This window comes from Zea mays, chromosome 6 (assembly GCF_902167145.1).
Source record: "Zea mays cultivar B73 chromosome 6, Zm-B73-REFERENCE-NAM-5.0, whole genome shotgun sequence".
Classification (NCBI taxonomy): Eukaryota; Viridiplantae; Streptophyta; class Magnoliopsida; order Poales; family Poaceae; genus Zea; species Zea mays.
Genome location: NC_050101.1, coordinates 169,732,122 through 169,802,334, shown reverse-complemented (window position 1 = coordinate 169,802,334; position 70,213 = coordinate 169,732,122). Strand labels below are relative to the sequence as shown.

The 70,213-nt window shown below is 45.1% G+C and overlaps 5 protein-coding genes and 2 long non-coding RNA genes across 19 annotated transcripts; 5 read left to right on the top strand and 2 right to left on the bottom strand.

Annotated features, from left to right (window-relative positions):
- Nucleotides 1–31,373: 31,373 nt before the first annotated feature.
- Nucleotides 31,374–33,533, bottom strand: LOC100279409 (GPI-anchored protein). Its single transcript, NM_001152421.2, has 3 exons — nt 33,251–33,533; nt 32,861–33,134; nt 31,374–32,034 (listed from the first exon to the last, which is right to left on the bottom strand). Exons 1-3 carry the CDS (start codon nt 33,300–33,302, stop codon nt 31,668–31,670), a joined length of 693 nt encoding a protein of 230 aa, NP_001145893.1. The 5' UTR covers nt 33,303–33,533; the 3' UTR covers nt 31,374–31,667.
- A 3,024-nt stretch (nt 33,534–36,557) lies between these two features.
- On the bottom strand, nt 36,558–57,470 carry LOC100191662 (uncharacterized). 7 transcript variants are annotated; one of them, XM_008649073.4, is made up of 7 exons: nt 57,104–57,469; nt 56,841–56,990; nt 56,495–56,753; nt 56,190–56,408; nt 55,506–55,648; nt 37,513–37,569; nt 36,558–37,414 (listed from the first exon to the last, which is right to left on the bottom strand). In XM_008649073.4, the coding sequence occupies exons 1-7, from the start codon at nt 57,350–57,352 to the stop codon at nt 37,361–37,363; spliced, it is 1,131 nt and encodes a 376-aa protein (XP_008647295.1). In that variant the 5' UTR covers nt 57,353–57,469; the 3' UTR covers nt 36,558–37,360. The 7 variants fall into 7 exon arrangements, 6 of the variants coding, with proteins under 6 accessions (XP_008647295.1, XP_008647294.1, XP_008647297.1 ...); XR_002262592.3 differs by lacking the exons at nt 36,558–37,414; nt 37,513–37,569 and adding exons at nt 49,488–49,578; nt 49,740–51,316; XM_008649072.4 differs by having other exon boundaries at nt 36,558–37,569.
- Nucleotides 37,894–40,194, top strand: LOC100273660 (uncharacterized). Of its 6 annotated transcripts, none has more exons than XM_008649334.3 (7): nt 37,894–38,168; nt 38,263–38,345; nt 38,462–38,534; nt 39,245–39,296; nt 39,382–39,451; nt 39,644–39,741; nt 39,839–40,194. In XM_008649334.3, the coding sequence occupies exons 2-6, from the start codon at nt 38,274–38,276 to the stop codon at nt 39,725–39,727; spliced, it is 351 nt and encodes a 116-aa protein (XP_008647556.1). In that variant the 5' UTR covers nt 37,894–38,168; nt 38,263–38,273; the 3' UTR covers nt 39,728–39,741; nt 39,839–40,194. The 6 variants fall into 6 exon arrangements, 5 of the variants coding, with proteins under 5 accessions (XP_008647556.1, XP_035815338.1, XP_035815339.1 ...); XM_035959445.1 differs by having other exon boundaries at nt 37,901–38,168; nt 39,644–39,754; XM_035959446.1 differs by having other exon boundaries at nt 37,905–38,168; nt 38,474–38,534.
- Nucleotides 46,638–47,917, top strand: LOC100278406 (uncharacterized). The gene has a single exon (NM_001354563.1). It carries the CDS (start codon nt 46,793–46,795, stop codon nt 47,150–47,152), a length of 360 nt encoding a protein of 119 aa, NP_001341492.1. The 5' UTR covers nt 46,638–46,792; the 3' UTR covers nt 47,153–47,917.
- LOC109940232 (uncharacterized) lies at nt 51,689–52,789 on the top strand. Its single transcript, XR_002262915.3, has 3 exons — nt 51,689–51,976; nt 52,365–52,582; nt 52,775–52,789. It is a non-coding gene; the product is annotated as an uncharacterized lncRNA (long non-coding RNA).
- Nucleotides 57,471–59,018: 1,548 nt separating the features above from the next.
- Nucleotides 59,019–62,882, top strand: LOC103630594 (uncharacterized). 2 transcript variants are annotated; one of them, XM_008651639.3, is made up of 3 exons: nt 59,019–59,513; nt 61,254–61,998; nt 62,089–62,882. In XM_008651639.3, the coding sequence occupies exons 1-3, from the start codon at nt 59,131–59,133 to the stop codon at nt 62,662–62,664; spliced, it is 1,704 nt and encodes a 567-aa protein (XP_008649861.1). In that variant the 5' UTR covers nt 59,019–59,130; the 3' UTR covers nt 62,665–62,882. The 2 variants fall into 2 exon arrangements, 1 of the variants encoding a protein (XP_008649861.1); XR_002748597.1 differs by lacking the exons at nt 61,254–61,998; nt 62,089–62,882 and adding an exon at nt 60,541–61,224.
- A 5,879-nt stretch (nt 62,883–68,761) lies between these two features.
- Nucleotides 68,762–69,552, top strand: LOC111589521 (uncharacterized). Its single transcript, XR_002748557.2, has 3 exons — nt 68,762–68,956; nt 69,039–69,333; nt 69,420–69,552. It is a non-coding gene; the product is annotated as an uncharacterized lncRNA (long non-coding RNA).
- Nucleotides 69,553–70,213: the final 661 nt, after the last annotated feature.

The following is a 70,213-nucleotide window of genomic DNA, read 5'->3' as shown; positions in this document are numbered from 1 at the left end:
TGTCGAGATTATCTCTAACTAAAAACCCAAGTGCATTTCGGAACTTAGGTAGTGCCTCTTCTGGAGCTAGGGGCTGACCTTTCGGGCTCACGTCTGAGATTTTGTATGTTTTGTCGGGAAACTTGTTCAGCCCCATGTCACCTCTTTTCGATCGCTCTGCTTCCTTTTCCTTGACGTCTCGGTTGTTGTCTTGGTCTGTTCCAGAGCGTCTTGGGTCGGCTCCGGTACGTCTTCGTTTCGTGCCACGGCTTCTTCGAGTATCGCACGAAATTCAGACACGACCTCCTATTCATGTAATAAAATGCACAAGAGATCATGCATGTGAAATCAGTAGGGTACACATACGAAGCTAAAGATGCGTACTTTTACCTAAGCTTCTCGTGGATCATAAGTAGGGTCACGTTGCAACTCACGGAGAGCGGCCCTATCTATGCTAGTGGTAGGAAAAGGGTCGCTAGGCGTTTCATATCCTTCACTGCTGGATTGTTCTTGAGCAACACTCTTGTCCATGTGCTCGGGCACTAATCCTTGGTCCTTGATCGGAGAACTCATTGAGCTATATATATACAAATACATAAGCAATAATTAAATACATATTAACACATATTAACGTAAGCAATAATTAAATTCATATTAACAAATACCCTAAACCCTTAACCCTAACCCTAACCCAAAACCCGAACCCTTAACCCTAACCCTAAACCCTAACCATATAGTATCGTATAGTCGTATAGTATCGTGTAGGACGGGGAGAGAGTCGCATAGGACGTATAAAGAGGGAGAGAGGGAGAATCGTATGGATATTATCGAGTTACGTATAGAGAGGGAGAGAGGGAGAGTCGTATAGGACGAGGAGAGGGAGAGAGGGAGAGTCGCATAGGACGTATAGAGAGGGAGAGAGGGAGAGTCGTACGGAAATTATCGAGTTCAGATCGAATTCGGATCGGATCGGATATGTATATTATCGAGTTGTGACGGATAAAATTACAATGTATATATTCAACCCGATGATTTTTATCGAGTTTAGCTCTTGATTTTTATGTATATATTCAACTAGATGAACACACATATATATATATATTAAACACATACATTTGAACACATATGAACACACACATATATATTGAACACATACATTTGAACACATATGAACACACATATATATATTGAACACATACATTTGAACACATATGAACACACATATATATATTGAACACATACATTTGAACACATATGAACACACATTTGAACACATATGAACACATATTGAACACACATTTGAACCCTCTCCCTCTCTCTATCTCTATCTCTCTCTCACCCTCCTCTCCCTCCCTCTATCTCTCTCCTCTCCCTCTATCTCTCTCCTCTCCCTCTATCTCTCTCCCTCTCTCTATCTCTCTCCTCTCCCTCCTCTCTCTCTCTCTCTCACCCTCCTCTCCCTCCCTCTATCTCTCTCCCTCTCCCTCCTCTCTCTTCCCTCTCCCTCTCCTTCCTCTCTCTTCCTCCCTCTCGGCGGCGGCGGCGCGTGCCCTCCTCTCTCTTCCCTCTCCCTCTCCCTCCTCTCTCTTCCCTCTCCCTCTCCTTCCTCTCTCTTCCTCCCTCTCGGCGGCGGCGGCGCGTGCCCTCCTCTCTCTTCCCTCTCCCTCTCCCTCCTCTCTCTTCCCTCTCCCTCTCCTTCCTCTCTCTTCCTCCCTCTCGGCGGCAGCGCGTGCCCTAGGGTTTACTAAACGCGGCGGCGGCGGCTGCCGGCGCGGTAGACGGCGGCGGTACGGCAGAAGTGAAAGGGAAATGTGCCCTTGAGCCATTTCTAAGTATTTTGGTGATTGAGTGCAAACACAAGTGCTCAAATGTGAATCTATGCCCACGGGTGAACAAAGTGCAAATCACAATTAAAGGTATGTTTCTAAGCCTTAGTACATTGGTTTTGTGTACTAATATACTTGTCTAAGTATTAGAAACAGAGAGAAGAAGAAAAGAGAAGAGATGGAGAAAGACTTGGCTGTGTACAGCCAAGACTCAGCTCGGTCTGGCACACCGGACTGTCTGGTGGTGCACCGGACAGTGTCCGGTGCGCCAGGCTGACTCGGCGTGAAAAGGCCGCTCTCGGGAATTCGCCGACGGCGTACGGCTAAAATTCACCGGACTGTCCGGTGTGCACCGGACTGTCCGGTGAGCCAACGGTCGGCCGAGCCAACGGTCGACCGCGGGATCTGCGCGCGACACGTGGCCGGGCCAACGGTCGGAAGGGGGCACCGGACTGTCCGGTGCGCCAACGGCTCCCAGATCTGCAACGGTCAGCAACGGTCGGCTGTGCCGTTTATGGAAAGAAATCGGGCATCGGACAGTGTCCGGTGTGCACCGGACTGTCCGGTGCACCCGACGACAGAAGGCAGGGATGGCCTTCCAGATTTGTTCTCAACGGCTCCTAGCTGCCTTGGGGCTATAAAAGGGACCCCTAGGCGCATGGAGGAGGACACCAAGCATTCCTACAACATTCCTAAGCACCAAGACATCGATTCCGCGCATTTGATTCATTGTGATAGCATCTAGAGCTCTTGTTGAGTTGTGAACTCATTGAGTTGTGTTGCGAGCTCTTGTTGCGATTTGTGTGCGTGTTGTTGCTCTGATTTTGAGTCTTGTGTGCGTTGTTAGTCCCTTCCTTACTCCGTATTTCTTTGTGAATCTCAAGTGTAAGGGCGAGAGGCTCCAAAGTGTGGAGATTCCTCGAAAACGGGATATTAAGAAGAAAAGCATAACACTGTGGTATTCAAGTTGATCATTGGATCACTTGAGAGGAGTTGAGTGCAACTCTCGTCCGTTGGGACGCCACAACGTGGAGTAGGCAAGTTTTGTACTTGGCCGAACCACGGGATAAATCACTGTGTCTTCTCTGTGTTGAACTTCTCGTGATTATCATATTGTGCAAGATCTTCGCTCTAGCCACTTGGCATTAACTGTGCTAACGCTTAACAAGTTTTTGTGGCTGTAAGTTTAAGTTTTTACAGGATCACCTATTCACCCCCCCCCCCCTCTAGGTGCTCTCAATTGGTATCAGAGCCGTTCTCTTCAAGAAAGGGACTAACCGCCCGAAGAGATGGATCCTAAGGGGAAGGGAATCGTGATCAACGACAAGGAGGAGTCCTTCGTCAACGAGCCCAAAGATGACAAGCCTACCGACTCCGGCTCGGGCCGTAGACGGAAGGAAGGAAAGAAGAAGAAGACAAGGCGCATCAAGCAGATCGTCTACTACGACGACAGCGACGAATCTTCCTCTTCCCAAAAGGACAACGACGACAACGACTATGACAAACAAAAGACGGTTAACTCAAACTTTTCTTTTGATTATTCGCGCATTCCGCATAGCTCAAATGCTCATTTGCTCCCCATTCCACTTGGCAAGCCTCCTCACTTTGATGGAGAGGACTACGGATTTTGGAGTCACAAAATGCGTACTCACCTATTTTCTCTCCATCCAAGCATTTGGGAGATTGTGGAAAGTGGAATGAAATTTGATAGCTCGGATAGCCCTTCATTTATTAATGAACAGATCCATAAAAATGCACAAGCTACTACTGTGTTGCTAGCCTCTTTGTGCAGGGACGAGTATCACAAGGTGAGCGGCTTGGACAATGCCAAGCAGATTTGGGACACCCTCAAGATCTCTCATGAGGGGAATGATGTCACCTTACTCACCAAGATTGAGTTGGTGGAGGGCGAGCTCGGACGATTCGCGATGATAAGGGGCGAGGAGCCGACACAAACATACAACCGGCTCAAGATCCTTATCAACAAAATAAGGAGCTACGGAAGCACGCGATGGACGGATCACGACGTCGTCCGCCTAATGCTAAGGTCATTTACTATTCTTGATCCTCACTTGGTGAACAATATTCGTGAAAATCCTAGGTACATCAAGATGTCGCCCGAAGAAATTCTTGGAAAATTTGTAAGCGGGCGAATGATGATCAAGGAGGCGAGGTACGTGGACGACGAGCTGAATGGCCCAATCCATGAGCCTCAACCCATTGCTCTCAAGGCAACAAGGAGCAAGGAGGCGCTACCCAGCAAGGTGGCGCAAATTGAGGCGGCCGGTCTTAATGATGAAGAGATGGCCCTCATCATCAAAAGATTCAAGACGGCACTAAAGGGTCGCAAGGGACAGCCAAGCAAGACTAAGACCAAGGGAAAGCGATCATGCTTCAAATGCGGTAAGCTTGGTCATTTTATTGCTAACTGTCCCGACAATGATAGTGACCAGGAACACGGGAGCAAGAGGGAAAAGAAGAAGCATTACAAGAAGGCCAAGGGCGAGGCACATATCGGAAAGGAGTGGGATTCGGATTGCTCCTCCTCCGACTCCGACAATGAAGGACTCGCCGCCACTGCCTTCAACAAGTCATCCCTCTTCCCCAACGAGCATCACACTTGTCTCATGGCAAGAGAAAAGAAGGTGAGTACTCGAGACTCCACTTATGCTTCCTCTAGTGATAATGAGTCTAGTGATAATGATGACATAGATTACTCTAGCTTGTTCAAGGGATTGGATAGAAATAAAATTAGTAAAATCAATGAGTTGATTGATGCCTTGAATGAGAAGGATAGACTCTTAGAGAAACAAGAGGATTTGTTGTATGAAGAACATGATAAATTTGTAGAGGCACAAAAATCCTATGCTTTAGAAGTTAAAAGAAATGAAATGCTGTCTTTTGAACTATCTACTTGTCATGAAACCATTTCTAATTTAAAAAGTGTTAACAATGATTTGAGTGCAAACTTAGAAATAGCAAATAAATCTAACTCTTGTGTAGAACATGTTATGATTTGCACTAGGTGTAAAGACTTTGATACTGATGCTTGTAGTGAACACCTAGTTTCAATCTCCAAATTAAAAGATGAATTGGCTAGTCTTAATGCCCAACTTAAGACTAGCAAAAGTGATTTTGAGAAACTAAAATTTGCTAGGGATGCCTACACGGTTGGTAGACACCCCTCAATTAAGGATGGACTTGGCTTCAAGAGAGAAGCCAAGAACTTAACAAGCCATAAGGCTCCCATTCCCGCTAAGGAGAAAGGGAAGGCCCCTATGGCTACTAGTGCTAAAAAGAACCATGCCTTTTTGTATCATGATAGGAGACAAACTAGAAATGCTTATAGGAGTTATAATGCTTATGATGATTTTGACTCTCATGCCATGTTTGCTTCTAGTTCTTCCTATATGCATGGTAGAAATATGTCTAGGAGAAATGCTACTCATCATGTGCCTAGAAAGAACTTTATTCATGCTCCTAGGAAAGTAGTAAATGAACCTTCTACAATTTATTGTGCTTTAAATGCTTCCTTTGCTATTTGTAGAAAGGATAAGAAAATAGTTGCTAGGAAGTTAGGGGCAAAATGCAAGGGAGACAAAACTTGCATTTGAGTCCCTAAGGATATTTGCACTAACCTTGTAGGACCCAACATGAGTTGGGTACCTAAAACCCAAGCCTAAATTTGCCTTGCAGGTTTATGCATCCGGGGGTTCAAGCTGGATTATTGATAGCGGATGCACAAACCATATGACGGGGGAGAAGAAGATGTTCACCTCCTACGTCAAGAATAAGGATTCCCAAGATTCAATTATATTCGGTGATGGGAATCAAGGCAAGGTAAAAGGGTTAGGCAAAATTGCAATTTCCAATGAGCACTCTATCTCTAATGTGTTTTTAGTAGAGTCTCTTGGATATAATTTGCTATCTGTTAGTCAATTATGCAACATGGGGTATAACTGTCTATTTACAAATGTAGATGTGTCTGTCTTTAGAAGAAGTGATGGTTCACTAGCTTTTAAAGGTGTATTAGACAGCAAACTTTATTTAGTTGATTTTGCAAAAGAAGAGGCCGGTCTAGATGCATGCTTAATAGCTAAGACTAGCATGGGCTGGCTGTGGCATCGCCGCTTAGCACATGTGGGGATGAAGAACCTTCACAAGCTTCTAAAGGGAGAACACGTGATAGGTTTGACTAACGTTCAATTCGAAAAAGATAGACCTTGTGTAGCTTGTCAAGCAGGTAAACAAGTGGGAGGAGCACATCACAGCAAGAATGTGATGACCACATCAAGGCCCCTGGAGCTGCTGCATATGGACCTCTTCGGACCCGTCGCCTATCTAAGTATAGGAGGAAGTAAGTATGGTCTAGTTATTGTTGATGACTTTTCCCGCTTCACTTGGGTGTTCTTTTTGCAGGATAAGTCTGAAACCCAAGGGACCCTCAAGCGCTTCCTCAGGAGAGCTCAAAATGAGTTTGAGCTCAAAGTGAAAAAGATAAGGAGCGACAACGGGTCCGAGTTCAAGAACCTTCAAGTGGAGGAGTTCCTTGAAGAGGAAGGGATCAAGCACGAGTTCTCCGCTCCCTACACACCACAGCAAAATGGTGTGGTAGAGAGGAAGAACAGGACGCTCATCGATATGGCGAGGATGATGCTAGGAGAGTTCAAGACCCCCGAGTGCTTTTGGACAGAAGCCGTGAACACGGCTTGCCACGCCATCAACAGGGTCTACCTTCATCGCCTCCTCAAGAAGACGTCGTATGAGCTACTAATCGGTAACAAACCCAATGTATCTTACTTTTGTGTTTTTGGGAGCAAGTGCTACATTCTAGTAAAGAAGGGTAGAAATTCTAAGTTTGCTCCCAAAGCTGTAGAAGGGTTTTTGTTAGGTTATGACTCAAATACAAAGGCGTATAGAGTCTTCAACAAATCATCGGGTTTGGTTGAAGTCTCTAGCGACATTGTATTTGATGAGACTAATGGCTCTCCAAGAGAGCAAGTTTTTGATTGTGATGATGTAGATGAAGAAGATGTTCCGACGGCCGCTATACGAACCATGGCGATTGGAGAAGTGCGGCCACAGGAACAAGATGAACGAGATCAACCTTCTTCCTCAACAATGGTGCAACCCCCAACTCAAGACGATGAACAGGAGGCATGTGATCAAGGGGGAGCACAAGATGATCATGTGATGGAGGAAGAAGCGCAACCGGCACCTCCAACCCAAGTTCGAGCGGTGATTCAAAGGGATCATCCCGTCGACCAAATTCTGGGTGATATTAGCAAGGGAGTGACTACTCGGTCTCAATTAGTTAATTTTTGTGAACATTACTCTTTTGTCTCTTCTATTGAGCCTTTCAGGGTAGAAGAGGCCTTGCTAGATCCGGATTGGGTGTTGGCCATGCAGGAGGAACTTAACAACTTCAAGCGTAATGAAGTTTGGACGCTAGTGCCTCGTCCCAAGCAAAATGTTGTGGGAACCAAGTGGGTGTTTCGCAACAAACAAGACGAGCACGGAGTGGTGACAAGGAACAAGGCTCGACTTGTGGCAAAAGGTTATGCCCAAGTCGCAGGTTTGGACTTTGAGGAGACTTTTGCTCCTGTGGCTAGGCTAGAGTCCATTCATATCTTGCTAGCATATGCCGCTCACCATTCTTTCAGGTTGTTCCAAATGGATGTGAAGAGCGCTTTCCTCAACGGGCCAATAAAGGAGGAGGTATACGTGGAGCAACCCCCTGGCTTCGAGGATGAACGGTACCCCGACCACGTGTGTAAGCTCTCTAAGGCGCTCTATGGACTTAAGCAAGCCCCAAGAGCATGGTATGAATGCCTTAGAGATTTCTTAATTGCTAATGCTTTCAAGGTTGGGAAAGCCGATCCAACTCTTTTCACTAAGACATGTGATGGTGATTTGTTTGTGTGCCAAATTTATGTCGATGACATAATATTTGGTTCTACTAATAAAAAGTCTTGTGAAGAGTTTAGCAGGGTGATGACGCAGAAATTCGAGATGTCAATGATGGGCGAGTTGAACTACTTCCTTGGGTTCCAAGTGAAGCAACTCAAGGACGGCACCTTCATCTCTCAAACGAAGTACACGCAAGATCTGCTAAAGCGGTTTGGGATGAAGGACGCCAAGCCCGCAAAGACTCCGATGGGAACCGACGGACACACCGACCTCAACAAAGGAGGTAAGTCCGTTGATCAAAAAGCATACCGGTCAATGATAGGGTCATTACTTTACTTATGTGCTAGTAGACCGGATATTATGCTCAGCGTATGCATGTGTGCTAGATTTCAATCCGATCCTAGGGAGTGTCACTTAGTGGCGGTGAAGCGAATTCTTAGATATTTAGTTGCTACGCCTTGCTTCGGGCTCTGGTATCCAAAGGGGTCTACCTTTGACTTGATTGGATATTCAAACTCCGATTATGCTGGATGTAAGGTCGATAGGAAGAGTACATCGGGGACGTGCCAATTCTTAGGAAGGTCCCTGGTGTCATGGCATTCTAAGAAACAAACCTCCGTTGCTCTATCCACCGCTGAGGCCGAGTATGTTGCCGCAGGACAGTGTTGCGCGCAACTACTTTGGATGAGGCAAACCCTCAGGGACTTTGGCTACAATCTGAGCAAAGTCCCACTCCTATGTGATAATGAGAGTGCTATCCGCATGGCGGAGAATCCTGTTGAGCACAGCCGCACAAAGCACATAGACATCCAGCATCACTTTCTGAGAGACCACCAGCAAAAGGGGGATATCGAAGTGTTTCATGTTAGCACCGAGAACCAGCTAGCCGATATCTTTACCAAGCCTCTAGATGAGAAGACCTTTTGCAGGCTGCGTAGTGAGCTAAATGTCTTAGATTCGCGGAACCTGGATTGAACTGTAGCATACATGTGTTTATGCCTTTGATCATGTTCATTCTGCATTTTGTTGCTTATTGTGGTGCTCAAGTTGTACAAACACTCCCTGGACCTCACAAGTCCGTTGCAAAGTGATGCACATGTTTAGGGGGAGATGTGTTACAACTTGACCCTTTGAGACTAACCATATGCTTGAGTTTGCTTGATTTAGTCTCGAAGGAGAATTGAAAGGGAAAAGGTGGACTTGGACCATGAAAGACTTCCACTGCACTCCGATGAGAGGGTAACTTATTCCAAGTTCATCTCATGAACTCTTATTGCCATTTGCTCTTAATTGATGACTTTGGTGAGGCAATGGGGTTAAAGGGCCAAAATTGATCCCGTTTTGGTGCTTGATGCCAAAGGGGGAGAAAATAAAGGCCAAAGCAATAAATGGATCAGCTACCACTTGAGAGATTTGAAAATAGGAGAGTAAAGCTTTTGGTTTGTCAAAACTCTTTCATATCTTTTGTGTCAAAAGTTGGCTTCTTGTGGGGAGAAGTAGTGATTATGGGAAAGAGGGGGAGTTTTTGAAATCTTTGATCAATCTCTTATGGAATGACTCTCTTTATGCTTCAACATGTGTGTTTGACTTAGAGATAGAGATTTGAGTTTGATTTGCAAAAACAAACCAAGTGGTGGCAAAGGATGATCCATATATGCCAAAAACGAATCAAAATAAATTTGAGGTTTATTTGAAGTGATTTTGCACTTGTTCTAGTTGCTTTATGTTGTGTTGGCATAAATCACCAAAAAGGGGGAGATTGAAAGGGAAATGTGCCCTTGGGCCATTTCTAAGTATTTTGGTGATTGAGTGCAAACACAAGTGCTCAAATGTGAATCTATGCCCATGGTGAACAAAGTGCAAATCACAATTAAAGGTATGTTTCTAAGCCTTAGTACATTGGTTTTGTGTACTAATATACTTGTCTAAGTATTAGAAACAGAGAGAAGAAGAAAAGAGAAGAGATGGAGAAAGACTTGGCTGTGTACAGCCAAGACTCAGCTCGGTCTGGCACACCGGACTGTCCGGTGGTGCACCGGACAGTGTCCGGTGCGCCAGGCTGACTCGGCGTGAAAAGGCCGCTCTCGGGAATTCGCCGACGGCGTACGGCTAAAATTCACCGGACTGTCCGGTGTGCACCGGACTGTCTGGTGAGCCAACGGTCGGCCGAGCCAACGGTCGGCCGCGGGATCTGCGCGCGACACGTGGCCGGGCCAACGGTCGGAAGGGGGCACCGGACTGTCCGGTGCGCCAACGGCTCCCAGATCTGCAACGGTCAGCAACGGTCGGCTGTGCCGTTTATGGAAAGAAATCGGGCACCGGACAGTGTCTGGTGTGCACCGGACTGTCCGGTGCACCCGACGACAGAAGGCAGGGATGACCTTCCAGATTTGTTCTCAACGGCTCCTAGCTGCCTTGGGGCTATAAAAGGGACCCCTAGGCGCATGGAGGAGGACACCAAGCATTCCTACAACATTCCTAAGCACCAAGACATCGATTCCGCGCATTTGATTCATTGTGATAGCATCTAGAGCTCTTGTTGAGTTGTGAACTCATTGAGTTGTGTTGCGAGCTCTTGTTGCGATTTGTGTGCGTGTTGTTGCTCTGATTTTGAGTCTTGTGTGCGTTGTTAGTCCCTTCCTTACTCCGTATTTCTTTGTGAATCTCAAGTGTAAGGGCGAGAGGCTCCAAAGTGTGGAGATTCCTCGAAAACGGGATATTAAGAAGAAAAGCATAACACTGTGGTATTCAAGTTGATCATTGGATCACTTGAGAGGAGTTGAGTGCAACTCTCGTCCGTTGGGACGCCACAACGTGGAGTAGGCAAGTTTTGTACTTGGCCGAACCACGGGATAAATCACTGTGTCTTCTCTGTGTTGAACTTCTCGTGATTATCATATTGTGCAAGATCTTCGCTCTAGCCACTTGGCATTAACTGTGCTAACGCTTAACAAGTTTTTGTGGCTGTAAGTTTAAGTTTTTACAGGATCACCTATTCACCCCCCCCCTCTAGGTGCTCTCAAGAAGAGGGGAAAGAGAAAAACCTGACGGCGGTGCGGGGGCGTGGGGCGGGAATGGCGGCGTGGGGACGGGCGCGGGGACGATCGCCGGCGAAACCCTCGGGGTCGAAATCCAGCAGCCTGACGGCGTCTTGAAGTGAACTGGCGCCAGGGGACTTGTAAATTTTTCGGCTCCCGCACGCCACCCTTTATATAGGCGCCATTTCTACTGGCGGTTGACAACGAGAACCGCCAGTAGAAATGGCTTCCACAGACTGTAGAAGCCATTTCTACTGGCGGTTGACAACGAGAACCGCCAGTAGAAACAATTTCTACTGGCGGTTGTCATAGAGAAATGACTTCTACAGTCTGTGGAAGCCATTTCTACTGGCGGTTCTCTATGACAACCGCCAGCAGAAATTGTTTTTTATTATTATTTAACATAGTTTTTTATATATTGTTTTACTTCACTTTTTATATATTATATTAAGTATACTTTTATATATTGTTTAGTATACTTTTACCTCTCTCCATCCCCTCTCTCTCTCCTCTCTCTCCATCCTCTCTCTCCCTCTACCTCTCCTCTCTTTCCTCTCCACTCTCTCTCCCCTCTCCCTCTCCATTCTCTCTCTCCTCTCCACTCTCTCTCCCCTCTCCCTCTCCATTCTCTCCACTCTCTCTCCCCTCTCCCTCTCCATCCTCTCTCTCCATCCCCTCTCTCTCTCCTCTCTCCATCCTCTCCTCTCTTTCCATCCTCTCTCTCCTCTCCACTCTCTCTCCCCTCTCCCTCTCCATCCTCTCTCTCCTCTCCCTCTCCATCCTCTCTCTCCATCCCCTCTCTCTCCCCTCTCCCTCTCCATCCTCTCTCTCCTCTCCACTCTCTCTCCCCTCTCCCTCTCCATCCTCTCTCTCCATCCCCTCTCTCTCTCCTCTCTCTCCATCCTCTCTCTCTCCTCTCTCTCCATCCTCTCTCTCCTCTCCCTCTCCTCTCTCTCCTCTCTCTCTCCCTCTCCTCTCTCTCCATTTACCTCACTCCTCTCTATAAAGTCAATAGAAAGTCATGTAAAATTGTATATGGTAGCCACGAAAATTGAATGAAGACAATTACATGCTTCGGTTTGTCGCTAACAATAATCAATTACATGACAAGTCCTAACAATAATCAATTACATGACAAGTATATAATCTAGGAAGCTATTGTTCTGCCTTGTCCATCGTGGCGTACCCAGGGCAACGAATTGCGTGGGATGCTTCGCTCAACGTTCCTTATCTTGGTTGGATGGTCTATGAAAAGAGACATGTCGTTGAACTGGTTAAAATCCTCTAAATCAGATACACCATCAACTCCTATAGCTTGTTGTTTTCCAGGAAAAACTACATGCTTCGGTTTGTCGGTGCTTTTCTTCTCATTGTTAGAAATGATCTGTTCAGCATAGAAGACCTGTGCAGCACGATTAGCAAGGATCCATGGGTCATCTTTGTAACCTACCTTACTTAGATCAAGAACTCTAACCCCATAGTTGTCTACCGTGACATGTTTGTCTTCAACCCATTGACATCGGAAAACCGAGATCTGAAATGTACCATAGTCTAGTTCCCATATGTCCTCAATAAAGCCAAAATATGTAATAATCTCACCAGTTTCATCATCTATGGCCTCGCATCGAACACCACTGTTTTGTGACATGCTCTTTTTGTCCTTGGACTTGGTACAAAATGTGAATCCACTAATGTCATAGGTTTGCCATGTTGTGACCTGGCGTGATGGTCCAGATGCCAAGCCCTTGATGGTTTGTTCTTCTATTGTTTCTCCACGTGGAATGTCCTTCACCATTAGCCATGTGTTGAACCGCTGCTTATGTTGCTTCATTACCCAATCATCCGTATGCCCAGGATTTTGCTCGCGAAGCTCATTGATGTGTTGTTGGATAAATGGCTCCATTATCGTTAGCTGATGTAGGATGCTCTGATGTGCCTCAAGTACTATATCGTAATCCGGTGGGATGAAAGATTTCCTTCCCATCATCCCGCTTCCATACAGTCTACCCTCGTGTCGTGACGGAGGCAGACCTATTGCAACTTGGTCTTTTAGGATACTATTGCAGAATGGACCTCCGGACTCAATGGCCTCTTCGGTACAGTACCCCTCTATCATGGATGCCTCGGGACGAGCACGGGTTGATACATAGCCATTCAGTATTGACATGAAACGCTCATACGTCCACATTTCATGCAAGTACATAGGACCCAATGCCTCTATTTGTGGCACCAAGTGCACCACAAGGTGCACCATAATATCAAAGAACGATGGAGGGAAACACATCTCAAACTGTGATATTGTCTCCACTGCGAATTCCTGAAGAGATGCCAACTCATCACGGCCAATTACCTTTTGTGAAATCCTGTTGAAAAAGTAGCACAACCGTGTGATTGCCATCTTTAAAAACAAAGGATTTATAGGCCTGATGGCAATAGGTAGGAATGTAGTCAGCATGACATGGCAATCATGTGAGTTGTAGTTGGTGATTGTCAGGTCTTTCATTGACACAATACTCCGTATGCTAGAGCAGAATCCGGATGGGACTTTCAAATTCTTGAGCCAAACACACATCGCATGTTTCTCATCTACATTGAGATTGTAGCTTGCTGCTGGGAGATGGTACTTCCCATTTTCTTGAAGAACGGGATGTAGTTCCTTTTTTATGCCTAAATCTACCAAGTCCATGCGTGAATTGAGCCCTTCTTTTGTTTTGCCCTTTATGTCTAGCAAGGTGCCCATTATGCTTTCAAACACGTTCTTCTGAACGTGCATACCATCGATCGCATGTCGCACATCTAACTCTTTCCAGTAAGGCAAGTACTCGAAGAAAATAGACTTCTTCTTGAATATAGCCCCCGAAGCTGGTTTGGCATCCTTCCTTGTTTTTTCCGTCTTTTGTCTTCTTCCCGAAAACAAACTTGATATTCCTGACTATTTCAAAAACTCTATGACCTCTATTGTTACCCGATGGAGCAGTAGAATGTAGTTCACCATTATTGTCGAAGTACTTGTCCATCTTTCGCATGCGGTACCTGTGTCCTTCCAATAAAAAGCGTCTGTGCCTCATGTAAACTATCTTCCTAGATGCAGCAAGGGATACGTAAGCAGTTCCATCAATGCATATTGTGCAACCAACCTTTCCCTTAAACTGGCCTGATAATGTGAAGAGAGCAGGGTAATCGTTGATCGTAACAAAAAGAATTGCTCTCAGCGTGAATGAACCTTTACGATACTCATCCAACATTTGAACACCCGTTTCCCACAATATTTTCATATCCTCCATTAAGGGCTCCAAAAATACATCCATGTCAACTCCAGGTTGTGTAGGTCCAGAAATAAGGATGGTTAGCAAAATGTACTTCCGTTTCTGCATCAACCATGGAGGAAGGTTGTATATGGTGAGGATCACCGGCCATGTGCTATGCTTGCTGCTCCTCTCAGCAAATGGGTTCATTCCATCAGTACTCAGTGCGAACCTAACATTTCTCGGTTCATCGGCAAAGTCTCGGTGGTTGTCATTGAAATCTTGCCACTGCTTCCCATCGGCTGGATGTCGAAGCTTCCCATCGTTTTTGTGCTCATCAGAAGCATGCCAGCTCATAAGTCTGGCATCCTCAGGATTAGCGAACAAACACCTCAATCGATCGACGACGGGGAGGTACCACATCACCAAAGCAGGAATCTTTTTGAGCGCATAATAGTCTACTTCTTTTTCTTTGCTCGTGGATTTTGAAGTCTTTTTTTGGGCTTTCTTTCGCTTCTTCCCTTTAGACACGGATGCAACACACTCTTCCTCTCGATAGTCTTTATTCGTCTTGTACCTACTTGCACCGCACTTTGGGCAGCTCTCCAAGTCTTTATAATCATCACCTCGATAAAGGATACAGTGATTTCTACACGCGTGGATCTTCTCCACACCCATAGTGAGCGGACTGATTAGTTTCTTTGCATAGTACGTGTTAGCAGGCACATTGTTCTCCTTTGGAAGCATGTCTGCGATAATACTCAAGAACGCATCGAAGCCAGCATCAGACACACCATATTTAGCTTTTAACATCAACAGCTTTAGCACAGACCGAAGCGTCGTGAACTCTTTGGTACAACCCTTAGACTCGTCGTACAAATGCTCTTCTGCTGCCTTCTTCAGGGACTCCATACCTTTCATTAAGAACATCGATTGATCTGTATGACGACGCAACATTGCCTCTAGCAACTCTGCATCTTCCTCATCCATAACACTTGGCAGAACATGAGGTCTATCATGTTCATTTCCTCCAGTGTAACCATGATCAGTAACATTTTGCACTACATGTTCGCTCTGTGGAAGAGGTTGGTGTGTCTCGTGAACGAACTGAAAACTGTCGTCGATGTTCTCAGGGTTTCCAGTCGTATAAGGCGAAGAGCTACCCTCTCCATGCTTTGTCCAAATTGTGTAATCCTTCATAAATCCTCGGCATACCAGATGAGATATGATTTGTTCTGTGTCATTAAATACATCAGCATTTTTGCAGTCCATGCATGGACAATATATGTGTTTTGTCTTTGTTCTCCAAGCATGGTTCGTAGCGACATCAATAAACCTATGGACCTCGGATATGTATGATGGATCTAGCCTTGATAAGTTATACATCCAGGATGTCCTCTCCATCACCACCTGTAAAAAAGTAACATAAACACACAAGAACCAACCTTTCTTAGCAACCTTCTTCCAAAAAATAAAGATAAACCCCCCTTGTATTTTGTGAAATCTGGCCCTCTAATGGAAGTTGGGCTGCGAGCTATAGTTCTTGTCGGGAAGGATGAAGGGGTGAAACCCTATATCCAAAATGTGGCTAAATTTAAGGAAAATGAACAAAAATTGGCAAGAGAAACATAAAACCAAACTTTCCTAGCCATACTCTTCTCTCTAACACATGGTGAAGGCCTAGTTCCAAAATTGAGCAAAGATGAACAATAATTGGCAATTAAAACATAATTAAACCAACCTTTCATAGCAACTAATAAAAACAATCTTAATTACCAAACCTATCTTCTTCTCTCTCCACACAACACATGAACCATTCATTAAACAACTTAATATGTCATGGATAAACTGATTTGAGAACTAAACATGTAAAAGGAGAGAGGATAGACAAAATCTAACCATATTAAACAACTTTATTTGAAGGAATAGAGCAAAAATGTGGCTAAAATGTGGCTAAAATTGAGAGAGGATACACTCTCTCTCAAATGGTGAAACCCTAGATCCAAAATGTGGCTAAAATTGAGCAAAAATGAATAAAAATTGACATTAGCAACATAAACCAACCTTTCTTAGCAATCTTCTTCCAAAAAATGAAGATCAAAACCTCTCCCCATGTATTTTGTGAATTCTGGACCTCCAAAATCGCCTCCAATGGAAGTTGGCTGCGAGCATACAGTTCACTGTCGGGGGAAGAAGAGGGGTATTTATAACAGACACTTCACTGGCGGTTGGCTTTAAAAACCGCCAGTGGAAACCTATTTCCACTGGCGGTTATCTTAACACAACCGCCAGTGGAAATAGGATGTTTCCACTGGCGGTTAAGTTAAGATAACCGCCAGTGGAAATCAATTTTCACTGGCGGTTGGTGTTACACAACCGCCAGTGGAAACATCCTATTTCCACTGGCGGTTGTGTTAAGATAACCGCCAGTGGAAATCAATTTTCACTGGCGGTTTTTAAAGCCGGGCCCACCTGTTTCTTTCACTGACGTTTGATAACGGAAACCGCCAGTGAAAAGTTGAACGTGCCGCAGGCTTTGAGCTCTTCTCTACTAGTGGTATGTGTGGTTTCTTCCATCTCACACGCATTTATGGTGTGCCTTTGTGGTACTACACTCTGTCGATGCATGACGCATGCATGCAGTGCAGCTGCAGCTGCAGCTGCTCTTGGTAATAAAAGTGGCGGCTTTTTCATGGTTTCGTAAGCTGGCCGGCCGATCTACGGCCGCGCACTATTTTTGATACTAGTATAAAACTATGCCGCCTGACGGAGTGACGATACTGGATCCATTACTGCGTGGGCCGGGATCAGATCGGATCCGCCGGGCAGGCTGCCTGCCTGCATGCAGACTCGATCGCGCGTCTTGTCATCAGCATGTCATCCGGTGGCATGCATCAACTCCTGTAGACAGCGCGCGCAGCCTCGCGTCTCGTCCCGGATGCGGACGAGACGACGACGACGACGCGTGAATGAACGCGACATCGATCGATCGATCAATCGGCCCGGACGGACCATGGATGATGGAATGACGGAAAGAACACGAGGAGTGGTGCACGCAGACGCAGCTACTAGCCGTACGTGCAACTTACTTGACGGGTCGCTCGTGTATCTTTCTGCCTATATAATAGTCGCCGCATCTCCTCCTACCTACCTGTTGGCGAGTGATGTCAAGGATCCTTGTACCAATCCCCCGGCCTATGAACAAATACAGTACTAGTACTACAGTCTACAGACGAGAGACGACTAGACGAGCCAAGTGTGAAGAGTTCGTTGTGGGAGGCCAGGACTCACCTCCGCTAGCATACGTGTACTGTGCTAGTGTATCAGTAGCCCCCTAGTACAACTATGCTGCTGGTGCCTGCAGCACACTGGCAGGGCTGGCTGGAAATCATGGCCAGCAGGCCAGTGACTGCACTAAAAGACACGCAGGCTGGCTGGCTGTCTCTCTCGTCCAGAGACAAGGAGAGAGACGCGGGGAGGTGGGGAGAGAGAGAGAGAGAGGCAGGCAGGCAGGCAGCCATAGCTGCAAAAGCAGGGCAGGCGGTGGTCCTGTACACTGTGCGCTGTGCGCTGGGCCACTGGCCTAAATACTGGGGTGGCGGGAGCGGCGGCCGCGCGGATGATGGAGCTGCCGCTGCCGAAACCTCAAACTCAAGCACTAGCGGCGGGTAGCAGCAGCCACGAAGCGAGGCGCGCGCGCGGTAGGTACGCCAACGAATCGCGTCAACCAACAACCCAAAGCTGCACTGCATGCCTCTTTAATACGCGCAGTCGCAGCAGCGCATGCCGTGTCTGTCCTCCCTCCCTAGCTCCTCCGAAGCCCACACGCGCGACCACGCCAAATGCACCCCCTCTTCATGCTGCCGCCTGCCGGCCTGCCGGACCCCGGCCTCTCCACGATCCCACAGGCCACAACGCACGCCTGCAGGACAGGACGACGTTCCGTTTTCACCGAGCTACTTACTGCTAGTGCTAGTAGATGAGATCACCGGACTGCCCGGCGCCATCACGTTCACGCACACAGGAATGACAGGATCGTACCGAGCGCGCGCGCCCTGACGCGAATTAATTAACGCGCGCCGCTGCCGACTGAACTGGACTGGACTGCATATGCGGCTCGGCCGGCCATCATCTACAGCAGCGAGGGTTGCGCGCAGGCGCAGGCGCACACACAGCCACACAGGTGCCGCCCAAACTGGCGGCAACGACGACGTACGCTTGGCGGCTGTCTGTGTACAGTACCTGTACGCCGCCGGGGCGGGGCTGCGGCCGCAAGTTACTGCGGGCGCCGCTACAGTAAAACGGGCGCTGGGATTCGTCTCGCTCGCCCGCCCAGGAGTGTGCGTAGAATGTACTGCCGCGCGCTGCTGCTGGCTGCACGGTTGATGAGTCTTGATGGTGGTGCCAATGCCGGTAGGCCGGTGTGCCCTGCATGCTGCAGGCTAGCTCCGGGCACGGAAATCCAAGAGGAGAGGCACTGCGCGCTCTGCTCGTCTGCACCAGAAATTCACCAGATGGCCACGCCGGGCTCGTCAGGTTTTTACTACCTCGGTTGCAGTGTGCATGGTCAGCAGATTTCATTTTCACCTCATCCGCGGCCCGGCTGCCGCCGTTTTTTTTCAGTTTTTTTTTTTGTCCCGGCCCTCGCCCATGAATTGCCTGAGCAGTAGCCGGTGCGACGGTGACTGACGATGCAGGTGGCCAGGCTCAGCAGCCTTTCTTTGGTCGCTGTCTGCCTCGGACAGTCACACGCTCCCGTTCCCGTAGCCGTAGGGTGTGATTGGTTTCGTTTATCAACTGAGCCTGCATCAGATTTGGAGCTAGCTTCAGTTAGGAATGTCTGCAATAGACCAAGCTATTATGGCTGGGCAGAAACTAAGTAGGCATCTCCGATGCAAATTGGTGGGCCATTCTTGTCAGTGAGCATGAGGCAAGCTATTTTTGCTATACCATTGGAAAGTGTTATATTATAGATGGACAGCTAAAACATCTACACCAGCCAACATGATGAATGCCTGCTTCTTTTAGCTGCCGCCTGTTGGAGGCAGCCTAAGTGGGTGACACAAGCAACCAAACAGCAGAGTAGGTGGCTGAGATGGGTCTAGCCAGGACTTCATGCAAGCAACCAATCACGTCTGTAGTGAATCCTAGGCGTGTATATGGCGTACTCCCTCACTGACCAGTTTTCACGGCTTTTACCATCGTCGGTTGTCGTGCACCCCATATTTGAATGGTGAAAAGCTAAAACTATACACAAATGAGGATTTCGACCATGGATGTTGCCACTAAACCCATAATCAAATCCACTTATCCAACAGAACACATATAATATTTATATTTTATACTTTATAATTATATTTGTATAAATGAAAATCGTAGCCAGCTACAGGCAGTAAATAAGTAAGTAGGTGCACATATCTATATCTATAATTTTTAAGTTTAACTAGATTTATATAAAAAATATTATTAATACTTGCATCTCATGAGTTTTTTGTTTGTCATGTAAAAAGATTCACAAACTTTATAGTGATATTAGTTATTTATTACAAATTTTAATATTTTCAAACATTTAATTAATACTAAAAACTATGGACCACTCGATAAACGAGAATGGTACTTATTGAAATGGAGTATATATACGAATTACTGGATTTCAATAAATAAGAATAATTTATAGAAGTATATAAACAAAACAAAACAAAATATTGATTGATATGATTAGCTGGATTAAAACTAATGAAACCTATGATTTATATAACATTAATAATGTTAAGACTGCATTTGTCATAGATAACTTTTGAATAATGTTCCGCATCATCATTTGTATTAAAATTATTCCCGTTTACATAGCTAGTCAGACATAGTTATAAGATTTGGATGGTTTTAGAACTATCCCTAGTTTGGAGTAGTAAGGCTATTTATCTCTCCAATGATATTTTTTAAATATTACTTAGTGGAAAACAGTGTTTTGTACGATTATATGTACAGTCTCTTTGCGCAGTCTACATTCCACCATTTCGAATATCCTCACTATCCCTACTTCACTAGCTTGGTGTCGTTGACGGGCGAGTTCCAGAGCCGACCTGATGGGTGCCCCCCCTACCCGGTGCCAGGGACGAAGCTAGGTTCAACACTGTGGATGCAAATGCACCCCCCACAAAATACCAATCCTATAGATTTAGTTAAAATTTCACCATATATGTATCCCTAGAAAAAAATTTTATACACCCACAAGACTAAATGCACCCTCCTCAGTTTTGCTCTAGCTTCGCCACTGCCCCGTGCCCCGTGCCCCGCCGCATTGGCACGCACCGGAGTAAGCAATGCAAAAGCCGCTACAGGCCTGCGCTGCGCCCCACAGCCTAGCTTGTTCCTTCCTGCTTGTCGCGACACCCCTTTTTTGCGCGGCACATTGTTCCGATCCAAAGCTGCTGGCTGCTGCGGCGCATCGGTCCTTATTGGGTGTGCGACGCGGCCGTTGCGCGCAGCACCACCTTCACCTTGCGTCGTAAGCAACGCGATGCATGCATGCCAGCCACGCTCTCCATATATGCACGCGTAGCCGTACATTGCCCCGGTGGCCAGCCGTGACGACACTCTGGATTGTTGGGAGATCGCTAGTGCACGTGTGGAGCCCAGCCCTGAGATACGCTAAAAGGATGCCACAAGATCTACGCGTAGATTCCTCGATCCAGCCCTTTTTCTATCTACTAGCTTAGCCCTGCAGCCGGCCAGTCCCGACCGACGTGCGTCCGCGACCCACCACCAACTATTGTAGCGCAAGCAGAGAAGCCGGCGGTGGGGGACTCTGGGACTGGGATCAGCTCAGCTCTACCTCCACGGCATGGGAGACGGGACACGACACGACATCCATTCATGTGTCATCTCATGGCTTGCCGGACGACCCTGGCCCACACCGTAACGGGCCAGCTGCCAGTACGAACACACGCTAACAGACATCGCCCATCGAGGCATGCATGATCGAGTGAGGGCCCACCGATCAGCGCCCGCCGGGGGTCGTACGTACGTACGTGGCCGTGGCCGCGGCCGTGGCCCGCCGCGCGCGCGCGTACGTCGCCGGCAGCGGCCACAGAGCCGGCAGCGGAGGCGACAGGGACGGCCACTTCGTCGTCGCAGCACCAGCACGTACGCTTTAGCAACGGGACAAGAGCGTCGAGCGAAGGGCGACAGCGAAGCCGTTACAAAGGGCCTGGCCACCTGTTGTGGCCTGTGGCCTCCCATCTTGGCATTCACGTTCACATGCCAAGCACAAGCCACCAAGCGTCCGTGTCAGTGACAAGACCATGCCTGCCTACTGTGCCAAAGGGCCCGGAGCAGACCGTGCCTACTCGTACCTAACCTAACCTACGGCCTGCACGAGACGATGGAAGCAAATCTGCAAAGCGGCCCGACAACTTTCTAGGTCAGGTTAAATCGTCAGGATTAACGAGTAGTCACGTCAACACGGTTTATTAGTCACAAACACACAAGGTTTTAGTACCAAACCGCTTTGCTGCACCAGGCCATCAGGCTGTTCATCCGATCAGACTGATGAGGGCCTACCAGCCATGGCCACATGGGCTAGCAAACGTCTGAAACGGGAAAATCCTATGCTACACAGTCTACAAAATATGAGATTTAAACTAGAGGTTTAGTGGCAATAAGAGAAAGCTCTCCTCAAAATTCAACAATCGAAAATATCAGATCTAATTGTGTGTGCTTGTGGACCGATCCACCAGTCCGCTATATATGAATCAGCCTACAGAAATGACTGAAATAATTCATTAGCTTTACTCAATAATTTATTTGGAATTCCACAGATGGAGTCTGGAGTTGGTTTGAATCGGAGCTTCGAAAATTTGTCCGATAATTTGATTGATATTGCTATATTGACATGCCATGCTCTGTTAAGTTTGTATACTAAAAGACTTTTTTTTCTCCAAAATTACAAGTTTAAATAGTATATGCCTACAACACTAGAGCACTGATGAAATTAATTAGGTTAGATCCCTAAATAAGAAACGTACTGTAGATAATTGGGAGTCACATCCAACAACCTTTTAGTTTAGGCGTCACGGGTTTATCTTTACTATACGAACGACAGTCCCAATGTGCTCGGTAGCTGTCGGTCTCGTCTCCCGACATCGCTGAGCGCAATCACCACGTGCCCAGTTACTTGCACGCCAGGTGCTCAGTGAAATGCCACGCTCCACGCGTTGCTGCGTGCGTCCCTCGACCTCGATGCACACCGTGCGCCCGTGCGTCGTGTGCCTCGCCGTGCTATGCCCGTGACCACTCCCTCGTCCTGCGTCCCTGCAAAAGCCGAAGATGCCCGTCTGCTCATCTCTGCCCCCCTGCGTGAACGCCGTCGCCATTGACATGGCCATGGGCGTGTTCTGGAGCACCAGACACGTCACACACTGGTATTCACCGTCGTTCTAGTCACCACTCTCGCCCCCGCCCTTGCCAGGTGAGCCAGTGACGACTCCGCCGTCGTCTTTCCTGCATGCACCACGCGCGCGTTCGGCAGGCTCATCTTCAGCCACAGCCCCCTGCCGCCCGTGTTGTCGCCACCACGGCCGCCGAAACAGAATCACGGTGAGCCAGCCACCCCCATCCACGCTTCTTGCTCCAACCTATACGGCCAGCAGTGGTGGCACTCGAGAACCATCGCCACCGTTGTCCTGAAACCCAAGCTGTTGTTCGTGCTGGCTCTAGCCCTTATGCGGTGTTGGAGTGCCATTGCCGGCGCACCTCTGCTCCACCCGCTGCCGCACGCGGTCAACGTACTACGAGATATCCCTGAGACCCTGACGAGGCCATAAGAATTCACCGGTGCACGCTAGGCCTAGGAAACCGTAGTGCTCCCCCTCGCCACCGGCGAACCGCGAACGTACGCTTGCCGCAATACAGGTTCATCTGCGCCCGCGTGGCCGCGTGGCTCCGCTTTGACAGGCCCATTCGGGCCTGGGCGCTTGCACCCACGGGTGCGGCCTCCCATTTCGCTAGCCCACCACCGTTCGCGCCGGAGACGGTCACCGCCGGCTGAATCGACCGAAGTCGTGCTATCCCTTTCTGCTCATCGATTTGGGGGAAGAGAGGAGAGAATAGAGGAAGGGCTACACGTAAAGTCTATGACCGTTTATGGCGTATTTTTAAAATCTCATTATTAGCCGTACTAGAATCACACAAATTCTTCCTGATGTGATAATGTAATTTGTATTGGACTTTATACACTGTCAAGGAGAAGTAGAGAACAAAATATAACCATAGTTAAATAGTGGCAAATAGTGCTCTAGAATTGTGGATCTAAACCCTGATTAGTTTCATCACCAGAAAAAAATGATGAAGTTGCTAGAGCAAGTCACTAATATCTAATAAATCGTGAAGCCAAAATTGTGAATTTAAAAGATATTCAAATAAGTCATTTTATTTACTATATAGATTAAAAATATTTTTAAACTATTTAAATTTATAATATAAATGGAATCTTAGATGTGTCTAGGAAATTGTGTACATGGTCGTGAAAAAAACAATTCTATATACTATTACAACATTACTTATACATTGGAGTTTGAAATACAGTCTCGCGCAAAACACTCATACTGTAACGTTTTCGACACGTCCGCGTTATTGCCTCCGCGCTTGGGCTGGAATTGCTTCACATGCGCAACTGCGTGGCCTGTTACTGCCTCCTTGTTTGGGCCGGCCTTCACTCGTGCTGAACCGCCGACCTGTTTCGGCTGGACCGTCGCGCGTAGGTTATGGGCCGTGCACGTGCGCTATGGGCCGAACTGAGGTCCAGCTTTCCCTTTTTTGGTTTTCACGTTGCCTATTCTATTTAAAACAGGAAACTTGCAAAATAGATATAAAACAAAATAAAGCTCTAATTATAAATTAAATTTATAAAAAACTTGTAACAAGTATATATTCACATTAAAAATATTTACTTGCGTTAAAATGAACATTTTAACCTTAATACTCAATTGAAAATGTTAAACAAAGTTCACTATGGTTAATTAATTCACGTATTTAGAGGCATCTACAAATCCTGGGAAAGTCACAGTACGTGTAACTCAAAAAATTGATATTATAAAAATATCGTATTTGATAATGTTTATTGGTACTAGTAGATGTATGAATATACCAAATAAATTATATAGCATTTTATGTTTGTCAATAAATCATTAATTTAATACTGTTGGTACACCGTGTTAGTAGTATATCAATTTAGAGATTTTGGTATCTTTTTATATTGTATGAATCTTACATTGGCAATAATTATCTTAAAGCGCATACTCTCATTTATTTTATTTTTGCATCATATGAATCTTGCCTTCGCACATGCGTCATATCAAGTATATTGCATTTTACTTTATGTATTTGATTATTTGCTTGTTGCGGTTGTGTTATCATTAATCACCTGAAAGAGAAATATTTTAAGGAAAATTGATTGTGATCCATTTAATTAATAGTTTTGATATTTGATGATCAACATAATCATTTGGACTAATGATATTTGCTAGTGTTTGTGGATGTAGTTTAAAGGATGCAACATGTACTTAGACGAAGGCAACATGGTGATTGAGAAGATCAACACCTCAAAGCAACACATTAGAAGATCCATGGAGATTATGCAAGTCCAGGACATAAAACAAAAGAAGTTCGAACAAAAAAAGCATGAAGAAACGAAGCAATATGCTACAAAGCAGCATGGAAGGTGTCCAGTCATGCACCGAAAGAAACACCAGGTAGGTACCATACTTATGCTGAAGAAAGGGCAAATTATCATAGTATACTAGACACGCAAGTGTACACCGGATACAACACCGAATGCGACATTGGATAGAGCACCAAATGAGACTACAACATGTACGTGGAGGTTTATAATGCACTACTATTACAATGCCCGTGCGGCGCGATGGCGCACAAGAACAAATATTACACTTAAGCTTAGCTAAACGGCCTAGAAAGGTATGAGTTGAAAAGGAGCCTAACCCCTTTTTTATAGCTCGCTCAGTTGTTTGTCCTCCTTCTGCTAGCGGGATGGTATTATGTGGGAGTGTTGCATTGCGTGGGGCAACCTATCCTATTGGGCTTGGATGATTTCTTATCAACCTTCTATGGGGTAGAAGCCCACTAGTAGGGTCATGTTGTGTTGAGCTTGACGACCCACTAACAGGGGCTTTAGTGTTATTGATCGCCTATCTTTGAGGTAACGACTAATGACACACTGATAGGGGTGAATAGAACTATGCGCTTCACACGTGACACATGACGACCGTCAAAACTGATGCTTCATAATAGTAGAGGAATATATCTGGTGGAACACCGAACACCAAACTAGATAGAGTACTTAGAGAGGTTGCAAATGCAGTTGAGCTAAGTTAGGGTGGGTTTGGTTGTGGAGCCAATTGGAATGGAGCGGCTCCATTCCAGTGTCTGAGAATGAAACCATTTCATTCTGTGTTTGGTAATCAGAATGGAATCGCTCCAGTTCTTCACTAAAACAATTTCTAAAGACCTGTTTATATGACAAATTTATGTTGATGATATTATCTTTGGGTCAACTAACAAGTCATCTAGCGAAGAGTTTAGTAGGATTATGATACATAAATTCGAGATGTCTATGATGGGGAAGTTGAAGTATTTTCTTGGATTCCAAATCAAGCAACTCCAAGAGGGCACCTTCATCTGCCAAACTAAGTACATTCAAGATATACTCAAGAAGTTTGGAATGGAGAATGTCAAACCCATCAAGACACCCATAGGAACAAATGGGCATCTCGACCTCGACACAAGAGGTAAATCTATAGATCAAAAGGTATATCGGTCGATGATAGGATCTTTACTCTATTTATGTGCTTCACGACCGGATATTATGCTTTTCTGTATACATGTGTGCAAGGTTACAGGCCAATCCTAAGGAAATCCACCTTAGGGCCATGAAAAGAATCATGAGATATTTAGTTATACTCCTAAGTTTGGGCTTTGGTACCCCAATGGATCTACCTTTGATCTAATTGGGTATTCTGATATTAATTATGTCGGATGTAAAATTGATAGAAAAAGCACATCAGGGACTTGTCGGTTTTTTGGGAGATCCTTGGTGTCTTGGGCTTCAAAAAAACAAAATTCAGTAGCTCTATCCACCACTAAACTCGAGTATATTGTTGCAGAACATTGTTGTGCACAATTGCTCTAGATGAGGCAAACCCTTAGGGACTATGGCTACAAATTGAGCAAAGTCCCTCTCCTATGTGATAATAAGAGTGCAATCCGCATTGCGGATAATCCCGTTGAACACATCCGCACTAAGCACATAGACATCCAGTATCATTTTTTTGAGGGATCACCAACAAAAGGGGATATCAAAATTATTTATGTTAGCACCCGCAACCAGTTAGCCGATATCTTCACCAAGCCCCTGGATGAAAAGTCTTTTAGCAAGATTAGGAATGAACTAAACATATTAAATTCTCGGATTTTTTTATTGAAATCTTGCACACATTACTCATTTTATACCTTTGATCATGTCTCTTTCATTTGGTACAAACAGATATTTCTTATTCTTCTTGTGCCAAAGCTAATACTAATGAGTTTCCAACAATATTTCTATGTTTAGTCTTAGATTGAAAGGAACATAGAGTTTTAGGCAAAGGCAAGGCTTCCACTACGACTCTGTCGATATCATATATCCTTTGCCTTACTCATGTATTTACATTCATATATTTCTTTGAAAAAGACCTCTAGTTTTCTTCGTTTTTGACGCTTAATGCCAAAGGGGGAAAAATAATAGGCCAAAGAAAAAGGACCGCACCACCACCTTGTTTTCTAAAAACTTTTTTCAAAAAGGTGGAGAAAATAATAGGCATTTGCAAAAAAACCCTCTTGACAGCTAAGGGGAGAACTTCTTTAGGGGGAGCTTTTATTTAGCCTAAGGAAAAGCATTTGAAACGGGCAGAATCTTTCAAAACTTGAAAATGTTTTTAGAAATAATATTCTTATATCATTGGCTAATTGCAGAAGAATTTAAAAAGATTTTTCAAAAAAGATTTGCAAAAACAAGATAAGTGGTGCAAATGTGGTCCGAAATATTAAATATATCAAAACAACCATATGTGCTTAAAACTGCCTTCATTTCAAAGTAACTTATGCACATCTGTCAAAGTGCAAACTAGTTACATTTATACACTTTGTATTTGCTTTGGTTTGTGTAGGCATCAATCACCAAAAAAGGGGAGATTCAAAGGGAAATGACTCAACATTTCCTATAATCGATTTTGTTGTTTGACATCCATAACAAACCATATGGACTAACTAGCTTGCCTAGTTGATATTTTTCTGAGGTGCATGAAGTTCACATACACATACAAAGAAAAAGATCTTGGGACAATTCTACAAGTTTGGAGCAAACAAACTTGTTACAGCCAGTGGCGCACCGGACTGTCTGGTGCCCTGGCTGGAGCACTCTGTGAACTGGCCGCTCTCGGGAATTCCCAGAGCTCGTCCACTAAAAATCACCGGACTGTCCGGTTGAGCCCTCGGTGCAACGACCGACTCCGCCAACGGTCGACTACGGGACTGCGCCCGCAGTTTGAAGCGTCAGAGGTTAGAAGACATTCTGCAACGACAGGTTGCACCGGACTGTCCGATGTGCCACTGGACTGTCCGATGCACCACGAGGACAGACGACTTCAACGGTCAACAGCTCCAAAACCTAATGGTTAGCTGACGTGACACTCACCGGACAGTGAACAGTGGAGTGTCCGGTGTGCCCATCGACAGAATAGTCAGCCAACGGCTAGAATAGTGGTTTGGGCTATAAATACCCCTAACCACCACCATTCAAGTCATCCAAGCATCCCACTCTTTTCATTCAATAGAAGAGCAAAGAATATACTACAAAGACACAATCAAAGCCTTCAATCCTCTCCAAAATTCAAAATCAAGTCAAGTGATCAAAAGTGTTTAGTGACTTTAGAGAGGGTGACTTGTGTTTCTTTTGTTGCTCTTGTTTCTTGGTTGCTTTCTTCTTCACTCTCTAATCTTTCCAAGTGTTTTGTAAAGAAAGCAAGAGACACCTAATTATGTGGTGATCCTTGCGGGGTCTTAGTGACCCGTGAGATTAAGAAGAAGCACTCAATCGGTCTAGGTGACCGATTGAGAGAGGGAAATAGTTGAAGTAGACCGAGCCTTTATGGCCTCCTCAACGGGGATTAGGTTCTTTGGAACTAAACCTCGAAAAACAAATCGTAGTGTCCACTTGTGTTGATCCTCACCATTCGATTTGTTTCTCCCCTCTCCTCTCTCTCTAAAGTTCTCTTGCTCACATCGTTTTGAGTTTGCTACCAAAAGTTATCTGCATTGATTGAGCAACTCTTAGCAAGAGAAACTATCTTCCGCACTCCGAATTTTACTATTATTTATTTCTAACCCTAACCCCGAGTGAAATGCATGTTCAAAGTTTATAATTTTCGGGTTTTTCCTATTCACCCCCCTCTAGGTGACTTTCCACTAGATTGCGTCATGTATGGTTGTCTGAAAGAGTAATTGAAACTCTGTAAACGTGTTCTCTTTTCTAATTCTGATCATATTTGTGGGTGTTTGTAGATTTTGGACCAGAATTTGAATTTCAGACTTTTTCCATTTCGAGCTAGAATTTAAAATTTAGACCTTTTAAATTCTAACCACCCGAAACGAGCCCAACACGTGTAAACAACAAAGTGTTAGGCCATGAACTAAACAACAAAGTGTTAGGCCATGAACTGACGACTAAGCTTATGGGCTGGCCCGTAATGTCCCATAATTATTATGTATTGAGATGGCCCGTAAAGGAAACATGGCAAACCATTTTAGGCTTGGGGTAGGTCAGGCCGACTAGCCCGAATGTACACATATAATTTCTGTAGTTCAAAAAAAATCCAAGTGATCAGATAAACATTCAATGGTTAGAGTATGTGCTTTACGAAGTGCTTAGGTTAGTTTTATCTCTGTTATATCATCTAGTTTATGTTAATATCTAATTATTAAAAGTGATATTAGACACCGTCAACTTCTTGGTGGTTGTCTGCATGTTGTATTGTAGCGAGTGGGGCTTATAGACTAGCGATATTACACCAATTGTGTTATGGTGTGGCCAACACCGTATACCGGAAAGAACAAGACCCGTGACATTTCAATCGAAAGCTTGATAGTAGAGAAGGCGGTCTGCATTTGAGAGAGGCCGAAATTGAAACACCACATACGCGTGAAGAAGGCTAGGGTATCTATAGAGTTACGTGACTGTGAGCTTTGGGCCTTGCGTGTGCTTTCCTTATGTGGGGCTCCAATTAAATTTAGTAAAATAACTTGCACGCTTTTTGATAGCTTGATAAAAATATTGTCATATCACATGAGTTTGTATCTATATCGTATATAGGCCTTCGTATTTATATTGTTGCCTTTGGTTGTGTGTTTTATCTTATTAGTTTAGTTATAGGCTACTGAATAGGTCTAGAATCAAGGTTGCAAAAAAACCTTTGATGACAGTGATAGCAACACTTAGTTAAAAGCTTAGATTTTCCGATTCACCTTTCTCTTAGGAGTTACAGTTCGTTTTAGAATTAATGCCATGTTTTTATTTACTATGTAAAGCATGTACTAATATTTTGACCCTAGTTAGCAGGCGAGAATATCATGAGCGGCATCATGAACAAGAAGACATCGTAGAATCCTCGTGAATATAGGTGTACATTTGGGCCGGGCCTGATGGGCCGGCCCGAAGCACGAAAAAAAAAAGCACGGCCCAGGCACGGCACGGCCCGAAATAATTTAGTGTCGGGCCGGCACGGCCCATTATATCGGGCCGGGTTTGGGCCGAGGTCACGGCCCATGGGCGGGCACGAGCACGGCCCGTTTAAGGCAGGCACGAAAAGGCCCATATAGAGGCACGAAAAGGCCCATATATTTATCAAAACACACTTCATTCCACACTTTCATATACTTGATAAAAAACACAAAGCTAGAGATAATGCTAGTTAGATGTTTTTTTGTATCTTTGAATTAGAGTGTGTGATGTAATTTTACTTTTGTTATGAACATTTGACAATAAACTGAACTTACGAACTTTGTATAGAGCTGATTATACTCTTTTTTCTTCTAACAAAATGATTTATAAACGAGGTAGTCATTGCATAGCTGTGGTAACTTTAATACAAATATTAAGTTTAATTTTGTTCAAATTTATTTGTCTTATCTTTTATTTGTTTTATTATTTTTTTGAATTTAGGGCTCTAATGTGAATTTCGGGCCAAAAACTGAATTTCGGGCCAAAAATTGAATTTCGGGCCCTAATGTGAATTTCGGGTCAAAAATTGAATTTCGGGCTTTTATAATTTCGGGCCGCCCGAAATAAGCCCGGCACGTTTAAGCAATTACGGGCCGGGCCGTGGGCCGAGGGTGAGGCCCATGGGCCGGCCCGGCACGGCCCGAAATTCAAACGGGCCGGGCCGGCCCGAAATTCGAACAATACGGGCCTTTTCGGGCTTGGGCCGGGCAGCCCGAATGTACACCTATACTCGTGAACATAATAAAGAGGTGAAAATACTACTCTCTGCGGTCCATATTTTCGTGTAGTCCCGCGTGGGCCGGGCTAATTTAGCACGATTCCCGCGACGCGTTTTAGTGGGCTGTTATCGAGAGAACGGCTCAAAAGAAAGCAGCATCCACGACGAGATACGAAGCGCGCGGCCCAACTTTAAAGGCCTGATAGTGCTCGCCCGTAACGTCGAACGAGCGTGCGCGCACACAAGCGGAGGCCCTCTCCTCCTTCGTTCCTCGAGAGTCGAGAATGTTCCGTACATTCCTCGTGACCAAGGAAGCGCAGGGTCCACCGGCGGCAAGCGGACGGATGCCAACCGATCACGCGACGAGTCGACGACCACTGCCTGTCCCGTGCCCCGACCAGGCGTCACTAGCGCGGCGACTGCGAGCACGCCTTGGCCGCGAGAGCCCGAGGCATCCAGGCATCGGTCCCCGCCGTGGATTCCGAAGAGATCGCCTCGTGAGGGTTTCATGTGTCGGTGTCGGCCTGTTCCGCCGGACACGTTGCCCGATCCCCGTGGGGGCCTGGGACGAGCGCCCCACAGATCAACCAACCTGCAATCATATCATAGATCAGCGTCCTGACCATTCACCGTGGGGGCAAAATGACCGGCGCAGCATCATGCTGGGCATGTGATCCCGACTGCATCAAGGATCCAAACGTGGCTGGGCACCCTCAAGGTACAGGGGAGAATCAGAATGCATGGAAAGCGGCCGCCACCAGACACTAGCATAGTTCTAGTAAAAACACAGCCTAACACAACAACGGAGGCATAAGGAACAAAACAGAAAGAAAGAAAAACGACTGAAGAACACGTCGACACGTATGTCCGGAACTACCAAAAGAATCCCTAGGATCTCTACTACCACTAGTACAGAGCACCAAACCACATGGCACATGGCAGCCACCACCACCACTAGCACGGGGAAGGACAAGAGGGTCAGTTGAATAACAGTAAACCCCGTGCTGCTACTACGCTGACGACGGCTGATCGATCAAAACCCAGCGCAGGCACGCACGCACGCCAGACAGCGGGATCCACTGCGCGTGTCGTGCCCGCCCCCCTCCCTCCCACTTACACCTCCTAGCGGAGGAGAGGTGCGGCGGCGGCGGCGAGGCCGAAGACGAGGGCGGCCACCACGTGCAGCCTGGAGACGCGCCGCGCCGCAGCGTCGTTGTAGTCAGTGCTGCCTGCTCCTGACGGGCCGTAGGCGCCCGTGCCGCCGAACGGCGGGCTCAGGGCCCCGGGGGTCGTGATCCCGGCGCCGGTGCCGGTGCCAGCGCCAGCTCCGGTGCTGGTCCCCGTCCCGGCGCCCATGCCCGTGCCTGCTCCGGTTCCAGCGCCGGCACCCATGCCCGCGCCCGTGCCAGCGCCGGCGCCCGTGCCACCGCCGACGCCAGCGCCTGCTCCGCCGGTGCCCATACCAGCGCCGCCGCCGGTGCCTACGCTGCTGCAGGAAGAAATCAACGGCAAGACACGTTAATCCGACGGAAGAACCGCGCGCTTTGGCTGCAAAAAAAAAAGATCTGGGGAGACACAGCGCTTTCGATATCCTGCACCGAAAAATCCGGGGATATCCACACACACAAAAAAAGCTCTTTTGGTCGATGAATCGCGGCTGGCCGGCAGCCATTGGTCCGACAGGTTCAGTGTACTTCGGGGCCGAGGGCCGACGCGGCCGCCGGCCCCGGAATGCGGCGAGGCACGCCGCTTTGGCTCGGAAAAGACGTTGCTTTAAGCTCGCGGACCAGAAGATCTACTTCAGACGCCCTTTATTCTCACATGGCCAACGCGGGACGCCAGCAACGATATAGTACCGATGCAGCAGCTAGCGTTAGCTAAAGATCATTTTTTAAAAAAAAAAAACTTCAGATTGGCATTGCAGTTTGCTGCATGGTGCACGAGGAGCATTGCTGCTTTGGGTACCGGAGCAAGACTTCATTCAAGGGCTGGAAGGCCCTGTTTTGAAGTAAACTACTACTCCCATCGATGTGACTGTGCACGCACGGCCAAGCGTACGATTTAAGTATGCCAAATGACCTGACAGTGGTCGAGGACAGCGACCACCCCAGACATACTGCTGCGTCGTGCTTAAGATACTCGACTTCCCAAGATTCCCCCAACTACACCTCCTGCTCTAATCAGCAGTGGCAAATACTGTACGTAAAACACTGAAGTCCCAAATCTGAAGAAGGAAGTACAGCGCACTAGCTAGCTAGGAGTACACATCAACGGAGGATGGATGCGATGCGATGCGATGCGAGGTGGGTATATACCTGGGGCCGGAGGCGAACTTGCAGGTCCCGGAGCTGGGGTCGGTGCCGGTGAGGGTGGCGACGCCGTTGAAGTCGCAGGTGGCGCCCATGCCGCTGCGGCTCTGGTAGTAGCTGTTGCAGATGTAGGAGCAGACGGCCACCTTGTTGCCGTTGCCGTAGCACGGCGCGCCCTTGGTGGTGGAGGCGCAGTCGGCCCCCTTGCTGCAGGCGTAGTCGATGGCCGACTGCATCATCTGGTCGGACATGCCCGGCTTGCACACGCAGAACGCCGCATCTGAGCGAGAGAGGGCCGGTCAGTTCAAATCTGGTGGCTCATGCATCAAAAGGAGGGATAGGAACCTCGTCTCACACAATACCACGAGCAGAGCAGCATGCAGATCCGGAGCTCACCTGAGGCTGTGAACACGGACAGCAGGAGGAGGAGAAGCAGGGGAACCGCCATGGCTGCAGGAGCTCTTGAGCTCTCTGGACTGGACCGTGAACGGTGGGAGAGAGAGTGTGTGTGTGCGCGCGATGGGCAGAGCTCGGTGTGGGGACTGAACTGGGGAGTGGTCTGCAGTGTCGTCAAGCCCTCCGCGCCGTCCTCCCTCCTTTTATGGACGAAACAGCGACCGCACGCTGAAGCGGCGCTTGATTTTCCCCGATTTTCTTTGCCGCGACTGCGAACGAACACCGTCGCGTGGCCGTGCAGTGACTGACCGGAGTGGGCGCACCGTTGGCCCTTTGGGAGAAGAGCCCGCCCGTGTCCGGACGCCAACGGCTCGATTTCGCTCTCTGGCGTCGCTGTGGCCTGTGGGGGTAAAGGCCAGGCCGGTGACTCGGTGAGTCATCTCCGTCTGTTCTCTTTCGCTGTGCCTGTGCCTGTGCTGTGCGTGGTGGTGTCAGGCAAAGCGAGAAGGGCGTGCACGGCGCACGCTGGGCGCCGCTCTGGGGCTGCGCTGTCCGGCTTTGGCATGGCATGCGGCATGGGAGCCGATGCGGGCCCTGTGTTTCGGGGCTGGCATCGAGATAGTGGCGACGGGCTGGGGGCAAAACCGACATTGCCGCCCACGCAGGAGCCGCAACGTTCGGATGCAGATTGTTCTCCGAGGTTTTCTTTATTGGGGGCATAACCTGCCTCTTTTGCAGTAAAGTTGGTTTAAAGGGTGAAACTTTTTTCCTATATACAAAAATATTTTTTGTCGTCCTACATTGTCACGGCAAAGTTGTACTTTATTAGGTGGTTATAGTTGTATTTAGTACATGTACCGTGGAGAGACACAAAAACGGTTCTCCGAGCACGAGAAACAATTAAGAGATTCTATTATATAATAGAGTGTCTATAAATGTAGGCTATTAATAAATACATAAGTAAATGTGTTTATACATCATTGGATCGATAGAATTTGTACAATGGAAAATGAGGTGCCTATTACTACTTAGGTTACAAATCACTTTATGGAAAGATCACTCAACGAATTTTTTTGCAAATACCTCTATATTAAACATCACTGTACATGCTCTTATCTATGCTTTGGTGCTGCTAGGGTTTACACTGTAACTTGATTGTTTGTTGAATGTTTATGCATTGTCATCCACTGCGTGCTGCTCCATGCGTTTCTTTTTATTCATACTTATTGCGGTTTGGGAAAAAAGATTTAAGAAGTATATTACGATCATCAGTTACATGTAATATATCAGCAATGGGTCTTAAAATTAGTTCATATTAAAAACTTCTCGGGATTCTCATATTCAAACCACTGTTTTTAGCAAACATTTCTAAGGAATACTTTATGCTCTGTTTGGATGTTGATTTCGGAGAGGATGAAATTTAATTAGGTTGAATATCAAATGAGATATAGTATTGAAATGATATCTAATTCCAATTCAATTGTTTGGATGTCACTAAATTGAAGTTTGGAATTGTGTAGTCTAATTCCTCGCAGGCTTTGTATTGGTAGAGGAGGCTTCTAGTTAAAGTCCAGTTCCAGAGAATTAGGCTTTCGATTCCAAATCTCAATTCCACCTGCAACCAAACAATATAATTTAGGAAAGCTGATTCCAATTTCCAATTCTATGCTCCCGTATCTACGTCCAAACGAGATATTAGCGAAATTGGACCGCGTCAATAATTCAATCAGAGGAAAAAAGAGCACATTTGGATCTACACTAGAATACAAAAGGTTGACTTGTGGCTTTTGAATGTGTAAAATCTACAAAAGATAGACCTATTCCTATGAACTAGAGATTTAAATAGTAAAAACTTGTATAAGCTGAAGAGGACTTAGATTTTAAAAGTCAGATCATATAAGCTGAAACGAAACTTAGGGCATGTTTGCTTTTTTTTTAAAAAAAAAAAAATCTAACTTCTGGAATCAGCTGTGCTTATCGTGCTTATCTTACTATCATATTCTACATTTTTCTTTCTCGGGTGAGGCATCAGGCCATGAGCTGAACTCCTGAAGTAAAGCTAATGCAGCCTCGATCTGAACTTCGAAGCGCCTACACATACGACAGCAAATACTAGCAGGCAGCGGCCCAGTTTGCGATGTGCTGGCCACTGTAACCGATCAGTACCACCTCGCTTGCTCAAAGCCATAGAAGCAAACTTAAAAGCTCAGCTCTACAGCGTCGGAGCACGACCTTACTTGAACAGGATCTGTTCTATAAGATGGTACCGTTGCATCGCTGTCTCCAATATAAGGTTCTGTATATGGTTCAGCCTTAGGCTGGCTCCAACAAGACCCTCTAAAGGGTCCTGTACCATAAATTTAGAGGACTCCCTCCAGCAACGTCCTCTAAACGGTTCTCTAAATTTAGAGAACGCTGCTGGATCCTCTATATGTAGAGTTTCTCTAAACGGTTCTCTATCTATTTGAATACTCTATATGTAGAGTTTCTCTAAACGGTTCTTTATCTATTTGAATACTTTAAAAGACTGTAAAGGACGGATATAGAGGATGTATATAGAGGACGTTGCTGGAGACAGTCTTAGTGCCCGAGATCCGGTCGTCCATGGACTGGATCACTGGACTTGGCGGTTCGTGGTCTCAGACACGGTGGGGCTGGACGAAATAACAATGTTAATTAAATTACACACAAAATAACAATGTTAATTAAATTTGACAATTCGAAAATTGATAAATACACTTTTTTGCGTATCATTTGTATAGCGTGAAATGGGAACAAACCAAAGAAAACAGAAAAACAAATGGAAAAAAGGGGGGCTGGACGAAATAACAATGTTAATTAAATTACACACAAAATAACAATTACACACAAAATAACAATGTTAATTAAATTTGACAATTCGAAAATTGATAAATACACTTTTTTGACGGTTCTTTATCTATTTGAATACTTTAAAAGACTGTAAAGGACGGATATAGAGGATGTATATAGAGGACGTTGCTGGAGACAGTCTTAGTGCCCGAGATCCGGTCGTCCATGGACTGGATCACTGGACTTGGCGGTTCGTGGTCTCAGACACGGTGGGGCTGGACGAAATAACAATGTTAATTAAATTACACACAAAATAACAATGTTAATTAAATTTGACAATTCGAAAATTGATAAATACACTTTTTTGCGTATCATTTGTATAGCGTGAAATGGGAACAAACCAAAGAAAACAGAAAAACAAATGGAAAAAAGGGGGGCTGGACGAAATAACAATGTTAATTAAATTACACACAAAATAACAATTACACACAAAATAACAATGTTAATTAAATTTGACAATTCGAAAATTGATAAATACACTTTTTTGCGTATCATTTGTATAGCGTGAAATGGGAACAAACCAAAGAAAACAGAAAAACAAATGGAAAAAAGGAATCTGTTAACACTGTAGCTTTAGGAGACCGAATTTAGGGGACACTGCTGGAGACTGAGAATATATAGAGGACAGAATCTTTTAGAGTGTGCTGTAAAGGACAGAGAATATTCCTTTAGGGGATGGAATTTAGAGGACGCTGCTGGAGACAGCCTAAGGAGGCAAGCACTTTAAGCCTGGTTGATGTGTCAATGACCTGTGGGCCAGAGCGTGATTAACAGTCAGGATTTGGTTTAATGCTGATTCCTTTGTCCTGTAGAGGATCGTTCCTGTCAGGCCTGCCTGACTCAGGCTCTTTTTTTTCCCCTTCTGCTGTGCTGCATTTGAAGGTGCCCAAGTATTATTACTGCCAACTGCTATGGTTTTGCCGCAGATTTTCCGTTTGCTTTTTACCGCACTGCCATTAAGGAAATTAGTTCAAAAAAGTTTCTGCCACCACAACCGTTTCTTGCTCAACATTGATGTCAATTTTGGAAGGGACAGATATCTTGCTCGTTTCTGTCATCAGCGGACCAACTTTTTATTTCTGCCATGCTTCATCTGAAGGAAATTTGAGCAAAATGTTCCTGTCGCAACAACTGTTTTCTTGCTCAACATTACTCTCAGTCAAGAATGGGGCAGATCTTTTGCTCGATTTTCTCATTAGTAGAGCAAGAGTGCAAGTCTTCTACTCCAGTTTCCTTGCTTCAAGAACTGAGATTCTGAACCTTGTACCACAGCCGTATTCTGCCTGCGTCTCTCTGCAGTCAGCAGTGCAAATCTCATCTCAATATTTGCCAACTGCCATGCAGTAAGGCACATTGTTTACTTGCTCTTTACCATAATCTAATATTGGTACCTGCACGTGCGTTTGTATCTCATCGCTCAGGCTCCCTGTTAACCAAACACATTGTACCTGCACGCGGAGGACATTATTAGGTTGAAAACAGCTAATCAATCAACTATTGTATCGTTGTATAACTTATTATTGTCATACTACTCGCGACTTTGTTTTTATTATATATATAAATTAAGAAGTTATGAGTTACTATAAGACAACTTAAAAGATAATCATATTACATGTCATTTATAAAACTGTCCTAAAATTATGTGGTACGAAACAATACCAATGTACTTATCCTAAGTCTTGAAACTGTTTTATATATATATGCAAAAGCGAAAACCATATGTAATGTAAAATAAAAAAAAACCTCCAATGTTATGACGGGTTTGGCTTTGATTTACCTAGCACTTTTTTTTTAAAAAAAAAAACATCTCGGTCCAACCGTCCACACCTCGGGACCATTTCCTTCGTTCGGTCGTTTCCCTACTATCCTCCTCGCGTTCATCTCGCCCGTACGCCGACGCTGCCGCCTGGCTCGCACCGCCCGCCGGCAGTGCCTCAGTCCAGATCAAGCCCCTCTTCCCAGATCGGGTCCTAGTTGGGCTACCGCAGCCCTACGCCAGGTGCCGAGTCCCTCGCCGATTTCTTCGGCGGCGAAGAGTGCCCACCAGGTATTCCCCCTTCTCTTCCCTGTCTGCAGTGCGAAACGGAGTTCCCAGACTCTAACTCTAACCTCAAGCTATTTGGCTATTTTATGCCTACTAGATCCGCCCCTGATGGACAACGTCGAGTCTGCCCCTGACTCGCCGGCGCAGGCGCCGCCGTCATCCGCCTCTTCTCTCCCCAAGGTCCCTTTCTCCTTTCTCCTCCTCTTGTATCTCTTAAGGAAGGAGGGCGTGTTATACTGTTACCAACTTATATCATTGTGACTGATCTGCCCTATTGCAATGTTGGTATATGTTAGGAGCAATCGCAGGTGGAATTGGAGCTGAGGCTGCTTCAGGCTCTTGAGTTCTACCCTCCATCAAAACTCAAAGGTTTCGCCATAGTGTTAAGTTATTTGTTTGTTGGCCCTTGGGGTTTGGCATAAATTGTCGTCACTTAATGTAAACACCTATGCTAATAACACTAATTCACTAACGGGAAAATATGTAAACAATGAATGAGCTACCTGATTACCGTTAGCATTTTTTCATATAACAAAGGTTGGCATTTAATGCCAAAAAGTTTGTGTGCTTGCACTTTGGGAGTAACAATGTATTCGTCCTCGTTGTTGAATGAATGAATGGTATATTTGCAAAATATTTTGATGTGAAAAGGCGATGTAATTTGTGTTGTTAAGGTTCAGCTAAAGCTTGTTTAGTGGTGTATAAGGTGGGATTATAGTATTGTGGAATTGAAGGTGGGTTTGTGCCCCTACAGCGACAAGTTACAGGGCTCCAGTGCCACCTTGCTGCGCTGTCATTTTGAGAAACCAGAAACCATGAAATTTCCTATTTGGTTCTTCTTTCAAAGAACATGACTGAAACCATCCTGGCTTTCAATGCTTCAGCTATTCATATGAATTTGTCGTCCATCACTTCCGTGATGGAGTATGCCTGTATAAATAATTTGCATGGCATTTTCAAAGAGCATCTAAGTCTATCTGTTGAGAAAAATAGCATGTGCCGCATTGGCAGTGATAGTCTGATTACCTGTTTTACTAAGTTGTTTCGCACATGTTGTAATTCTGGTGTACTTGTTTTAGGCGTTCACCGGCATTTTGTTCTCTATGGCCTCATGGAATATTTGCGAAAAAGGTAGCAGCATATGAAAATTTCAACTCCGAACACTGCAGTGGAAATATATGGAATCTGGTCTGACCATATGTTATATGTTATACAGCCTTGACCGACAGTTCTCTTCTGACGAAGTTCTACAACTCTTGGACCGCTTCTTTAACCTAGAAATGCTGGTATCTGGAAATCCAATATCGGAATTACTTTGTTATATTTCCCTTCTGTTTTTGTCTTATATTTGTCTGGACAATCGGAGTATATTATATCTATCTCTGCATTAATTTACCACGATTTCAAATTCTCATGGAAATCCTACAGTTGGGTCACAACTGACAAGTTTTACTTATGATGATGATTGATAAATGAAGAAACCAGAGGATGATGAGAAGGATAACTTCCGTCAGGGCGAAGAATTTTCGTTGCCAGAGAGTTTTCTCAACAAGGAAGAATAATATCTAGTAACCTCGTAAGGAATCATGGTAGCTAAGTTTTTTTTTTTGGTTCACGGTGTTGTATTCTGACATTATGTGCAAACGTGATCGTGAGCTGCTCGCGTCTTGCAGGTACTTTGGGTGTCCTCTGGAAGAGAAATCAGAAGGCTGGTTCTTAGTGATTCCCTATTTCTTGTAGCATTGTCATCTGGAACATCGGCTGCGGGGAGACACTGAACACTGAAGTAAAGAAACACATTTCCTAAGCTGTGGTTGTCTTTACTGACTGTACAGCTAGCTTTTGTAGACTAGTGTAATCGAAAATAGGTTGAACTGTGTGGTTGCCTGGAGCGTGAACAAAAAGCAAGGAGGGGCAATTACAAAAGCTGCTGCTGTTTTACCTATCAAACTTCTCTGATCATGACTATAGGTGCAGTCCTATAAAGCATCCATGATTCCATGAGGATTATAGCCAATAGGCTATCAAAGTTACTGCTGCCCTAGATTAACACATGCCCTATATTGCCCTAGTGGTCGCTGAAAATCACCCCTTAATACTTCACTTATTGTGTCACGAGCATTTGTAATGCAAACTTTAATAGCTAGTTGACTAGGGTCACACAGAAGAGGTCACGATCTAAAAGGCTGCAACAGCCACTCTAGCATCTGTCTGTCGATTGCTCCGACTGCGAGTCGGTGGATCGATCGCTTGGGAAGCGTGTGGGGATGGGAGGAGCCGCCGGCCCGGCTGATGCTGTTTATGGGCCATTTGGCCACGGCTGATTGGGCCATATGGGGTTTGCGTGAACTCACAAGTCGCAAACCAATCATGAGCATGAGTACGACCAATGGGACTGGAAGCTGGAAATCAGTGCGGTTCCAAGTGCAGGCCTGCAGGGAATTAATCCAAGTTGAAGCTAGAGATAAGTCTTCCACTTAGTCATTGTTCCATTGGGTATGGATCGAAAAGAATTGAGTGAATTAAGGGCCTCTTTGGTTCACTACCTCAGTTGCCACACTTTGCCTAACTTTTCTGCCTAAGGTTAGTTATTCAATTCGAACGACTAACCTTAGGCAAAGTGTGGCACATTTAGCCACAAACCAAACATGCCCTAAATCTTCTTCAATTCAATTTTGACTATGGAGGAATTTAATCCCCTCCAATCCCTTTCGATGCATATGCAACCAAACAAGCACGGGAAACATGATATATAAATGGGAGGGTAAATTAGGCAAACTATTTTTTTCTCTAATCTACTGTCTCTATTTTTCTCCTAGTCAAAATATATGTAGAGATCTAAGTTATCTTATGTGCAACTATGATTTTGACTAAGTGTTATCATCTATACCGCAGAGAGTTATGCAACGTAGGTTTCAAACCTATCCACTGGTCTATAGCTAAGCTATAAAGGTAAAGCAGTTAACCAAGGTACCACAATGTAAATGTAGAAGCTTAAAGTGTGATAGAAACTTAAAGTGTGTGAGAGATATAAACCCCACTCGATACAAATATAATGGCTAAACCTGAAATTTTAACTTAAACAACAAAATTGATCTGAGAAATATAACTTCAAGTGTTAGAACAAGAAGGGTTAGTTCGGAATGAAGTCCAAGTTGAATACTTGCTATTGTTGCTAACAAATATCAGTGCATAATTTGAACTTAGCAACAATATAGATTGTAAGTGAAGAGTTATGCAAGAAAGAGCTTAGAGAGGAAAGGGTCAAACAAAAAGCACACGAGACAAGTGATTTATTTACCAGAGTTCGGTTTCATAAAGAACTGTGTCTCTTTCAACCCTTTTATCACTCAAGCGATCACTAAGGTCGAACTTGAGTCTTTTTGTCTTTGCCCAATGGTGAGACCAGAGTCTTGCAAATTTCTCCACACACTTGGAGGCTCTTGCACACTTTACAACTTAAAGGGAGCTTAACTCCAAACTCAAACATCACAACACACTCCTCTTTTGAGCTCAACACAAGTGCTATCTCTACAAACTCTCAAAGGATGGCTATCTCTAAGCACACTACTTGATTTAAGACACTTGGCCCACCTGTATTACTTGGAGGTGTTGCTCTAACTTGTATGTTTGTTTCTCAGCTCATTAATGATGTATCAACAAGTTGGAGTTGTATTTATAGGCTCTCAAAGCCTATATAGTTGTTTGAAGTCCGTACCAAAAGTACAGACAAACTCTGGTCACACCAAGCACGTCTCATGGTGCACCGAATACCCTACTGTTCATCTGACCAATCAATAGTTGTTCTAAAAAATTGTCAGCTGTTAGAGTGTATTTGACACTTCCCGTGGCACACCAGATATGCCACGTCAGTGCCAAGTCAGCCGACCATTGGATCTTCCACTTTCGACCATTGGGTTTACTTTACATCCTGTGTGCCCACGATGGCACACCGACTACATCCGATGCACCCATCTTACGGAGTCCATTTTACAAGCTCTCCGCATGCTCGTCCGGTAGGGGTGGGCGTTCGGGTTACCCGAAAATTTCGGGTCGAGTAATTTGGGTATTTAGAATTTCGGGTTTTGAGAATCGATACCCGAAATTACAATGAGTTTTACAATACCCGAAAATTCGGGTACCCAGAATTTCGGGTTCGGGTATTCCCGAACTACCCAAACTGTTGTGTCAGCTTCATAAAAACACATGCACCCTATTAAATTATTATAAAAATACAGTTTGAATAATGATATACATGGACATAAAAAACACAAGCAATCTACAATCACAAGTCATACACACTCACACATAATTATAGATGTACAAATTAATAATTAAGAATAACATGAGTACATGACATATGAAAGTTCGGGTAATTTGGGTATTTCGGATGCCCGAACTACCCAAAAATAAATTCGGGTTTTGCAAGTTGCTACCCGAAATTCCCGAACAAAATTTGGGTTTTGGGTATTTCGGGTTCGGGTTACGGTTTTTTGCCTAGCCCTACCGTCTGATAAGATGTTCGATGGAACACCGAACAACTACGGTGCGCCTAGCTGTCAAAGTCTCAAAAACGTGCTATCTGCGTGCCCTGTCAGGTGACACGTCCGGTGGCACACCAGATCGATTCCTATGCATCTGGCGCAACCTAAATCAACATGGAGTTTTCTAACTTTGGCTCAAATTGCTTGGCTTCATTTGGCTAGTGTCTTGGACACTTCTATTACTTAGGCAAATGTATCTTGACTCTATCCAAACACTCTAAGTCATAGGCCTTTACTTATTTGATGTTCTAAATCCATTTGCTATTTTCACTCAAAGTTTTCTTCAATTGACCCCTGGAACTCCAAATTCTAAATCTGATCTTTCCAACTGTTCCAACAAGTTATTGTATGTTGTTGGGGGTCATTTAGAACTTATCCAAATGTTGAAATCGCCCAGAGTCTGTTTCCTACTCGATATGCCCTTTTTATCTAAGTCTGAGTTATATCTCTATATTTGGTCTTCTAAATTCAATTTCTTAACTCTATAAACAAACACTTAGCAAACTAGTTTGTCCAACAAGTTGTGATGAAACACCAAAACTAATATAGAAATGGCCCAAAGCCTATTATTTCCCTTTCTCTATGTTAGATAGCCATTCGAACTAATCATTGTCGATTGTTTGAGTAAGAGCATCTAGTGGTTTTACCGGTGCTACACCAGATACGTCCGGTGCATTATAGACCTTCTTGGGTTGTTGTGTAACCTCTTTTAGTACCCTATTAGGTGGAGCATGTGGTGGTTCACCATACACACATCCGGTGCCTTATGGATTTTCTCAAATACGTTGTAGACCACTCTAAGTGGCATATCTGGTGCCCCATTCAGTGCGACATACAACGCTATATCTAGTGTACTATGTTTCTATAGCCCTTTCTTAAGTACAGTGCAACTCCAATTCGGTGTTTCAACTCGTGCGTCACTGGACACGTCCAGTGTAGCTGAGCAATAAGTTTTTCTCTGTTTCTTTACATTTTTTCAAGTCTTTTCTTTATTTTGTCTTTTACTCTTGCATGATCTTTGTAGGTCTTAATGAGTCTTCTAATGTCTTTCTTGGGGTGTTGATCTTCTTGATCATCACTCTGCCTTCATCACTCCAGGTTGCATCCTATAAACTATAACCAAAATATTAGCAAATATTGTTAGTTCAAATGGTTATCTTGATTTGCAAACACCAGAACTCAATTGTTAAATGAGAATTGGAATACTTTCCTTACAACCAAAACTATTCTTGAAGTGCAAGTCCATCAAGGTTGAACTTTTAGTTAGTTGGTAGCCCTATTGTACTTCATTAGGAAGGCCATAACTCCTTCATCCAATGTGAGTTTGAGCTCTATGAGCACTTGATGGAAAGATTATTTGATAAGATTTCAAATAGATCTTGTTTTACCATGAGATCATGTCATAAAGTCATCCAAAAAATCATGACAAATTGTCATTGTTTCTATTGAGAACCGTTCCATCGTTGTGGGACTTTTATTCACCCTTAGGACCCTGAGCCAAGTCGAAGGATGCCCTCAAGAAGATAAAGAACACACCAAGTAAGCACTTGGATGTCATCCTCCTTGGACACTGCCTTTAGAGGCCAGCAAGGGTGTTAAGAGTCAAGTTATAGGACCAATCTGTATCAAATCTAAGTCCATCTTGGAATCCAGGATAACCTGTAGTAAAATAGATGCCTAGGACACAAACATAATCCACTTTCGATAATCCACCTATAGATGGAAAGATACTTTCATAAGCTAACTAATGGCTTTGGTTTGACATCAAAATTTTCTTGGATCCAATAGAAACCATCGAAACAATTCAACATCCAGAATTAACACGGTGTTGTGTCAATATATTTTGAGCTATTGTGCCATGTAACATGTAGGCCACTAGGGGCATAAATAGGGGTCCATGGATGCCCATTATATTATATTATATACGACCTTTGTCACCACCCATATTACGCTTTGGATTTTTCTTTCAACCAATATGTTATTGAACAATCACTGTTATTGGTTGCAAAACTTCAACTTGGAGCACTTAATCTTACATCTGCAGTTGTCACTTCATTGAGTTGCATACTTACATCTACAATCGTTATTTCTATTGAGTTGCATACTTTCAAGTTCTTGTTTATGTTCTTTGTTTCACAAGGAGAGATTAGTCTTCTTATCCAGATCAACTAGATTAGTGACACCATTGATAACTAAATGTGTCATGGTGCTAAGATTTTAGGGTTTAGATCTTTTAATCTAAAATCGAATTGGTGTGTCCTGTTCCACCAAAATGAGAGTTGTCATGACCAAAGAAAGGTTGAGAACCCCATCACCATTATTAGAGGTTGTGCCAACTTATAATATTGGACACACCCTTGTTATACCAATTGCCACATGTGTAATTCTATTCAACTAGCTAATAGCTAGTCATTAGAGACACTCGATTGGCATATCTAATAATAGTCAACTGATAGCTATATAGTATTTCTAGAGTTAAATGCATTGATGGCTCCTGAACTTGTCAAGGGATGCTACTTAGGTCCACAAACTCTAAAAAATGCATTTCTAGGTCTTTAAATTTGTTAAGTGATGTACCACATATCCTCAATTTTATAAAAATGGTGCATCACAAGTCCATTTTTGCACCATACCAACGTTTGCGGTGTGCCACTTAACAAGTTCAAGAACCTAAAATGTATTTTCAAATTTTGGTGACTTAAGTGGCATACCTTGGAAAATTCAGAGATTGCTCATGCATTTAACTCGTATTCTTATAGCGTCTGCAACCTTTTACCAGCCCACAATTAAAGCATTAATGCTTGATCCAACTTACTCTAGCAGTAAGTTTACAATCCGCTTCACTTTTCTCCCCTCTCCACAACACAAATCTAATATGACACTCTACATCCTACTTACAGCATCATATTATACTTGCTCTAATAAATCTAGGAACAAAAATTGTGTAATTAGACCTTAGATGCAAGCGTGCAAGCTAGTTTTCTAAGCCTTTATATCATTGATCCAACTGTAGATCATATTTAACACTTAAACCTCTCTACCACTAGCTCGTGCAGCTTTATAAAAAAACCCTTGACGAACTATAGTTGCATCTATGGTTGGATCATAATCTAAAGGCCTAAGGCTATCTCCAGTAGATTCTCTACCCCATCCCATATTTCAAACTTGACTCTGCAAACAGTGTCATCTACAGTTCCATGTTCCCTATTTTACACTACTTGCTAAAGACAGTCTTAGAGACCAGCTTGCACATTTACACCTAAGGTATGATGGTACATGAATCGTCCCATGACTAGGGATGAAAATAGATACTTATTCGAATATCATTTTTCCCTTTGATTGCAAATAAATATGATATATAATATGCTATGTAAATTTATATTCTTGTTTTTAGCATTGACCTTGTAAATATTTATGAAAGATAAACCTCAAATCTATCATATATCTTCTCAAATGATAGATATAAAATTCGGATATGAATACTGATATTTTTCAATTTTTTTGTTGTTGGAGCAAATAACGTATAAAACAATTTATATAAAATTTTATTGATATTTATAATATGTACTTAATAATATAAGAAAAGATCAACATTAAATTAATACATATTTATTTTAAAATATTTTTTTCATAATACCCACTTTCATCCATAATCCGGACATTAACAGTTCAGGTGTAGGAGTGAGCTTTTTCATCGTTTGATATAATAACACATTATTGCCATTTTTTCAGGCTACTGTTCAATACAAGCTCTCAGAAATGTCTGTTTAACTCGAATTCTGGGTTGCGTACTCGTTAATTGACTTTCACTTGTTTAAAATAGTTCCGTTTTCTCAATTTAGCGTTACACTTTTGTCCCAGCTCCAGAGCTCCTCATGCGCCTCACGCCACAGCTTTTAAAGCCCACCGCCCTCCTAATTTCGCTCTCACGTCGGTCCCTCGTCCACCTCTGCCCTCCCTCCCAAATCCCACTCATCCTCCGTCTCCCTCGCGCGTCCTCGTCGACTTGACTCCTTCTCTCCAAGAACCAGACCAGAGAAACGGACGGGCCACCTGATCGATCAGGAGCGCGCGGCCGCAGCCATGGAGCTGTCATGGTGCCGGGGCCTTCGCCTCCTGCTCGTGGCGTCCCTGCTCGTCCTCTCCGCCGCAGCGCTGCCGCCCTCGCGACGCGTGGGGAACCAGCCTCCGGCCGAGCCGTTCGCCGCCGACGCGCTCTTCGGCCGCATGTGCGACCCTCGCGGCGCGCACCCGGCGCCGCCCACCTGGTGCCACACAGTGCACCCCAGGCAACACGTTGGGGCCGCGGGGCACCGCCGCCACCACCGGCCCGTGCCGATGCCGCCTCCGGGCCGCGACGGCGGCGGGGAGGAGGAGATCGACGTGCGCTTCGGCGTCTCCAAGCGGCTCGTGCCGACGGGGCCGAACCCGCTGCACAACTGAGGCGCACGCGTGCCGCACGCCACGGCGCGGCGGCGGTCAGTTCACCGTTTCTTGGACGCCGAGGTCCTGATGGGCCAGCGCATGCAAGCACCGCTCCTCGGCCTCTCTTGTTCCTGCTTTCCGGCCGGGCACGCGCCACGGCGCCGGAAAGGACTTACAATGGAGGACCGATCGACGCCTGGGCGTGCATGACAATAACAGAGATACTGGTAGAGAGTAGATACGTGTGCCATGTATAGGCTCGTGCTTCGTCTTCGTTCCCGTTCCGGTCCATAACTTGGCCTTGTCCCTTCGCTCTGTTTCTTGCTGGGGTCCTCCTGTAGGGTAGTTGTAGCCTTCTTGGCTTCCATTGTTCACTAGAAACTGAAGGTTCTTTTTTTTTCTCTCTCGCGGTGACGTCCGCAGAATTTGTCGTTTCGCCCGTGTCTTTCTCGGCTTCTCGCCCGGCCCCGGCCGCCGGCTCCGGCGGAAAACGGGAGCCCAGACGCGCCATCTTTTCGGTTCCGTTTGGATTCTTTTCAGAGTTCGGCGGCTGCAGATGGCGTCATGCGCGCGTTACTCTCCTCGCTGTGGTCGGCGTCGCGTCGGCGTTGTTGCGGAGCAGCAGCACCGCGCCGCAAGTAAATGCGCTCTGCTTCCTCCTGTGAGAGGCTGTGACTGCAAAAGGAGGATGCAGAAATTAATGGCGCGCTCCACGGCCTCGCCTGCCTTCCGCATTGATGCCATGGCAATTGGCATCGACGACGCGCCTTCTTCGTCACAGCGGGCGGCCGCGCCGGTAGAGCAGGAGTTGCACGGTCATGGTGCGGTAACTAATTCCGCGACTGACGACGGCGTTGTTGTAACGAACTTTAACCGACGGTGCCTGACGAATGCGTCAGTACTAGGAGTAAACTCTGATGAGTCCAGAGTTCCAACTGACAGCGACAAGCTGACACCTGACCGCACTGCACCGTCGTCTTCGTCATCGCCGATGTGAGATCACCCCCGTTCCCCGCCGCCCTCCGCGCAACGGCCAAGGTGAATCGGGTCGGGTGAACGTGCGCCAGCGGGGGTCGGGCCTCAACGAAATCCACGAGGCTCGGCTGGTTTCGAGACGTCCGCCCGTGCAATATGGAACTTCTGTCAGTGTCAGACAATAGTAAGCGACGCAGCAGGCGTTTCGGCCTGTGAAGTGTTGAACTGCGATGCCTGTGGTCATAATGAGCTTGCTGTTCGACGCCCTGCCGCGTGAAGCAAACCTTGGCGTGCGCCTGCTCGTGGAGGCAGCCCTACAGCAATAACTGAAACAGAGCATGCCCGGATCGGACCGAGAAGTAATGAGGTGTTTGGTTTGATGAATCACTCTATCCAAAATGAAGTGGTGCATCATGAATCTATTCCTCAAATTTGGTGGGATGACTCCATTCCACATATTAGTACTAAACAACTAGCTATGAGGAATAAGGTGGTGATGGATTAACTCACTTCATTCCACAAACCAAACAAAAAAGTGAGGAGAGAGAAGATGATGAACTACATCATTCCTCAAACCAAACACTCCATAACTCCTTGCCGATGGCCCTCACCCTCAGTCTTGTGCACACTGCACTGCAGCCTGAATTATGAGGAACACAGAATTCACCATCCCGTGGTAAACGAACACGTTATAGGCTAGTTTGATAGCCACAAAACCGGAGGGGACACACGTTATAGGCTAGTTTGATAGCCACAAAACCGGAGGGGACTGGAGGTGCTAAAATCTCTTTCTTATCCAATTTTTTAATAAGACAGAGATTTTAGCCCCTACAATCATCAATCATCTCCAGTTTTGTGGCTTCCAGACTAGCCTCAAACACGACAGAATATACCTACTCCGGTATGCTCCAAGCTGGTAAATTCCATATGCTGTAAAAATCTGGCTTTCTATTGAAGGCAGCAAGACATATGGGCTCTCCTAGATTTTAGCCTAATGTACCATTTCCCCCACTATTTTTTTTTTGAAGTGAATGTACTGTAGGGAGGGCCTACAGTAATTTCCTCCACTAATAACCACATTAAAATTTGACAGTGTACCCACGCTTCAAGCACGCACTGCAGCAACTGTCCCTTCATATAAAAACCCATGCACATCCAATCCACCGGCGTCACCTCTTCCTCCCAGAGACGGTTTTCTTGACAGCGCCAACGGAGACCAGGAACTCGTCCAGAGACGAGAGCGTCTTCATGTCATCCGGAGGGAAGTAGCTGGCCGCCTTCCCCATGAAGGAGGCGAGGAGCAGCGAGAGGCCGGGAGCCGCGGCGGCGCGTTCGGGGAGGAACTCGTCGAGGAAGGCAAAGGCAGCCAGAAAGTCTGACCGGCTCGCGTTTATTGGGGCTGCGAAGTGGCAAGGGATTATCCGTCGGAATCGCCAGTCGGCAGCGATCCTGTCAACCCAGTCCCTCACCTGTCGATCAAAGCAGATGATCTTGATTAGTTTGGACAGGATGTTGTTATGCAGTACTCCCTCCGTTCCAAATTCGTTTTAGTTAATTAATGTGTTTATACAATACTTGATATATGTGTTTTATACATGTGTCTAGGTCCATCTTCATTCGTTTGAATTACCTTTAGTTAAAAGACGCTAGGATTTCGCCTCTTCTCCGCACTTCACGGGCCTCCGGCCACGGACCTGAATTCTTTATCAATTCTCGCTCTGATTCCGTCCCCTCCAAACGCCATCTCTCTCTCGTCGCACACCTGCTGGCTGGCTCTCCCATCCATCTCCCTCCGTGCGCTCCGCCGCCTCGTCTTCTCCCCCTCCCCTCGGCAACCGCCTCGCTACAACCCTTCCTCAACGACGTCCGCTCTGAGGACGCCGGTGTCGTTGCCTCCTCTGGCTCGCTCGCCACACTCCACAAGGTCGTGTCCCTCCCGAGCCCCACACTCCCGGGCGTCGTGCTCGACTACGAGGTCGTCCATGCCGTCGGCAGCTACCGCTTTGAGGCCAGGGGCGGCCACCCTCCTCTTTACTACCTCCCCAGCAGCGCTCCCACGACTCCATCTCGTCTCCCTCCTCCAGCCTCCTTCGTTCGGCCTTCGATCGCGGGCCCCACCTCCTCCGAGCGCCCATGGCGCGCCCTTCACCGCCAGGTCATGCCGCCACCTCCTGGCCACGCATCCCGCTGCAGGCACCCGGATCTGTGCCACCACCGGCCCATCCGAGGCAGCGACGAGGTACCTCGGTCGCCTGCGTCGAAGACCTCCCACCACCGCTGCGACTTGAGGTCCCCACGCCTCTGAGGTGCCTCATCTTCGCCGTGACTTGAAACCTCCACCCCGTCGAGGTACTCGTACTAACGCCGTCGAGGTACCCCACGCGTTTCGCAGCCCCCCGCTCCGTTTACTCTCCTCTATCGTGCGCTCAATCCTCAGGAATGGCAGGCATTGTTGTGCCTTCAACACTGTCGCGATGTCGTCGACGCGGCCCATCTGAGGCAGGGACGTCGTACCCCCGTCGTCGAGGTCGAAGACCTCACGCCACCACCTCGACTTGAAGCCTTCACCCTATCGAGGTACCCATCCCCTAGCCTGCCGCCGAGTTACTTTGAGTTTTGGGGACAGGTTTATTGTCCAGCTCTTCTGTGCGCGATCTTTTACTGGTTGTTTGCACTTTAAGTTTTGTGGATAGTCGAAAACCCTTAGACCTACTTCCAGTTTCTTATTACCCACATCGCCATGAGTTAAGCACGTTCCTCCGGCCATAAATGATAAATCTCGCATTCCTGTACGGCTCTACCAACTAATTTCGACAGGATTGATCAGTTTGTATGTCAATCAAATGTGTCTTTGTTATTTTTTCCAAATAAAAAAGGTGACTGTAAGTGCTATCCAACCACATTAGTATAGAAAATCATCAAGACCAAAAACCCTACTTAAAACAGGTTTATCTTCTACAAAATGGTAAAACATATTTTCTACAAAATGGCATATATTGTGCTTCTTTTCTGCTTGTCCCCATTTGTTTGTGAAAGTAATGTCTGCGTAATATTGCTCAACCAAACCCTTCTTTTTAAGATGAGAAACCTACTACTTATGATTATTTATACATCTTCATTAGGGCTTTTCTACTGGGCTTCCTGAGAGATTGCAATTGTCCCTTGTGCGAACTATACCAGGGCTGGAGAACTGCCTAATGCTAAGACCTGCATATGCAGTTGAATATGATTACTTACCCGCATATCAATGCTCAAGATCACTTATGACAAAGAAGATTGAGGGTTTATTCTTCTCTGGCCAGATAAATGGAACAACGGGATACGAAGAAGCTGCAGCTCAGGTTTATTCATTGTCGTTCTGCTTGTTCTTCATTAGCTAATTGCAGTTTGTATGGTTGGTTGGACTAGATTTGCTGGATCTTAAACTTGCTGATTGCTGTATATAGGGTATAATTTCTGGAATCAATGCAGCTAGGCATTCTGATGGGAAATCATTAATTATTCTTGAGAGGGAAAGCAGTTATATAGGAACTCTTATTGATGATCTTGTTACAAAAGATCTTAGAGAGCCCTATCGCATGGTAACACAAAATTACATGCTGAGTTCTTTGAATTTTTATGCTGTCTAGTGTCTAATCAAATATGACTAAACTCCCCCCTTTTTTCCTTTGTTTTTGCTGGGACATTTATGGACATCTAGCCGTTCAGAACACCGGCTATTGCTTCGATCAGATAATGCTGATAGTCGTTTGACCCCTTTGGGACGAGAGATTGGTTTAATAGATGATAGACGTTGGGAGCTTTATCAGTCAAAGCAAGCCCGCATTAAGCAAGAGAAAGAACGGTTGAGATCTACAAAAGTTCCAGGTGAGCATCATATGTTTTCTTAGCTAATGAATAAGGACATACCTTTGACATATATTTAGGTGTCCTTGAATGCATGCTTTTAGATTTTGATGCAAAATTTACATAAAAGTATTTAGACTTTATCATTGGAACTACATAAGTAGATGTGTAATGACATTTAAGAGTTATGGTAACATATAATTAGAAAGATAAATGATCTTATAGATTTATTGAAGAAAATTGATACCTTAATTGACAAGAAAGGGAGGAGCCAATATAATTTTTTTATACATCAGTGGCCAATGTCTTAAAACACATGTACTAGAGAATCATGTGTTTTGACTGTAATTAGTATATAAAACGCTGTTAGCATGGTTCACATGCTCTAGCTCCAACGTTCTGTTATCAGGAGGTGAATTTGCTGCTGAAGTTACTGCAGTATCCAACCAACCTGTAAAGGATTCATCTACACTTGAAGCCATATTAAAGAAGCCACATGTACAATATAAACTCCTTGACGAGCATGGATGCGGAAATGAAAATTTATCTCGAATTGAGAAGGAATGTATAGAGATTGATATCAAGTATGAAGGTTTCATCGCACGACAACAAAGTCAATTACATCAGGTAATTGCTTATGGGGTTATGCGATAGTGTTATGGAGTAGATTTACGATGGAAGCTGAACTGCTAGAACAATGGTACATGAATCGTTCAAGATGTCCAACAGTAGCACATTATGCATGATTTCATTTGTTTTGTTTTGTTTACTTGATAAGGCAGCTAACTTTTGTGTTGTTTGTTTTCTCTCTTTGTTAAGATCGTAACATGATTCCAAAGGACGTAGATGCCGCCATGGAGCGTGGAGACGGCGCTCAACGCACTGCTCTCCCTCCTCCCTGACCTCTCCCTCGACCTCCTCTCCCTGGTCAATCTCCTGCTCCAGGTATCCATCCTTCGTCGTCCCAATTCAGGCCTTCTACGTCCTTTGGTTCGGATAGGGATTAGCACTCTACAATTTAGTTACTGAACATAGTCTGCAAAAGTATGAAACAAACTAGAAAAAGCTACACATTTGGCAATTCCTGAATCCAGTGCCACCTGACATAAAGCATATTTGGTTCATGTTAATAAAGAACTTACTAACAACTGTAGACATTACCTCAACTGTTATTGGTTTTCTTCCATACAGTTGTGGCAACACCAGCAACTAATTACTGAAGTTACTGATGGTTCCATGGCCCTAAATAGGTGTCATTAAATTTTAGTTTGCATACTTCAGTTCTTTAAAATTGGGAACCCACTAGCCATACAGTTCTTGTAAACCAGCTTGACTCCCCTGCAAGCTTCAGTCTTTTCATTGCTTGCTGCTTGCTGCTTTTGCTATTTATAGTGTCAACAAGGTTGTTTGTTGCTGCCTCATTGCTTGGTGATGCTTCTTGCTGCTTTTGCTATTTATATTGTGAATAGGGCTGCTTGTTGTTGCTGCTTCTGCAGTTCTACTAACGCAGTGGTGCTGGACTGCTGGTCGTGTACGTGCATGAGGCAGAGAAGCAACCTTCTGCTTCCTGCTGCTGCTTGCTTCTACATCTATGTGTGCTACTGCTGCTTGCTGCTTCTATTTGCTACTACTTGCTGCTGATGAGGACTGCATTGTTGGACTGCTAAGGTTAATGTGGAACTTCATTATTGTAGCTATGATTAACATTTTGTGTACTATATATGGGTGTTTCTGTTGTGTTGCATCTAAGGCTGATGAGGGTGGTTCTATTGATGCCGCATCTAAGCCTAATGAGGATACTATTGATGCCACACTAAGCCTAGGTAGTTCAGTCTATTCAAAGTGCTCACAATGCTTCTAGATAGCGTGGTGCAGGTTAGCTCTTAATTGTTTCTATTAGCATTTTATTGCAGATTTGGCTGAGATGATGCTTAGCCTCATTTGTATTTGTTAAACCCCTGCTATTTATTGAATCAGTTCGGAAGATCCTAAAGATAGATGGCGTAGATAGGAACTTGATTATACCTAAGTATGATGAGGTATACACGCTTTTGCTTTATACCTCTCTAGACTAAACTGTTTTGTTGGAGATTCAATCATACTCTAATTAATTTGAATATAGCATGTATAGTTGCTTATTTATGTTTTTCCCAACCTGGATAGGGCGCCCGAAAGGGCGCCGCCTGGTCTAGTATAGACATAAAAAAGAAGAGCTAAAACGACTACTATTTTAGAACGAAGGGAGTACTAGCTTGTAGTGTTGACATTGCCGCATTGGCTTATCTAGGGCAATGCAGGAGAACCAGTGATCCAGTATATATCAGATACAGACACGCCATAATTGGTTAATATTGTAAACTTTAAAGGCTAGTTTAGGAGTCACAAAACCGGAGAGGTCACTCCCAAACTAGGCCTAAGTGTGGATTGGATGTAAATCTCAGGAAAGACAGAAAGACTACAGGTGGGGTCACTCCACAACCATCTGAAACATTCAGTTCTGTAAATCAGAAGGACACGTGGTAAAGAAATGTTATATCTAATAACAATCTGAATAAGGAAGATATATTCATTATTATTGTTGTTGCTGCTGAAAAGATTAGCAGCCACTATAGAATTGAAAGATGGATGCTACTAAGCTAAACAGCCACTATAAACATTGATGAGCTCTTTGGTGTGTGGCTGCGAAATTTCAAAAAGGATACAAAGCTTATCCTGTTTGGTTGTGGAGCTGTTTTATGGTCTATATGGAGGGCTCGAAATGACTGGTGCTTTGATAATAAGACTTTTTATGATCCTTCTAATGTGATTTTCATGTGCTGCTCTTGGTTGGATTCTTGGGCTATTCGTCAGACAAAGAAGGAAAAAAGGAAGGTGGAGCAAGGAAGCAGACTCATCAGAAAGATGGCAAGTGAAGTGATGCGTCGTGCCTTCGGCTAGTGTCCGATAGATCGACGGATCGCTGGAAGATAATCTCCTTGTCCCTTTGAGCTGTTGGTGTGATCTTTCTGCGTTTGTCTGGAACTCTTGTCTTGCCTCCTCAGGAGTGCGTTTCTTGTAATAAGCGGATCTGTGACTGTTGCGTATGTATGTTTGCGTTTTAGGCCGTTTCTTTGTCTATATAACACGCTCGGTATTGTTTAGGACGCCTAGCGTATCTCCTTTTGTTGTGCCATTGGTTGATGTGCTCTGTTAACACAGTCTAGTGGTCGTCCTTGTAAGATGACTTTTGTTCCTATTTCCTAATGAAATAGGGGGTTATACCCCGTTGTCAAAAAAAAAAGCTAAACAGTTTGTGTTGGTGGCGTGTAATAACAAAATGGAGATTTGACACCAAATGATAAGACATATGCCCACTTGAAGGTAGTGAAATCATAATGCATCTATGGCCCTTTTTTCTCTTCAAAATGGTTATGATCCCTTATACTACCTCTCTAAACAACAAGTGCCTATGAGATTGTGACAGGAGAACCCTCCAGGAAGGCATGAATAGAAAGATGCGTAAAAGAAGGACAGACTGATGCTAGATTTTCCATCTGTCACAAGAACATACCTTCTCTGGAACTTTGCTGAAAACGAGCGTCTTGACAATAGGTGAGACGATCAATTTTTGCGACATTTGAGCAAAACTTGCATTTGGCTCAAGTAGATTTGACGGACCAAGAAATAGTATTTGAAGTACCATTCTCTCCCACCCTGTTGAAAATAACAAATGAATAAGTCAGTATTGATGTCGACATGTGGTACATGACCTTGTACTATTGAAGATACCAACATACTGTAAATTTTCCAGAAAAGTGACCTTTGACCTGAAAAATAAATACCTAAACATACACATTTCCCATTGTCTACCAACTTAGAATAATGCATAGAAAACATAGCATAATTGCTAATCAGGGCATGTTCAGCATAATCTGAACATCTGGGCCATGGTTACGCAGGAACGAAAATTGCGAAGGAAGGACAAACATTTTGTAGTAAAGTTCTTATTCAGTTCCATAAATAAACAAGCAATCGCAAATTCTACCTGTCTGCACATGATAGTTCAACGACAACTATAAGGGACGACTCTGCAAATAGAGAATGAAACTATTCTTGTGGTACTGCACTACTATGGTTCAAATGTGAGAATTACATTTATCAAATTTCATCAGTTTTGTCATCTGTATTGCAATGTACTGACAAAATGATCGATAACGATTTCATAAAAAATGGTTTCACTGTAGCTAGTAGTTACCTTTCTGACGGTTTAGCTTATTGTCAACAACTGGTTCATCGGGAACCTCCTTCCCTTTGCTCAATAGCTTCACTGCCAGTCCATTCTTCGCAGATGCCAACAGAGATTCTTTGCTGATACACTCCGGTGGCTGTTGAGGAACAAATATGACAGCATCGGTCACCAGTAGTGTCCGTGAAGGCTTATGGTAGAACGCCACCTCCACATATGGCCCAATCCCTGAAAGCAAAGTGACATTCAGACTTCCGGAGAGGAATGCATGCAGCAATGCACGAAACAATGCTGAATATTTGCAGGGACAATACCAACTTCCGGAGAGCTGAGCACCTTCTGCTCGATTTCGGCGACCCAGGGCGTGGCGTCATCCTCATCTTTGAGCGGCTTGGCCCGGAAGATCCCGAAGAACTCGAGCGGCAGGTTGATTGGCCAGCTCCACTGCCTGGGCGCCACCCATATCTGAGCCTTGGGGAACTTCCTGGAGAAGGGCCCGACGAAGATTTTGTGCTCGTATGCGAAGGTCGGCAGCACGATGTGCTCCACCGGCGCGTCCAGCTCCTTGAGCATCTGCAACCAACAACATAATGAGTAGAACTCGATGGGAGAAGAAACAAGAGGATGGTATGGGCCTATGGGGTCGGGCAGGGTGCGTGCCTGGATGCACTCCTTCGTGGGCGCGATGGGCGCGTGCACCCAGAGCCCACCGGACTTGAGCTTGATGACCGTCATGCGGATGTTGGTGGAGACGCTGCTGAAGCCCAGCGCCTGCTCCTGCTCGAACAGCCATATGCTGCCCTTCACCGCCTGATCCAACGGCCGGCGCGCACCAACGCGAGAAACACTGAGGAAATTTCCAGTCCGGTAGTTGCTGCCGGGGAGCAAAAGGCGAGGCGGCCTACGGGCGGGCGAGAGGTTACCTCGGTGCGGATGGTGCGGCGGTTGAGGAACGGGCCGAGCGGGAAGGGGAACCCGGTGAAGTTGAAGTAGAACCGCTCCGACCCGCTGGTCCCCTCCACCCCGGCTGAGGCCGAGACGGAGAGCCGCGGCCTGCGGGAGCGGTGGGGCGGGGCGCTGACGTGGTGGGACGCGTGCGCAGAGACCGCCCCGCGCTGCGCCAACCGGAGCGGCCGCGGGGTGGAACTGGAGGCGACGGCTGCTGCTGCCATTGTTGTTCCGGTCCCGAAACTTGCGGCTGGGGAAATTTCGGTCCCCCGGCGGTTAGTAGCGCGCCGGATTCGCAGCTGGGGTGGAACTGATGGCTGGATGGGGCGACACGCGGAGGCGACGGGTGGCTGGGAAAGCGGGAAGCGCTGGTGGCAGTCGTGGACCGTGGAGTGAGAGAGGAGCACGCAACGGAACAGATGGTTCGGGAATTTTGGGAGCGCCGTTCAAGTGCCGTCTCTGTAGAAGGTCAGAATCTCCTCTTTATTACCCTAATTCGCCTAAAGCCTTAGATAATTAAACCCTCGCGTAGCGAATGTGAGCTTTATGGCCGGTTTAAAATCAGTAGAGCTAATAGTTAATAAACTAACAAATCGTCTAATGAAATAATTGTTAGCTATAAGTTAACTAACAATTAATTGAGATATTAGTTATAGAGGTTTGAAACCTCTAAAGCTAAGGGGTGTTTGAATGCACTAAGAATAATAGATAGATGGCTAAAAATTGTTAGTGGAATTAGCTAGCTAATAAATAACTAGCTAATTGTTAACTAATTTGCTAAAAAAAGCTAATAGCTGGACTATCAGATAGATTGTTTGGATGTCTTAGCTAATTTTAACAGTCAACTATTAGTTCTAGTGCATTCAAACAACTTCTAAGTGTGTTTGGGACTTCTCAACTTCCTAAATCTCTACACCAATCACTACAGAGTAGATTTATTAAATTTATTGCTAAAATATCGGTATTAAGCCCGAAACTCCCAACGAATGGCCATTGAACTAAAAAAGAATGGGTTACATTTTTTATATGCTCTCCTCTAATAGATAGGACGGATAAAGTTTTTTGATTACTTACTTTGCTCATCTTTTTTTATCATTTTTAATGCAAATATATCCAATCTAATAATTTCTTTTAGATTAAGTCTTAGGTCTCGTTTGACCTTTAAAATATCTCCTTTGTTGAAATGTTCCTAAAATTCCTAAAATAAAAGGAGAAAAAATTCTACTGTCCTAAACTAAGGACGGGAAGGAAGAGAGCAAGTATATCCTCTAAATTGATCATGCTCAAATCGGCCTTTCTTAGGGTTCCTAGGATATTGTTTGTCTCGATAAATACAAAATTTTCGGAATAATATAGAAAAGAAATAATATAATAAATTGGAGTAAAGTATTGATATATTTAGAATTACATAAGCCAAATAGTTTTAGCTCTATGGGATCAGCTTCACCAAAAAGAAGATTAAGTTAGGGATTCACTTCACATCTACACTACTCTATTAAAAATCTAATGTGAACATTGGTGCTACCACATTTCACCTCAGCACAGTTGCGTGTAAAGTATAGTGCAGAGCGAGCACTCAAACCCATAATCAGTGCTTTAGAAATTTGAGGATAACCACTAGACCACGCGTAAGTTAGTATTTAGAAATAAACAATAATTATATTTATAGTTTAGACGTGGCTCTCTGCTCTTCCATCTCGTGGCAATGTGCGATCACATACCTAATATTTTATGAAGTAGCAAAACATGTGTTCAACAAATACTAGTTTTCAGATTTCTCGTGATGTTGATAGAAATCTACCCACCTCTATCACCCATTACATAAAAACGCTTCGTTTTGTTCCCAACCATCTCTTCTCTCAGACTGTCCGCAACGCTTCACCCTACACCTCCCCTACCCTATTACTGTGCATCCTATAGCGGCTACAGTGTTCCCCTACCTCCCGCAGCGGCGAGCGCCACCCTCTCCCCTACCTCGCCGCACTCTTCTCTCTCACGCCACATGCAGGGGATGACTGTAGCCGCCCCCTCGCCTTCTTCGCGCGGACGGAGCCGACCGCGGAAGACAAAGGAAACTTCCCGCTCCACCTCGCTTCGCCTCGAATCGTCCGCGGAAGAGAGATTTTGCGCGGCGACGCGGCGGCGGATCTCCCGTCGGGCTGTGGAGTCGGCCCCGGCCCCGCTCAGTTGCGCAGAAGACGAACTCGACTTCGTCTCCATGCAGTTCCGTTCGCGACCGAAGACAAAGCGGGGTCAAATCCGCTTCACACGAGGTACCCCGCTTCCGATTCGTTGCCTTCCGTATCCGACCTTGGACGGCTCCATCAGATCCACACGGAGACGCTACGATTCGGCGTGGTGCGGCCGAGATCTCCCCTTCTTAAGGTAATACCTTGTTCAACCTCGTCAAATCCATACTTATTTGACGATTCATTTCGAACAGCACTCGTTTTTTTCTTCGATTCGCCGTGTACCGGGCGAGATCCTACCGTGTTGAGGTATACCATGTTGTACCCCGTCATATGAATACTTCATTGAACAATGATTTACAACACCTATGGTTTAGTTCAACAATCCTAGTTTATTTTCCCCAACCCTTACGACTTTACCAGATCCACACTTTTAGTTTAAGCTTTCACCTTGTTACATTGTTCATCCTCCCATTTAGGTACCTGCTTCAACAAACTTTGTACCCTTGTTTCGGTTTAGGATTTGTAGTCCATACAGACGGCCCCTCCAAATTTTGAGTTCACCCTTAGTTGCCAATGCAAGCACAGATTTGGAACCTCGTATCCTAACATTAGCCATGCCGGTGTACTGCATTTGCCCAGTCAAGATGAATCCAATGAAGCAGATATTTATTAAGTGAACAACTTGTATTTGTGGTGTTTCTGTCCAATGTTACCATATCAAAGCATTGTAGTCTTGAGCAATAAATGTCAGAGGACTGAGAACCCGATTACTTCACGAATACACGTATTTTCATTAATTAGTCAGTACAATTCATGACATGTTCATTTACCTTTGACTATGATTAGCTGCCTCATCATGTGTGTGCCTGAACATTGGTTTGACCCACAAACATATGTAATGTTCAAGACTTCATCTTGTGTTTCATGCATAACACTTGTTGCTGCCAACAAATATTTTACTGATAAGTAGTTTCTACATATATGTTATTTTCCCCAGCCTTTAGGAAAGTGATGGTACATAAGAGTTACGATTTTGAATATCTAGTTTGTACATCCCTTATATTTGGTACTAGTATGTAATGTTGTTGCATGTTTTTATGACACCCTTGTGGTTGAAACAAAATTAGTATGTAATTTTATATGGAAACTTTTGTCATTACAACAATGCATATGCTTTTAAAGTGTTTAAACATGTTACTTCATAAATTAAATGTTTGCAGCCCATTTGTGAATGGCATCCTCCCAAGAAGATAAGATGAAGGCTTTGATGAAAGTCCTTGTCGACTGTACAGAGGATGCCACAAAATCCCTGGGGGGTTTAGTTGATCATGCATTAGACCACATGCATGACGAAGAAATCCTAGCTAGGACATTGTTTGCTATCAAAGATAAACTAGAGTTGCTTCAGCAGGATGCCTTAGAGGCAAAAGTCCAAGCGTTTCCAAAACTAGCTAAGTACGACTGGGATGAAATCAGTGTTGATCCTCCCTCTCCGTCACCCCCTCCAACAGTTACTGATCCTTCTGTTGACGAAGAGGAGTTCTACTGCCCCGACGTGAGTGACGAATGGTATTTCAGTGATTCAGATAAGTCTACCCGTAATAGCTACTGGAATATGTTTTAGGGTTACGTTGGCAGTGAAAGGTACATGACATCCTTTTGAACACCCATATGTCATGTATGTCTATGTCTAAGCAGTAGACTGTCCGAAGAAGTACTTAGTTCGATGTAAGGAATAATTGTAGTCTGGGAACTTTGCTCAGTACGAACTCTAATGTGTTTGGTTTAGTACTGTAACCTTTAATGCGAACCTTTTATTATAATTGTTACAGCTTATTATGTTTGATTTCTAAATCATTACTTCAAATGCATATGCTGAAATGTTACTCTTATTACCATCTCACTTAATCTGTCCCCTGTCCACCCTTACTAGAATGGACCCATCAAACAATGCGACTTCTTCTCAGTCCATGTCAAACTCATCTATTGGCCAGCAGTTTGTTCCTCCACCCCCTATGTGGCCCACGGCTTACATGCAGCAGAGTGCTATGGATTGTAACCTCGTGGGAAATCTGAATTTTCCAAACCCTGCTCAAGGTCCGACAACATTGTGGGCACCCATGCATACAGGGAATACTTCTTCCCAATCTTCCATGATTCCGGCCTCTCAATCAGCTATGTACTGGAATCATTATTTGAATTTTGTGAGGAATCCTCTTGGGCCACCAGAAGTAAACCCATTTCCGGATTGCATTCCACCATCCAATACTAGTACACCATTGCAGGGTTCGAATAATATACCTTCCATACCTGTGAATTTGGACTCAGATGCAGAACATAGTGTTCAAGACATCAATAGTCCTGAAAAGAATGCACCTCCAATACAAAAACCCAAAAAGGCTAAGGAACAAAACTTTACTAGCCCTGAAGATCTTCTACTTTGCACAACGTGGTTGCAAATTAGCAGTGACCCTGTTGTGCACACTGGCCAACGTAGGGAGGGCCTTTGGGCTAGAATTGAAAAAAGATACAACGAACAGAGGGGGAACTTTCCTTGCCGAGTGAACAGAGCGCTTAGCAGCAGATGGGATAAGATAAGAGCAGATGTAAGTAAGTTTGCTGGATACTATTCAAGAGTTCTTAGAGAGAAACAAAGTGGGTTAACTGATGACGACAAGGTAACCAAAATTTTCATGACTTTAAATCATTTACAAATGATTCTATATACATGTTAACACATTTGTAAAATTAAACCATAATTTGTACAGACTTCGAAGGCCGCAACATTATTTGCACACGAGGAGAACAAAAATTTCCAGTACATGCATTGCTGGCACCAACTAAAGGGAGAACCGAAATGGGAGAGCATTTGTAGTGCCCAATCGTTCTGCGGATTGAATGCAAATCCAGTTGGGTCAACAGGTACTCCGTCTGCTCCGACAACTGAAAATGATAGTTCATCAGCAGGGTTGACAGGAAAACGGCCGCGTGGTCGTGATTTCAGTAAATCAGAGAGAAACAAACCTGCATCATCTTCATCTCCAGAGTACCTTAGCCGTTTGCAAGAAATAACTGAAAAACAAATTCAGAGGTCCATTGAAAAGGGTGCAAAAAAAGAGAAGTGCACAGAAGAAGACAGGGAAATGGAGAAAAAGAGGTTAGAATTGGAAGCCGAAAAGGTCATCATACGAAAAAGGGAATTGAAACTTCAAGAACTAGAATCTGCTGAAAAAAGATTAGAAAGGCTGGAGGCAACGAAAGAAGAAGATGTCCAACCCCATGTTTGGATTATGATACAGAAACAAAAACAGAAGTTGCAAGAATTCATATTTGGTTACGAGTGAAACATTTATTCGGTTACTGGTAACTTGAACTTGTTTTACTAAACCTGTTTGTATTATTTGTTTATGTGAGAACGTTACATTTGTTTGGCAGACCATTATAATATTTGTATGAACCATAAGTCGTCAAGGACAGTCGTGCAGTGCTGTTTGTTCTATGGTGGTGTAATCGACAATAATTATTTCCAGTTCATGTGAACATGTTTGCTTCAATTTTCATATGTTAGCTGCGTGTTCAGCATGGAATCGCTTGTGATGTGTACAAATCGTTTACAGTGTTCATGTTATTTTGTTGAACGAACAAGTACAGGTTTGCACTGAAATACTTCTTTATTTCTGAAATACGTAGGACTTGCGAATGGAAATTACACATAGTAGAATCTAGTTTCCATAAACTTGTGCATACGAATGCTCAAGTTTACATGCTACCACGCCGAGCCCACAAATGCTCGACAAGGTCATTTTGGAGGGAGCAAGATCTTTCTTGGCGACGAAGATCGAAGTGGTTAATCACCCATTCTGCCCTTCCTTCAGCAATAAGATGTGGTGCTTGGCTCGTTGAAGTGTTATCTCCAAAATCAGTATTAGCTGCAAATGCCCCTTCGTCTTCAACAATCATGTTGTGCATTATGATGCAAGCAGTTATAATTTCAGTTAAACGATTACGATCCCAACCATATGCTGGACCTCGCAGCACCGCCCACCTAGCTTGAAGAACTCCAAATGCACGCTCAATATCCTTTCGACAACTTTCCTGCATTTGTGTGAAATAGACTTTCTTTTGCTCATATGGGTGCCTTATAGCTTTTACGAAAGTTGGCCAGTTCAGGTATATACCATCAGCAAGGTAATATCCGAAGTTATATGCATTACCATTAACTGTGTAATGCACAGGTGGCATTCGGCCTGATGTCATGGGGTCGAAAACTGGTGATCGGTGGAGCACGTTCACGTCGTTGTTTGTCCCGGGCATGCCAAAGAAAGCATGCCAAATCCAAAGGTCATACGTTGCCACTGCTTCTAGGATCATAGACGCTCGACCATTTCTGCCACAAAACTGACCACGCCATGCGGTAGGACAGTTCCGCCACTCCCAATGCATGCAATCTATAGAACCCAACATCCCTGGGAAACCCCTTGATTCGCTATGGTGCATGATGCGTGTTATGTCAGCTTCGTTAGGAGTTCGTAGGTACCAGGCACTGAAGTATGCAATGATACCTCGACAGAAATGATGAAGGCATTCCCTCGCTGTCGACTCCCCTATTTGAATGTACTCGTCTACAGCATCTGAAGGTAACCCATATGCTAGTACCCGCAATGCCGCACAAACTTTTTGTAGTGGACCTAGACCAGGCATACCAGTTGCGTCTACCCGTTGTGTAAAGTACGAATCATGTTGTTGAAGACCTTGCAAGATTCTCAGGAAGAGAGGCCTACTCATGCAGAACCTAAGTTTGTAATAAAAATTTTTTTAATGAAATTGCAAATATGAAACCGTAATGGAATAATAATGTGTGGGTACCTTCTACGAAAGACGTGGGGTGGATACACAGGGTTCTCGGCGAAGTAGTGATGATGGATAAGATTTTCTCCACGAAAATGATCTCTATGAATAACCCGTCGAGGCAAACGGGACCGTCGTTGCAGGTGGCGTCTCGCCTCTATGTTTAGGACAAGAAGATTGACAAGCATAAGTGTTTCCTCCTCACTATCACTCGAGTAAGAGTCTTCATCGCTATGGCTGTGAGACATACTGTGAAATGTTGGAATTGTTGATGTAGTGAAGTTTGTTTTGACATTTGTGAAGACATGGATTGCATATATATAGGGCAGAGGAATGCGGCTTCAGGTGCAAGCTAGTGGCTTCGCACGAAAGACAAACATGGCTTTCGTTGGAAGGCAATTGCGGCTTGTCCCATACGACTAGTGTTTTTTGGTGACCATGAAATTTGATTTCTTATCACAGGATGGATAAAACGTGATCACAAAAAAATGCACATTGAAATGTATTGTAAAATAATAGTTGTTATATATTTTTTGTGGTAGTAATTGTAAAGTAATTATTTTTTATAAATTTTATTTTTGAATACATGCGTAACACGTCGGATGGGTGAAAAATAATTAAAGAAAATGAAAATTGAAGTTGGTTAAAGTTAGTTATATGGAAATGGTTTTTTAATGAGTAGAGGGATATATAGGGGAAAGTATAGGGGGAACGGTTGCGGGACGAGTGAATATAGGGGATGGAATCTTGCTGACGTGGCTGCATAGTAACATTTAGGGGGAAAAATTTAGGGGGCACGGTTGCGGACAGTCTCATGCCGTCGTCTCTCTCACACCACGCAGCCCTGGCAGTCAGGTGGCCGAGCGCGTCCCATTGGAATGGCCGGCGAGGGAGGTCGGGTGGCGGGGCTTGCGGGCACCCGATTTTTTTTGTAATTTAGCCCTTAAACAGATTTAAAATCACGTTTAGACCTAAAAAAATTTTAATCTCAAATTTGGACCCTTAGCTCGGCGGAGGTCGGGTGCCGAGCGGTGACGTGGCCAAGGCAGCCAGCGCCGACGTGGCTGCTGGCGTGGCGCCTAGCTCGGCGCCACAGATCTTGGCGCCGAGCTAGGACTTAACCAAGTAGACGCAGGATCTCCACATATCGATAATGGTGCTTATCTTGATGTGCCTGTGTCATATAATATGGACAACATATGCAGGGCATCAAATAGTGTTGATGTTCAGATTGAGGATGAGGAGGAGCCATATGAGGCTGCACAGGCCTTAGATTCTGATGATGACCGTCCGGTTCAAGAAATGACCGAGCAAGAAATTGAACTCATAAGAAGTTTGTGTCCGGAGCGTGACCCTACAGTACATGAATTTAGCAGTCTAAGTCATTCCACCCGTGCATATGCTGAAGGACGTGATGATGAACTGCTAGAGGCTCCGGATAACGCCGACAGCATTGAGATTAAGGTAGGCTTACTTTTCAAGGACCTGCCTACACTGAGACGATGGCTACAGGAATATTCTGTGAACCGCAAGAGGCCGTTCAAAGTGAGACATTCGTATGCACAGCGTCGTTACACTGTTGTGTGCGAGGTGTCGGAATGTAATTGGAGGGTATGTGCCCGAAGGCAGAAGGACACCGGAAAGTTTAAGATCACCAAAATTGTAGGTCCACACACTTGTGCCCAGACAGAGCTGAGCTCTAAGCATCGTCAGTTAACATCTACCCTGATTGCGAAAAGGATATTGGGGATATTGAAGGGTCAGCCAAACTTGAAGGTGAAGTCAATTATGACCATGACTTCGGAGCTGTTTGGTTACAGGATCAAATATGGGAAAGCATGGAGGGCAAAGCAGCGAGCATGGAAGATGATATACGGGGATTGGGAGGAGGGTTATGAGAAGTTACCAGCATTGTTCAATGCAATGAAAGCAAAAACCAAGACATGCATTACCAGTACATCCCCAAACCTAATGAATGGAGGAACAACAGAGAGATATTTTTCGTGCTTTCTGGTGTTTCTCGCAGTGCGTAGAGGCCTTCAGGCATTGTCGTCCTGTGCTCTCTATTGATGGTACTTTTCTGCTTGGGAAGTATAAGGGTACATTGTTGGTTGCCATATCATGCGACACAGACAACGCACTGGTTCCTTTGGCATTTGCTTTGGTGGAGAGGGAGAACAGAGATAGTTGGTCTTGGTTCTTGCGGCTTGTACGCATCCATGTCGTAGGCCCTGGACGCTAGGTTGGTATCATATCTGACAGACACCAAGGTATTCTTAATGCAGTGCAAGAGCAGATTCCTGGCTACGCACTCATGCACCACAGATGGTGCACTCAACATCTAGCAGAAAATCTTCTTCGAAATGATCATAGCAAGGCTAACTTCCCCCTTTTTGAGGAGGTATGTCGACAGTTGGAGGTTTCGTTTTTCGAGGATAAGTTGAAGGAACTAAAAGATGCAACAAATGCTGAAGGTAAGAACTGGATTGCTGGATTGCTGAGGGAACCGCAGAAATGGACAAGGGCCTACGACGAAGGTGGCTGGCGGTTCGAGTTTCAGACTAGCAACATGGCCGAGTCATTTAACAGTGTGCTCAAGGGTATACGGGGCATGCCAGTCAATGCTATGGTAACATTCACTTTTTATAGGCTTGTGGTTTGGTTTAATGATAGACACGCGCAGGCCAAGGCAATGCAGACGCGAGGGCAAAGATGGGCACCTAAACCAACATCACACCTTAATAATGCAAAGGAACGTGCCCATAGACATGAGGTACAATGCTTTGATGAGTTGGGTAAATACGAGGTAACAACACTAGGCGGCATAACTTCGGACGGTGAGGTGCGACCTTCGAGGACACATGTCGTGTTACTTGATGCATTCTCGTGCGGTTGTGGTAAACCTAGACAATACCATTTTCCATGTTCTCATTATGTTGCGGCCGCATGCAATCGTAACTTTGCATTTGAGAGCAGAATACCTTCTGAGTTCAGTGTAGAGAGCTTAGTACGTACCTGGAGCCCTCGTTTTGAGCCATTTCTTGATGAGTCACAATGGCCAACGTACACCGGTCCGGTATACGTTGCTGATCCAGCGCATCGATGGGACAAATGTGGTAGTAGGAAAAGGAGCCGGTGCAACATGGTTATGGATCAGGTTTCCAGTCGCAGTAGGAGAGGTCGAGCGTCCCCCTTTCTCGTGGACCCAGAGCAGAATGAATGCGGAAAATGCGGTCGACTTGGCCACAACTCACGTACATGCATTTGGACACTTAGTCAGGTGTGATATATTTTATTGTACACAAATTTTATTCTAATATGTCGATGTTTTTGTTACACTTTGTACACAACTTATATTCTAATATGTTGATATCTTAATTTGCAGGATGGCGCAGTTCCACTTGCTGGACCCTCACTACGACGAGCACCACAGGGGCCGTCTCACCGCAGAGGGAGAGGTAATATTTTGCACATATATTAAATTTTCGAATTAATATATGCGACGTATATTTGACTAATGAAATTCTTTTGATTGCTAGGTGTTGCCCGTTCTGCGGGTCCGGACCCACGACCGATTTCTGGAGGAGATGAGGTACGATGAGAGGTACACTCCTCTCCTACAGAGGGCTGGCTTGGACGTCTTATCGTACCAGGTTCGCCGTGGGCTGCCCACTTTCAACCCAGCGGCGTTGATGGCTCTGGTCGACAGGTAAAGACTTCTCTAGTTGTTTAATATTTACAATTATCAAATCTACTTTGCATACTAATGATTTTGTATTCGTTTGTCTTCCAACAGGTGGAGGCCAGAGACTCACACTTTCCACCTTCCCTGCGGTGAGATGACCGTGACGCTTGAAGATTGCCAGAAGATTCTTGGTCTCAGCATTATTGGTCGTCCAGTGACCGGTCAGGCATCACCAGGCGGTTGGAGGCAGAGGGTGGAGGCCTTTCTTGGGAGACTGCTTCCGGATGAGCTACGAGGTAGCCACAACACCGGAGTCCCACTATCCTGGCTTAGGCAGACCTTTGGGCAGTGTCCACCTGGTGCAGACGAGCAGACGATTGGATACCATTGTCGAGCTTGGATTCTCCATCTCTTTGGTTCAGTTCTTTTTCCAGACGCGACAGGCGACAGCGCGTCATGGATGTTTCTGCCCTGCCTGACTGACTGGGATACGACAGGAGGTTACAGCTGGGCTTCAGTAGTGTTGGCCTTCCTGTACAGGCAACTTTGCGAGGCTTGTCGTCGTTCGTCGAGGACCGCCAGCTTAGGTGGATGTGTCTACCTACTACAGCTGTGGATGTGGGCACACATACCCGTCGGGCGACCCAGAGAGTTTCCTCCTCGTGAGTGGTTCGTGGTAGCCGGACATCGGCTTAAGCCCACGACTGCTTACCGCTGGGACCAGGTCGAGGAGCCATTCGCACGACACCAGCGTGCTTACGTGGAGTACTCAAACGAGCTCGACGCACTTACTCCTTCGATGGTGAGTTGTCTACTTTTATCTTTTTACATGTGCTTTCTACTTTTATCGCACGACACCAGCGTGCTTACATGTGCTTCCTAAAACTTTTGCAGGTGACCTGGCAACCGTATCTTGATCCATATTTCGCCAGCATACAGTTGAGCAGCATGTGCTCAATAGACGAGGACCTCTACCTAATGAGGTGTCCCCTCATCTGTTTTTATGCTGTTGAGTACCACTTGCCCCACAGAGTTGCTCGATAGTTCGGATTGCGCCAGGAGTTTCCGGTGGAGCCATTCTCGACTTCAATAGAACTTCATAAGTGAGTTACTACATGCACTTGTTATTCTAACTAATAATTGAAATATCAGTTAGTCGCTAATATATGTTTCTAACTTTTGCAGGTTCGACAGACAGAGACAGAAGAAGGTCACGGACTTCGAGACCCACCACTATGATTACATTGATGAATGGGAACAACAAGGGGATCTTAACTATGAGAACGACCAGGCGCACACAAACTACAACTTCCGGAGGTATTTGATTTGGTATGCTGGTGTGACTAGGTGCAAGCTGAAGGGACAGTGGACAACTGCAGACTACGCTGAGCAAGAATCGTCAGACGACGAAGACACAACTTTCGACATAGCTGCTCGGCACGGGTCCCAAATTGAGGCTGCTCCAATCCTTGATAGAGTGGTAACTATTTCTTTACTAAAATTAGAGATTTCAATTCAATGCTTTATGTCTAGTTTTGAGCATCCTAATGTTTTAACTTGTGATAGGGAAACTCTATGCTCGTATCTGTTGTTGAACTTGAGCGTATCTCACAGAGAACTTCAGATAGTACTACGCTATCGTTATTATCAGTGAGTATCAATGTCTAAAAGAAAACTTGTTTATTTGTATGTTGTAACATATGTCTGTAATTAATATTTCGATTACAAAGGGTATCACGTCGTCTTCGTCGTGCAGCGGCTCGGTGTGGATGCCGGTCTCTAGCGGGCATTGACGTGCAGCTGCCTGTGCCTCGTATGTAGCAGGACGTTCAGCCTCCCGTTTGTGCAGTTGGACCATCTACAGCAGGACTGAGCTCCTCACGATCGACGCGGGACACATTTGAGGACGTGGCCCACGACGACGAGGACGACGACGACGATGACGACGACGACGCTGGCGTTGGCGCTGGCGCCGCAGGGCAGGAGGAGATTGGACCATCTCAGTTGCAGGATGCTCCTACAACTCAGCCATCACAGCTGACACCACGTAGAAGGCGTCCACGAGACCCTTACACTCCAGGCACCGACGCTCTTGGGGCCAAGGGCAAGGGTAAGACTAGGAGGAAATGAATACTTTTGTGATGTTGGTCTTATGCTGAAAACTGTGTGATTTGGACTCATGCTGGAGACATTGTAATATGAACTATGTTATGTGTTTTGGACTATGTGTTGTGGACATTGTATTTTGGACTTTGTTTGTGGACATTGTATGAAGAACTATGTTCTGTGGATGTTTTTATATTCGATGTTATTTTGTGATGTATTATATGTTGAAATGCTTACATGTCTTATAATATGTG

Coding starts and splice junctions, on each gene's coding strand:
- LOC100279409 (NM_001152421.2), bottom strand. CDS start 33,302: ATGGCGGTTCCCCTGCTTCTCCTCCTCCTGCTGTCCGTGTTCACAGCC. Junction 33,135..33,250: donor GTCCGTGTTCACAGCCTCAG/GTGAGCTCCGGA, acceptor TCTCTCGCTCAG/ATGCGGCGTTCTGCGTGTGC. Junction 32,035..32,860: donor AAGTTCGCCTCCGGCCCCAG/GTATATACCCAC, acceptor TTCTTCCTGCAG/CAGCGTAGGCACCGGCGGCG.
- LOC100273660 (NM_001148074.2), top strand. CDS start 39,016: ATGACTGAAACCATCCTGGCTTTCAATGCTTCAGCTATTCATATGAAT. Junction 39,297..39,381: donor ATGGAATATTTGCGAAAAAG/GTAGCAGCATAT, acceptor TATGTTATACAG/CCTTGACCGACAGTTCTCTT. Junction 39,452..39,643: donor TCTTTAACCTAGAAATGCTG/GTATCTGGAAAT, acceptor TGATAAATGAAG/AAACCAGAGGATGATGAGAA.
- LOC100278406 (NM_001354563.1), top strand. CDS start 46,793: ATGGAGCTGTCATGGTGCCGGGGCCTTCGCCTCCTGCTCGTGGCGTCC.
- LOC100191662 (NM_001175798.2), bottom strand. CDS start 57,352: ATGGCAGCAGCAGCCGTCGCCTCCAGTTCCACCCCGCGGCCGCTCCGG. Junction 56,754..56,840: donor CCACGAAGGAGTGCATCCAG/GCACGCACCCTG, acceptor TGTTGGTTGCAG/ATGCTCAAGGAGCTGGACGC. Junction 49,579..55,505: donor TCAGCAAAGTTCCAGAGAAG/GTATGTTCTTGT, acceptor TTTGATCGACAG/GTGAGGGACTGGGTTGACAG.
- LOC103630594 (XM_008651639.3), top strand. CDS start 59,131: ATGCAGGGGATGACTGTAGCCGCCCCCTCGCCTTCTTCGCGCGGACGG. Junction 59,514..61,253: donor CGAGATCTCCCCTTCTTAAG/GTAATACCTTGT, acceptor CACCCTTACTAG/AATGGACCCATCAAACAATG. Junction 61,999..62,088: donor GGTTAACTGATGACGACAAG/GTAACCAAAATT, acceptor TAATTTGTACAG/ACTTCGAAGGCCGCAACATT.